We start from the raw sequence: 72,089 nt of genomic DNA on the forward strand, positions 1-72,089 counted from the left end.
AAATCACGGGATTACCACTAGACGCGCGGTTGCAGAACTTCTGTAGCGCGTCGGTGCAGTGCAGATGGAAGCCGGCAGTGCAGTTGCGTGAACCACCTCATGAACGGCTCGTCCTTGTGCAACAAGCGCAGCACCTTCACGAAAACGTCGCAATCTGGACTGCTAGGTCCGCGAGGGCGGCCGACCTAGGGCCGTTGCATGAGGAGGAAGAACAGGGAGGGGGGCGCTACTGTAGCGCGACGTTGCTGTTCAAGGTACTGTTCATATGCGTGAATAGTAGATAGGGTTAGGGTTTTTAGGCGCCCCCTCCTCTGTTTATATAGCCCCTTAGGTGGGCTGCCTTGGGCCCCACCTTGGGTGCCCTCTTTTGGGCCTAAATGACCCATTAGTGCATTTAAGCCCAGTTTAATTCGGATCTCATCCTTATCAGGCTTTTTTCCCTTAAGTGTGTGACCCTATGGGCTCACATGAGAATAGACATGGCCCGAGTACTCTTACTCGGCCCAATAGTAGACAGTGGCCTCTAGCAAGACATGTCAACTCCTATACGCACACAAAGATCATATCAGACGAGCCGCCACAATATCATATACATGTTGTTCCCTTTGCCTCACGATATTTGGTCTAACTTAAAGCCGACCACTCTTTCTCGATCCTGTGATTCGGAATCCTTGGTTAACTCTTAACCCCAGCATGGCCATGCATTTCCTGATCCGAATCACTCGAGGGGCCCAGAGATATCTCTCTCTTGTAGAGAGGGGCAAATCTCATCTTGACCGACTATGTCTCACAGCATGCTTCTTGACAGACCCGAAAGCCACCTTTATGACTACCTTGTTACGGTGCAGCGTTTGATGGCTCTTAAGTAAGTCGGTTCACATCTTGAGTACATACGACGATATCAGGTCTTAGGACACAGCGTACATATTGTGTAATGAGAAGTCATCATCTCGTGTTGGGTCAGTTCAATCTCATGTCTTACATGAGCCCACATTATTAGTTTAACATCTCCATGTCCATGACTTGTGAAACGTAGTCAATCAACTAATACATGTGCTAGTCTAATATTCATGTGTGTCCTCACATGAACTCCGACTATGAACACTTTAGAATATCCATACAAGTAAAGAGTTTCACAAATACTTCAATTAAGTATTAATCAATACAAGTTGTCATCCATGAATATTCAAGGAGCACTTTATTAATCATGAATACAAGGAAATATGATTGTCTCTAGGGCATATTTCCAACATATTCCTCTCTGCACCACGACCAGGGTCCTTTAAATATGACACGATAGGCACCCTCCAATCTTGCACTTTGGCTTCAACCTTTTGAGTAGAATTTGCAGCCGAATTGCTGTTTATGCCGCCTCAGCGGTCAAACCGGTCTCTGGACCAGTCAGACCGGTCTCAGCGATCGATCGGACCGGTTCGTCCAGAATCAGTGACTCGTCTTTAATTCGCATCGGCTTCCTAATGTTGAAATATTTCTTCATCACATTATAGTCTGATGCTTGTTGAGCCAGAGCATTAGCCTTTTCATTATCTTCTCTTGGAATATGTTGAATCACAAATTCATCAAAGCAAGAGATAATATCAAGGTATTTATCAAGATATGCATTCAAAACTCCATTGTAACATTGGCATATCTTGGACACTTGCTGCACAACCAGAAGCGAATCACCAAAGGCTTCAACATGCTTCACGCCCATGGATTGCAAAAACTCCAAGCCAAATCAAAGTGCCTCATATTCGACTTGATTGTTCATACAAAATTCTTCCAATCGGTTTGATAACTCAAAAACAGCACCACTTGGAGAGATAAGAACATTACCAATGCCAACTCCCCTCCCATCATCACAAACCAATCCATCAAAATATAATTTCTATGGTGTGCAAGTAATATAGCCGACTTCCAAATCATGCTCATCATTAATCCGATGTTCAACAATAAAATCCGCTACAATTTGGCCTTTTACGGATTTCAAAGATTCATAGGCCAAATCATATTCTACAAGTGCATAAGCCCACTTGCCGATTCTCCTGCTCAAAATCGGCTTTTATAACATATGCTTAATAATATCGGCTTGACAAGTTACTATGCATGTACTAGATAACAAATAATGCCTCAACTTAGTACAAGCATAGTATAAAGATAAGCACAACTTTTCATTAAATGTATACCTTGTTTCCGCATCAACAAGCTGTGAGCTCAAATAAGTAATAATGTACTTCTTTCCTTCGATCTCTTGAGTCAAAACAACACCAATAATCTTATCTTCTGCAGCCACCTAAAAACTAAAAGGAACCCCTCTTTTAGGCGCCTTAAGCACCGGCGGCAAAGACAAATAATTCTTAATCTTCTCAAATGATTCTTGTTGTTCTGCCCCCAAGTAAATTTGGCTTCATCTTTAAACCGAAGAATAGGAGTAAAAGAATTAATCTTCCCGGACAAGTTAAATATAAATCTTCTCAAGTAACTCACCTTGCCCAAGAATTTTTGCAAATCTTTCTTACAAGTTGGAGCCTCAACACGCTTCATGGCTTCAACTCACTTTGGATCAATCTCTATGCCTTTCTCATGAATTATAAAGCCCAAAAATTTCCCGGCCGATATTGCAAAAGCACAGTTAAGTGGATTCATCTTCAAACCATACCGACGCATCCTCTCAAGAGCCAATCTTAGATCAGCCAAATGATTACCTAAACCGGCCGATTTAATCACAATATCATCAATATAGACTTCCAATATAACACCAAGTAAATCGTGGAAGATCAAATTCATACCTCTTTGATAAGTAGCACCGGCATTTTTCAAACCAAAAGTCATGACAACCCACTCAACCAAACCGATAAATCCAGGCATCTAAAGGCCGTTTTAGACATATCTTCTTCGGCCATAAATATTTGATTGTAACCAGCGTTACCATCAAGAAAACTAATGACACGATGTCCGGATGCTTCATTAATCAACATATCGGCAATAGGCATAGGATACTCATCTTTAGGAGTAGCTTTATTAAGATTTCTGAAATCAATGCACACTCTAATCTTGCCCAAATCCTTCTTCTCAACGGGCTCAATATTAGAGATCCACTCTGCATATCGACAAGACCGAATAAATCCAGCTTCTAGCAAGCGATTAATTTCTTCTTTAATTCGGTCATTCATAGCAGGATTAAATCGCCTAGCAGGTTGCTTATAAAGTCTAAAACCGGCCTTAATCGGCAGTCGATGCTCAACCAAATCATGACTCAAACCAGGCATCTCAGAATAACTCCATGCAAAGCAATCCACGTACTCTTTTAATAACTTTATTAAGTCGGCTTTATATTCAGCCGATAAATTTGCATTTACAAAAGTTGGCCTAGGAACACTACCATCTCCAATATCTACCTTTTCTAAAGGATCAGCCGACGTAAATCCCTGGCCTAACTTATCCATATCCTCAATATCTTCAATAGAGTCGCACATATTGTTCATCCGCGACCGATAGTGCTCAATCCTCTCCATCAACCAGTCTGCGTCAGACCGGTCTGACCGGTTAGACTGACCGGTCGGCTCTGTGCGCCGATCTGATGACCAGTCTGACCGGTCTAGACATCCTGTCTGACCGGTCTCGCCCGAGCTGCCTGCTGCACTCATTTTATTTGCAATAATGTAGCCGATTCTCCATCGGCTTTAGAGTAGCAGGCACAAACCTGCAACTGATCAACTCGAAATCAGACAGATCTAATCCCGATAAACACTTGATGTCATCATGCACCCCAAGAGTGTTGGAATCGGCGGTTGCAATGAAGGATGAAGTGTCACCATGAACTACTTCGATCTCATCGCCGATCCACTGAATGAGAATTTGGTGCAAGGTAGAAGGCACACATTGATTGGCATGAATCCAATCACGTCCAAATATCAAACTAAAGTTACCTTGCACCTCGGAGACGAAGAAGGCTGTCGCTAGCATCTTGCTCCCTATGGTCAGTTCCATGGAAGCCACCCCTTTAGCACCAATAGGGTCACCTCCACCCACGCCGCTGACCGTCATGTTCGTCTTGATCAACTCTACGTCCGTCCCCCCAAGCTTCTTGTACAATGAATAAGGCATCAAATTTACAATTGCCCCTCCACCAATAAGCATACGGAAAATCGGCCTTCCATTAATATGACCCCTCATGTAAAGGGTCTTCAAATGATTGTCCGATTCCTTAGGTTTCTGAAATACGGCCTCACGTGGCCCGAAATCAAGAATTGTTGCTTCCTCCTCCGAAACAGCGTAGTACCCTTCGGAAAACACACAACATTTATCTCCATGTTGCTGCGCACTGGAGAAGCCTCATAGTCCACTAGTTCCTCATCACCCAAATCTGTAGAAACTGCTGGAACTCCATCGCATGAAGCCGAAATAGCTGTTTCGGCCTTCTGCTCAACAACAATAGGCTCAACCGTTCTGACTGGTTGCTCCTAGCGGTCAGACCGGTCCTCTGCACCGGCCAGACCGGTCGTCGGAGGCATTTCGACCGGTCCTGTTGACTGCATAGCGGGCTTGACTCGCCATTCTTTCCCTTGAGGAACAATTGGCCGATATTTATTGAAGTTCTCATCCCTGAGCTTTTTGGCCTCTTACTCCTTCTTCTCCTGGCGCCTCAAGTGCTGTAACCTCCTCTTTTGTGAGTGACTTAAACCCGGCGGGCACCACCTAGGCTGGTGGTACTTGCTCGCTGAGCTGCTACTGCTGGCCTCGTGATCATTGGTCAACACACTCTTCTGGGAATTAGTTTGAGCCGATTTTCCAAACACCATCGGCTTCTTTCCAACATCCTTTACCACCACATTCACATCACCGATTCTAACGACGTCATCGGTGGTGGTCTTCCCAGAATCCACTTGCATGGGCTGCATATCCTCCTCCCTCTTCTTAATACGATATTCTTGCCTCAGAGGATGAGACTGAACCGGTCTCTGCTGAGACCGGTCTGACCGGTCGGGCTGGACCGGTCTGACCGATGCAGCCTGTTACTGCTGACCAGATTGGCGCGGGCCCAATCGGTCATGCACTAGTGTTCTGGAGCCATCCCCTTGATAATGTGGGGGATATGGCATGGGGAAACACTGCATTCAGACCCCTTCGTGCTCCCACACCGGATTTGTAGCATTTGATGCCGGAGGCATCCATGGCATAGTAGCATATGCCCTCTGCGGTGGGAATACAGTGACAACTTAACCTCTGCGCTTGTTGGGTCCTTCCCTTATTGGAGAACCACCTCGACGCGGGGGTGACCAAGCTCTCTTTTTTAACGGCCGATCTTGTTGAACGGCCTTCGTGTACTTGTTTAGAAGCTGGCCAAAGGTTGGTTTCTGAGCAACCATCTTCCCTTGAATCTTTGGCACATTCTGCTTCCAAGTACCCTCTTCCGGGCGCTTGGGCTTGAAAGTTCTCGGTCGGCCCTGGGGCTGACCGGTCTGACCGGTCGGTCCTGGACAGCAGGCCGACTTGCAGCAGCAGAAGAACTTTCTTCCCCCCCCCCCCCCCGGGCACTTTAGCTTTGACAGTAATTTTTATTAACTCCTTGCCATCAGGAGCCTTTTCCGGAACCACTTCCCTGGCCAGAATCTTGTCATTAACATTCTTCGGCCGCGTTTCACCAATCACCACATTCTTGCCTTGTGCTCCTTCGGCTTGCTCCGGCCGAATCAGCACCTTTGCATTGCTCAGATAAATAGTATGTGTGTTGGTGTGAACAGAGAATGGCGTCTTGTCAACTTTCATCTCGGGAAAGATCAATCGTCCTTCATTCATGGCCGATTGAACCTGGCGACGGAATACATTACAATCGTTAGTCGCATGAGAATGAGAGTTATGAAATTTACAATAAGCTCGCCGCTTTAACTCCTCAAGCGGCGGTATAACATGAGTAATCTTAATATGCCCCATATGCAACAGTTCATCAAAAAAGCTATCACATTTGGAAACATCAAATGTAAATTTCATCTCTTCTTTCCGACCCATTTGAGTCGGCTTAAGTAATGCACAAGATGTCGGTTTGGCCGATGATGGCCAAACAAATTCGGCGGTGTAAACCTCATTATCCTCATCGGCCGAAGAATCAGAATCATATTCAACAACATGAGTATTAGACCGATGAGGCTTATATGCATCCTTGGAATTTTTAATTTTATACTCTAAGTTCATTGCCCGAAGTGGCAAAGCATTAAGATTAAAGTAATCAAACCCTTTGAGGTTTTCTTTCAAATATGAGCGCAACCCATTTAGAGCAACATCTACCAAGTCCTTATCAGAAATTAACAAATTAAAGCATCGGTTTTTAACTTCTTTAAACCTTTTGAAGTAATCGGATACCGATTCATCTCTAGTTTGCTTAACCGATGTTAAATCTGTCAATTTCGCTTGATTATCCCCACTATAAAAGTGATCATGAAACTTTTGTTCTAATTCATTCCAAGAGCATACTGAATTTGGGGGTAATGCAGAAAACCAAGAGAAAGCCGTTCCAGTTAATGATAAAGAAAATAAACAAACTCGCAAAGAGTTATTAGAACTAGCTTCACCCAATTGAGCCACATACTGACTTATGTGCTCCCAAGTCGATCGATTATCGACCCCACTGAATTTAATAAAATTGGGAACGCACCACCCCGTAGGATAAGGAACCAAATCGTAAGCATCGGGGTACGGTCTTTGATACAACCGATTTCTACCAGGATTTATGCCCAATTCACTAAGTTTAGTACCAAGCAAGATATTTAAATCTGCTCTCATCCTGCAAGATCGGCTTCATAATTCCCGCTACTAGATGTTTGAGCGTTGCTTGCTAGACGATTAGTTGCTGGCTCAGTAGTACTCACCGTCTGTGTAGCATGATGGGGGTTATTTTTTGTCAAATCATCCCAAACATCTTGCGGCATAGCGGGTGGAAAAGGAGATTTGCCGTATGATTTGGTGGTATACGGCGGTACGAAACCCTCCAATTCATCTGTTCGGCCAGGAGCAGCCGAACTTGGAATTGGCGCAAGCGCGGGAGTAGACGCCAAGGCTAGTACCATGGCACCGGTCTGACCGGTCTGAGGGACCGGTCTGACCGCACCAGCCGCCGAGACAGCGGTCTGACCGGTCGATGCGACCGGTCTGACCGGTTCGGCCGCGGATGGCCGAACGGTGCCTGGCGGTGGTGACTGCCCAGCGAAATAATTCGGTGGCATTCCAAATCCCACATTAACTATAGACGCAGGAGCTGCCGAACTAGGGGTAAGATCTTTAGAAGAATATGTAGTATCCACGGACTTACCCTTCTCCAATCTATCCATACGCTCAGATATGTTAATCAAAGTGTTTTGCGTGGATAGCTGTGCATCATTGATTTTCTTCCCAAGCTCAGTCAATAACATGCTGTATAGATCTGGATGGGAAGAACTTACATTGGTTGCCGCAGGAGCAGGCGGTGGTTGTGTAGTAGTTGAGATCGATGGCATGACGAACGTCTCCTTCTGGATCACGCCTTGCCGAGTCTTCCCAGAGCATGCTAGCTTCCTCGCCTTGAGCTCCTCGTTCTGCTGCTTCAAGTCAGCTTCGAACTTCTGGCGCTGCTCCTCGGATAGATCTTCATATGTGACGTTGACGGCATTCAACAGATCTACCTTGGAAGCATCTCCTAATTCACCGGTCATCGTAACCGATGTAGATTGTTTCTTCTTGCCCAGCGGAGTCGCCAAAAAGTATGTTGACGCTAATCTGGTCAACACACCAGTGTGCTAGAATGCGCGGATCGCAATGATCAATCACCAGCGAAGAACACCGGCGACCGGTCAGACCGGTCACGCCAACCGGTCAGACCGGTTGGACGCAGAGAGCTTAGCAAAACCTAGAACCTCAGGCTCAGGAGGGACCCCGTCGGAGCTCGAAGAACTAGGGTTGCCTTGAGGTCGGCAGGCCACTCAAGACGCCTTTGAATGCCGTAGAGACGAGCAAAGAACAGCAAAGTGGTTGGAAAAGATTAGGGTTTGAGTAAAAGGGTAAAAGAGATTGTTTTGATTCGATTGTGGTTAGAAAACCCTCAATCGGCAGCAGCCTTCATATTTATAGGTCGGGGAGGACGTACCACTTCAAAATCGGGTTACAATAGGACTCTTAACATGAAACCCTAACCCTACTCGGATTACAAGCCTAGACCGGTCTAACCGGTCGGCCCAACCGGACAGACCGGTCGGCCTCGGTTATTGCCAATTTTGGCCTCCAACACACGGCTTGCTAGGGTGGTGGCGGAGAGGCCAAATCGCGTGGATCTGGTCACTCCCTTCGGCGTTGCACGGATAGTGGAGTGTACCGACCACGGCGGCGCTTGCGGCGCGGCAAGGCGTGCTCGGGGCAGCTTGAGCATGTCCAGTGGTGGAGGTAGCTGCCCCTCGTCATCGGCTCGGTTGCCGGCGGGTTCTGAGGACGCAGGTGCAGGGCCTAGTCGTCGCCGCCGCGGCGTCTTGCGAGCATGTTGCGGCGATACACTACGTAGCAGCGCCACCGAGCTTCTTTCCTCAACTTCAGAGACGACGACCGCCAGTGCTTCCCTGGTACCCTGTTCGTGGTGACTATGGGAGAGGCCAGTGGCCTAATCCACCCGACTGAGTTCGGCGTGGGGGATTGCAGTGGTCGTCCGATGGCTTGCTTGTCCGCCTTGGCAATGATTTTGTCTTTGCAGGAACTTCAGGCAAAAGCTCTACTTGATTTTTGTGTCAGGTCAACATCGGCGGCGTTGTTCGGGAGTCAGTTTTCCTTCCTTAAGGCGTTGCTGTGATGCTCTCTGCAAAAGGTCAATAATCCTCCAGGTCAAGACCTAATTCCGGCTCGTCGGTTGGGCGACGACGGCGTCAACGTCGTGTTCTCCTTGGAGGCGTCGCCTCGGAGGTTATGTTCACCTAAATTTATTGTCTAGGCGAGCAAGCAACAAACAATTCAGACATCAAGTTTCTAAGTAGACGAGGTGTTGGATTAGTGTTGCTAAAGATTTGTTGCAAGACTGAAGCGTGAACGAAGAAGAAGATTAAAGCGTAGTCTTCTAGCTTTCTTTTTTCGTTTTAGAGTTCCTTTCTTGTATTTGTAACCCTCATTTTGAGATTGAGCCTAAGTGCTCTTGTAATTCTTGGCTGTATATATCCACCATGTGGATATAAAAGGCTGGTTTTTAACCTTAATCTAAAAAAAAGTGGAACAGTTGCACAATCATAATTGTACTATATTTTTAAGAAAATTCAACCCGTTACAGTGTTGTAGGAGGGGGCTATTTATACCCCCACCTTATTACATCATTCCCTAAATACCGCTCATGGGGGGAGCTACCTTGATGCCTGAATACCCGACTTTTTTCTTCAAAAATCAATTGTACATTAAGTATACACTAGTAAAACGCACGTGCGACATGCACTTGCTACTTGTTTTGAAAAAACATTGACTGATTCTAAACTGTAACAAATACAATTTCGTTAGTAGTGAACAAAAGAAAGTGTAATTTGTCTAAAACAATCTGTATTTTCCATGTGAGTACCCTGTGTAAAAAGCAGGAGCATGCCTAAAACAATCTGAATTTTCCATGTGAGTACCCTGTGTACAAAGCAGGGGCAAGATTTATCCCTACACATACCTTGATTTTCAAATCGCTCAACAATCATATATTAAGAATAAGAGCACCTATCCAGCCATCCCAAAATAATCAACAGGCAATTCAGTCCTATCCAGCTATCCCCAAATGAGTCCACACGCTATCCAAAGCTCAAACTGTCAATTGCACAGTAAGCAGGGAGGCAACTCGTTTGTATCTTTGAGGACGAATAGGTTTTGCTGGGGATGGAGTATATTGGCGATTATTATTATGGTGGCTGTTGGGCCGAGAGGATTGAGGAGGAAGAGAGAGAGACAACTAGGGCTGCTGGGGCGCTGGGAATGCCGACCGCAGGGCTTTGCCCACGGCCGGCAAGAGAGAATGGATTTCCTTCTAATCTCTTGCTTGATTAGATTGACACATATCCTCTCCATATATAGAGAAGTATACTTGATCTCTAAGCAAGTGGCTAATTAACCCTAATGGGCTAAGGCCCAATAGTCCCTTGACTCCTCAACAATTATCATATCCTTTCCTTTTCACGATTGAACTGAATTGAATCCACGGCTGAACTGAATTCACAAACAAGCAGTACACGACAGAGCTTTCCATTGACTTTTATTCCACGACTGAATTTTAATCGGAAAAAATCTCTCCTTTGTTGTTCGCGTCTTCAGCTGATCGACAAGATAGGAGGAGCTGCGGCCGCGGACGCCAATGGCAAGGATGGGGCCATCAACCCCACTCCCACCCGGCCGCCGCCACCAAGCAGAGTGGCGCTGCCACTGAAGCTCAAGGGCGCTGAGTTCGAGCTCCTACCCTTCGGTGCCGGGTGGAGGATGTGCCCCGGGATGTCGTTTGGGCTGGCCAGCATCGAGCTCGTGCTCGCTAGCCTACTGTTCCACTTGGACTGGGACGCGCCCGTGGCCGACCCCGCGGAGTTCAACATGGCCAAGGCGTTCGGCATCACCGCGAGGCGGAATGCCACAACCCTTCTTCTGCACCGCATCCTCCACTATTATAAAACAACAGACTGGAGGCGTAATCGACAGGGACTGAGCAAAGATGGCAGGCGGGTAAGTAGAGCGGGCGGTGACAAAAGAAATATGTTTTTGGCAGAAACATCTCCTAACATGTAGTTTTTATGGGTCTACACCCCCTCCCACCTCCCTCGCTCTTTGCGGGTGGGTCCAGCATGAAAGGTACGGTGTGTCCGCTATAGGTGATAATTTTTTTAAATTATTTTCGATCTTTATATTATATATATGTATATGTTATGTTGAATCTATTTCTTCATTTTCTCAGCCAAAACTCAGCCTAACGACACCTCTAACACGAGTATATGACCCAGGCCAACAGTCCTATCCCCACTCCCACCTCCTGTTGTCGTGAGGCCAGTCCCCTCGCGCACATTTTGTAGCTCCCGACTACTGCAAGGTTGCGAGCAGGCAGCCATGGAAATTAGCAAGCTGGCTAGGTGGCCAACGACAATGCACATAGGAATACCCAGCAGACGGTCCTGAACTAGAGCTACCCTCTCCTTGCTGGCAACACTGTGCACGTGCCTTATCATCATCCAGGACATGGTAAGCTGATTTCACCGAGAAGTTGCCTTTCTTGTCAAAATGCCAGGCTAGCAAATCCTCCATGCCATGCTTCACCGGGATACCCAGGATACGATGTACATCCTCCTCACAGAACACTGATGTTATTAGCTGGCTGTCCCAATCTCCAGTCACTGAATCGATCAGCTCAGAAACTCGTCGTAGGAGTGTGCGACCTCACGGTGTTATTGATCGCCTAGTAAGGCCATCTAGTATGCATGGATCACTCCAAATGTCAATCTGTGTTCCATCTCCCACTCTCCAAATCAACCCTTTCTTCAGAGCATGCACTCGACGAACAATGCTGCGCCAAGCATAAGAAATACCCGGCTTCTCTGATACCTCTAGCAGGTTCCCCTGGGGAAAGTACTTCGCCCTTGGCACTAGAGCACACAGAGACTTGGGGTTGTTTATCAGCCTCCACCCTGTCGTGCAAGCATAGCAAAATTGAAGAGATGCAAATCTTTGAACCCAAGTTCACCATTCTCCTTTTGTGTGCACAATGTCTCTTTGGACAGCCAATGCATCTTGTTTTGCTGATCTTGTTGAGCCCACCAGAAGTGGCAAATCATTTTCATAATATCATCACAGAGGGTCTTTGTGGGGTCAAAACACGACATTGCATAACTTGGAATAGCTTGTGCCACAACTTTTATCAAAATCTCTTTCTCGGCCTTGGATAATAACTTCTTCCAACCTTGTATTCGTTTCCACACCCTATCCTTCAAGTAAGCTGAAGTTTTCTCCTTGGACCGGCTCATATAAATCGACAATCCTAGATACTTCTCATTACGGGCTTCCACTGTAATTTCCACTGCTGCCATCAACTGTTGCTTCTCAGAATGCCTGGCATTTTTTGCTGAACATAACCGAAGACTTATCATTGTTTATGATCTGCCCCGAACAATCCTCATACAATGAAAGAATGTATTGCAGTCGGCTTGCACTCCGATCATCATTTTTTAGGGGTAGCAAGGAGTAGTCTGCAAACAATAAATGATTTATACTCGGAGCGTTTTGGCATATTTTCACCCCCACCAGCTCACCATCCTCCTCAGGTGCGTGGAGCAGACTAGAAAAATGCCTCGGTGCACAATAAGAAAAAGTAGGGGGAGAGAGGATCCCCTTGTCGAAGACCACATTTAGGGATAATTTCCTCGGTGAGCTCACCATTCACCTTTATACGATTTTTAACCGTGGTAACGCACTTCATTATTGTGTCCACCCATTGCTGGAAGAAACCTGTTTGCACATCATTTTTTTCCAGAAATTGCCACTCCTCACGGTCATAGGCTTTACTCATATCAAGTTTGACAGCTGCATAGCTTTCTCCCGCACCTCTCTGTGTCTGCACGAAGTGAGTCAGCTCATATGCTAAGAGTACATTATCAGTGATCATACGGCCAGGAACAAAAGCACTTTGGTTCAAGGATATAATGTCAGGGAGTATGATCTTCAAGTGGTTGGACAGTACCACCATCGTATCATTCCAGCCCTCTAGCATAACACCTCCACTCAGCAGCTTCTTTACTTCTCTCGTGACATCCCCACCCACAATATCCCAGAATTGTTTGTAAAACAAAACTGATGACATCCCATCCACTCCAGGAGCCTTTAGATCACCCATACTGTTGAGTACAGATTTAAAGTTAAAGTAATACCTAAATCTGAATCTAAATTATATAATTATAATAAAATATTAAAGTGCACTAAAATTAAATTTTAAGTTACTATTTCTATTATTACTAATATATTTTATATTTTTATTAATATAAAAATACTACCCATGTTATGTGTCACCTGTATACATAACAATACCAATTCACAAACAAATGCATGGTTCAATGAATATATATCAAACATATATGAAGGTGTGATGCAAAATAAAATCTATTGCAACTAGATAATGATAAATATGTATTTTAGAGTATGCATTAGAATATCTAATAGATGAAAGAGGGTGTGTGATAGATAATTATAATATTAGCTATAAGTTTTTTTATATTAATTTTGATTAGCCCATGCAGGAGCATGGGTTGATAGGCTAGTATAAATTAATGAAATGTGCACATTTTTAAAAATTACTGTACTGAATATTTTTTTAAATATTCAAATATTTACTAGTTTGACACTAATAGGCGTTCAATAACTAACTTGAAGGGAGGTTTGTTTCGCTTAAAAATATAGCTTCAAGTCTATGACATAATTTATACTCCACAAATTGCATTTTGTAGATGTTTTAAAATATTAAATTTTTCTACCAGCCTGTGAGGATTAATCGACAAAGATCATTAGCGTGGGATTTTATTTCAGAACTTGGCATTGGTTAGTCATCAGGGTTGTTTTTATTTGACATTTGACAATTTACGTGACCCAATTATAAGAATTGTAGCAATGCTTGGGGTCCAACGCTAGCTTTCATTACGAAACAGGAAAAAGAAGGCCAATTATCGCATTATCTCATGCATAAGTAAATTTTCTGATAGCTTTCAATATAAAACAGAGAAGGTGAATAGCATGCACAAGTTAATAATAGGTCCAATTGCTAAACTTGTATGCCCAAATAACTTTTTTTTTACAATAATATAACTCTGCAACATCGTAGTAATAATGGTTACATAGTTGGTAAGGTCTCTTATGTTGTGATACTCAAATTCCAAATTTAATGCACTTTGGAACACAATTTTGCCAAATAGCCACTGTCGGTGTTAATGGACCCTAAGACTGGTCATGATTCGAGCTCAGCTCACAACATCATGGGTCACGAAGAAATGCTTTGGGGTCATGACGGTTCTCACTATCCGGATCTGGATCTGGAACTGCAACATTGTGGATCAACCAATTAGATCTATAATGAATCAACAAAAAAGAAAAAGAAATATATGTGCAGCATTCTTGAAGGGGAAAAGAATTGAGATATTGAGGAGTGCAATTGGAAGAATTTTTCATATGGCTTAAGCCTTGTGACTCTTCACAAAAAGGGAAAAGAATACTTAAGTTTTGACTGTTATCATGAGATTTACATGTACTTGACGATTGCATGCCTCCTAATTATATATAACTTGATGTAAAATGCAATTGCCAATGTGTCATGTTCAGCAATTATATATATACTTTTGGTGCCGGGAATAATTAAGCAGCATTTGAGTAGTGACTGTCCATAAGAATTTATATTTCATAATCTTTGCACATACAAGTAAATAATTAAGTAACAATTCTTGTAAACAACTAAATTTTATTTATCAAACTAGTCACTAGTGATTCAGAGTAGTACAATCATGATGATCGAGCCTTTACCTGCCGGAGGTGTGACGGGTTGAACTGCCGGAGGATCACCTCCTGCTCCAGGAGTAGCCGGAGGATCGCTGCTGCCTGGAGTGGCTGGAGGTGCAATGGTCGGTGCGGCTGGAGAATTGCTAACTGATGAAGGGGCCAACTGAATGGGGGAGTTGTTATCAAGTGCCATCAGCTCTAGGAAGAACGCAACCTGAAGGGTGAGACTGTCTTCAGGGAGGTTGCTTTTAAGGGTATGCAATTGGATGACAGAAAAGGAAAAGCACCATTTGACCCACCTACCTGACCTGGGAACCGAAGAATTCTATCATGTGCTTTATTAGATTCATTTAGAAGGCGGGTGTGCGTTTACATCATGGCTGTATCAGAGTCATGGAAAGTTCTGCAGATGAATATATTCTCCTCGGTCAAAGTTTTCGGCAGCTGGATGGGTCAATAGCAGCGTGCAAAGGTTGGTGGCCTACCGGAATCTCAGTGTGCTGTATGAAGCCTGAAATGTCAACTTTCTTAGTGCAGGTTCAGGATAATGCAAGCGACACTTGGCATTGGTTCATCAGGGTTGCTGTTAGTACTATTCTTTTTTCCTCGAAATCAATTTATGTGAAAGCTTTCGAGACGAAGATTTTAACATTCTCAAAAAAGGTGCCATTTTGTGAAAATTTTGTCTAGATAAAGTTGGTTTTAGTATCCAGAATCAAAATACTGTCCTGGGTATTCTTTTTCTGGAATGATAGTTTGAGTTTTGTTTCCTGACTATGTCCTGTACTGACTTAACAAGATCATAAGGCATACGCCGAAGTAACTGTTTTATTTACAAACGAGATTGCCCACATATTCCAGCTCCAAGGATGTTGACCTTCCAAGTAACACAATTGGCAGGCACCCACCTGAAAACAAAACAACGTGCATTTTTATATGGCACAGTTAGAGTCAAGACTTAACAACGATACCTAAAGAATACTGAAACCAACAAACAGTTTGAATGAGACCAGCGAAGTTGAATGCCAAAAGCATGCGTTCATGCAACTTCCTAGTTCCCACCGGTTGGACTAGAAGATGGTGTGCCCTTTGTAGAGCAGCTTCACAGCAAGGAGCTACTGCCCCATATATAACTAGACTCCGGTAAAGGGCAATTTGGATAAATAGCAATGGCCTCTTCGAGCATCTTGTCGCCATGTCTTGTTTGGCTTCTTTGTCTCATCACCTTCGGTAGCCTACCAGAGGCCACCTGCAGTGAAAGAGAAAATGAACAGCAAGCACTCCTCTGCTTCAAGTCCCAGCTATCTGCTACAGCCGATGTTTTTGCCACATGGAGCAATGCATCCTTGGAGTTTTGCAGCTGGCACGGGATCACTTGCTGAGGGACCGAAGCCGGCGACCAGAGGGGGGGTGAATGGGAGCCGATCAAAATTTCTTCCGAAATTCAAACCGTCGGCCTATATCCCGAAAATCACCCAAACCCTCAAGCGTTCTGACCAAAGTTTGGAATAACTATGGAAAAGCTAAACCAACACAAAAGGCCTCGAACGTGCGAGCGAAACCACGAAGCAAATCGAAAGCAAATCGGGAAAACAACAGACCTCTCTGCCTGGACCGGTCTGACCGGTGCACTGGACCGGTCTGACCGGTCGTGTCTGTCCAAAGGCGAGCAGACCAGTCTGACCGGTCTTGCCTACCGGTCTGACCGGTGGCACCCAGAAAACCCCGAAAACTTTGATTCAAACGGTGAATCTCGACCAAACGACCACGAAAATCGATGAAACTTGGGGGATAGCTTCGCCCCTACCCCGTGAACATATCCCTAAGAGATCTCGTTCTAAAGATCAAAGAATCTTGAGAATTCGAGGGGAGATCAAGAAGGATTGGGGTTTTCTCAAAAACTCAAGAACTTCAATTCTGAAAAGCTAGCGATTCCAGAAGGTTGGGCACGAGGCTAGAAGCACGAGAATCACTACAAAGAGCTCGAAGAACCGTCTCGATCATGTGCATCAAAAACGAAACAAAAATCCATCACAAAAGACCACAAGAGGGACGGAATTGGATTGATTCAAAAGCCCAGAGGGCACGAGGAGGATAGGGCCTCCTTTCCCAATCAAATCCAACACGAAGTCTCACAAATCCATGGACTAATTCTATTCTAAAGAGAAGAACAGGGGGAGAGAGACACAGGGGCGGCGGCCTGGGAGAAAGAGCAATTCACGGTCAAGTTACAAAAGCCACACGACCTAATACAAGTGAAGGGGTATTTATACCCGCGGAGACCGGTCAGACCGGTTCCATGGACCGGTCAGACTGGTTGGTTAGACCGGTCAGACCGGTGCCAGGGACCGGTCAGACCGGTTGGTCTGCAGATTCCCCCTGTACACGATCTCATCTGACGGCTGAGGTACTTTCTTCGCAACGAAGTCTTCTCCACGATGCCGCCATCTTGATGAAGATCTGGTCCACGGTTTTGGATGGTCCGTGAAACCCGGGTAGATGGCCGGTTTTGAGAAAACCGTCAAAACTCCTCACGCGGGAAGATTCCCGCCTCCACGCCGTGGCCCTAGACGCTGTTCCCGCCTCGGCCTTCTGACGGCCCTAGACGCCACCCGACGCCCGTCACCTCCTCGCCCGCAGCGAGGCCCTAGACACCGTCGACGCCCGTTGCCTCCGTCAGTCCCGAGACCGATGCCCGTGCCTCCACGACTTGGCGTTTTCAACCGCCGTCCGCCTCCTTGGTTTTATGGCGCAAACCAAGAAACCCGCCTTCCGTCGCCGCTTGCGCCCTCGATCCAGGAGTGGACGCCACAGCTGCCGCCCGGCCTGAGCTCCTCCACGGCAACTCTCCGTCGACACTCGACGCCCGTGTACCTGCAATCCAAAGACCAAGCGCACGATCACACCGCACGGTTGACAATTCACTCATCACAAGCAGGATAGAGTACACTCATTCCTCACTTGCAGCCAACGGTCTCCTCGCAGTGTTATTGCGCTGGATCTAGCATCAGAAGGAATCATAGGTACCATATCACCTTGTATTGGAAATCTCACATCTCTTACAAGGCTGCAACTGTCAAACAATAGCTTCCACGGGAGCATACCATCAGAGCTTGGACTACTCAGCCAACTCAGCAGTCTGAACTTAAGCATGAACTCTCTTGAAGGTAACATCCCTTCTGAGCTTTCTTCATGTTCCCTTAGTCAATTCATCCATCTTCAGGAGATACCATCTGCCCTTAGTCAATGCATCCATCTTCAGGAGATTAACCTTAGCAACAACAATCTAGAAGGAAGCATTCCCTCTCCTTTTGGTACTCTTCCAGAGCTGCGAATCCTAATTCTCGCTAGCAACAAGCTTAGTGGTGCCATACCACCCTCTTTGGGCAGCAGCCTTTCTCTCAAATACGTTGATCTTGGGAGAAATTCTATCACGGGAGGGATTCCAGAGACCTTGGCTCGCAGTTCATCTCTCCAAGTACTTAGGCTCATGAGAAATAGTCTTAGTGGAGAACTCCCAGAGGCTCTCTTCAACTCCTCATCACTTATTGCCATCTGTCTCCAAGAAAACAAATTTGTTGGTTCTATACCACCTGTTACTGCAACCTCTCCCTCAGTAAAACATCTTCATTTGGGAAGGAACTCTCTCTCAGGAACAATACCAGCCTCATTAGGCAACTTTTCTTCCCTACTTGATCTTCGTCTTACACGAAATAAGTTAGTTGGGAGCATTCCTGAGAGCATAGGCTATTTGCCTACATTAAGTTTACTGAACTTGAATTTAAACAACTTGTCTGGGCCAATGCCACCCTCTCTCTTCAATATGTCCTCCTTCATAGCACTTGCTATGGCAAACAATTCACTCAACGGAAGATTGCCGTCCCACATCGGCTATACACTACCAAAAATTCAGATACTAATTCTCTCATCAAACAAGTTTGATGGTCCAATTCCAGCTTCTCTTCTCAATGCCTTCCACATGCAGTGGCTTTACCTAAGAGGAAACAAGCTAACTGGGCCCGTTCCATTCTTCGGATCATTGCCGAATTTGGAAGAACTAGAACTGTCATATAACATGCTAGATGCAGGAGACTGGGGTTTTGTCTCTTCACTATCAAATTGCTCAAGATTAACAAGACTGTATCTGCCTGGGAACAATTTCCAAGGGAAATTGCCAAGTTCTATTGGCAACCTTTCTGTTAGTCTTGAAGTACTGTGGCTAAGGGACAACAAAATTTCTGGGCCAATACCACCCAAGATTGGCAATCTCAAGAACCTCAATCAATTGTACATGGATTACAATTGCTTCACTGGTAGTATACCACCAACAATTGGGAATCTGAAAAGTTTGGTAGTTCTAGCTGGGGCACAAAACAAATTATCAGGCACGATCCCTGATGCTATTGGCAACATTGTTCAGCTTACGCATCTGAAATTGGATGCCAACAACTTGAGTGGCAGGATACCTGCAAGTATAGGACGTTGTACTCAACTCCAAAAACTCTATCTTGCTCACAATGCACTAAAATGGTAGTATACCAAGATCAATCCTCAAAATTTCTTCTCTTTCTCAAGAATATGACTTGTCACACAACTACTTATCTGGAGCAATACCAGAGGAAATTGGCAATCTCATCAATTTGAATAAACTTAGCATCTCAAACAACATGTTGTCTGGCAACATCCCGTCCACTCTTGGACAGTGTGTGCTTCTGGAATATCTTAAGATGCAAAACAACTTATTTATAGGAAGCATTCCACAATCTCTTTCAGAACTAGTAGGAATCAAAGAGTCGGATATTTCTCGGAACAATTTGTTTGGAAAAATACCAGAGTTCTTAACGTCCTTGAATGATCTCCATTACCTCAATTTATCCTTCAACAATTTTGAAGAAGCAGTTCCAAGAGGTGGTATTTTTGCCAATGCTAGTGCAGTGTCAATCGAAGGAAATGATCAGCTGTGCTCTAGTGTTCTAACAGGAGGCACCCGTCTTTGTTCTGCAAGGGGTGGCGACAAGAAAAGCAAGCACACTTATTTGGTTCTAGTTGCAAAGCGAGTAATACCAGTTGTTATAATCATATTGTTTTGTCTTGCCGCATTTTTCTGGAGGAAGAGAATGCAAGCACAAGCACATTTGCATCAATTCAATAAGAACATGAAGAACTTTACATATGGCGACATCGTAAAGGCAACAGATATGTTCTCTTCTACTAACTTAATTGGCTCAGGTTCATTTGGAATGCTTTACAAGGGTAACATGAGTCTTCACAAAGATAAAGTGGCCATCAAGATTTTTAACCTCAACATATACGGAGCACATAGGAGCTTCCTTGCAGAATGCGAAGCCCTCAGAAATGCCTGGCATCAAAATATTGTAAAAATCATTACTTTATGCTCTTTAGTGGATCCTACTGGGGCTGACTTCAAGGCCATAGTTTTCCCATATATGCTGAATGGGAACCTAGACATGTGGCTAAATCAGAGGGCACAACAACATAATCAAAGAAAGATTCTGACTTTAAGTCAAAGAATCAATGTAGCATTAGATTTAGCAAATGCAATGGATTATCTTCATAACCAATGTGCATCTCCATTAATACACTGCGACCTGAAGCCAAGCAATATTCTTTTGGACCATGAGATGGTGACATGTCACTGACTTTGGACTAGCAAGGTTTCAATGTACTAAATCAAGTACACATAAAGATAGTTCAGCAACTTTGGCCGGCCTAAAAGGGTCCATCGGATATATCCCACCAGGTGAGTTTATCTTCAATTTAAGTTCTTTTTTGTTTGTTCTTTACAGAACTGAATAAAAGCTTGTTTCATGCAATATGATGAAAACTGTAAATATATATGCAGAGTATGGCATGAGCCAAGACATATCAACCAAGGGTGATGTTTACAGTTTCGGAGTGGTCCTGCTGGAAATGATGACAGGTTGTCGTCCCACTGATGAAAAGTTCAATAATGGTACAAGCCTGCATGAGTTTGTTGACAGAGCATTCCCAAAGAACATCAATGAGGTTGTTGATCCTTCCATACTACAAGATGACATCAATGCAACCGAATTTCTACATAATTGCATAATTCCCTTGGTCAAAATAGGACTGTCCTGTTCCATGACATCACCCAAAGAGCGGCCTGGAATGGACAAAGTTTCTACTGAAATCGTTGCAATCAAGAATATGTTCTCAAGAATCCATGAACATGATCAATTGAAATAGGGGACAGATAGTGCCTAAATCTAGTGATTTAACTGTACATCATTAATGTACTATGTGATGCTTTCTCACCCCCTTTTGGATTCTGTATAGTTAATCAAACTTGCATTCATCTACAGAGATTACCCATTGTTTGGAAGTAGCCGTTCATGTCATTTTTTCTCTTTTGATTTATTGTGTTGTGAATTCATAGAATCTCATCTCAATCAGACACTTCATATCAAGATCCATTGGTCACATAATAGCCCTAACGGGGCCCTAGCGATGCTTCTAGAAACCAATATTAGATCAGAATGGGAACTAACGTAGATCTACGGGGAGCAACTCAGTCCACACCAAATTGCGACCTACTCTGCACGAAGTTATATACCTGGCACTAGCCGCGGAACCGTAGCTCCCGCATGGAGCGCGTGCTGCTGCTTGGAGCAGATGGAAGCTCTCTACCACGCATCCCGACCGTCGCAGCTATCTCAGGGCACGAAGACTGCCGTGTCCTGTAGCGTGGCGCAAGCGGCTCCGCCGCCGCCAGTTGCCACGACGGCGGCTATTGGCTATTTGGAACTTGGAAGCCGTGGAATAAGGAGGATCGTGACTTTTAAAATGAACCGGCGGAACTGCAGAGGCATTGAAGGGTTCTTATCCAACCTTTTTTTTTTTTTTGCGGGTAACTTGATCCAACCTACCCCTGCCAGTGATTCTCACATCTCCATCCTCATCACAAATCATAAATCCCCATCCACCTGCAGCTGTTTCATATGAATAAGGCCAATCTCAGTGGGAGTATCATAAGAGTGTCATGGCATTAAATTTGCTAATATGTACCAATAGTACGAAGAGAGAGAAAAGATGAGTGTCATGAAATGTGAGAGGAGTGTCATAGTGATGATACTCTACTGGCACAGTTCTTAAGATTTCAGTCTAGGTAATTGTGTCGATGACACTCCCACTGAGGCTGGCCTAAAAGGTTAATTGGATTGTGTCATTACGATTTTTCCAAGTTTTGTGATCTGCCACCATAGTTCAGCTATTTGAAGACGTACCATTATAATTGTTTCTCTATCTGAAATATGCGATTTTGTAGACATATCATTATAATTATTACTCCCTCGGTCCCAAAATAATTGCACATCTAGAGTTTGAAATTTGTCTCACAAAAAATAACTACTTTGACTCCACTACCATAAAAGACCAGAGTATCCGGAGTCTCATAAAAAAATAAGACAATATCCACATCCAGTATCCGGATTCTTTTCACAAAAAACAAAATGTATTTTTGTAATTTCATTATACATTGGTTTGTGTGTCTGGTCTTAGATAAGCAAATATTATACCACGGAGGGAATATTTCTCTACAGAGTTATGTCATTTTGTATGTTTTTGATGCTCTTAGGTCCACTCACAGACCTTCGTATTTTCGTATGATCCAAAATACCTCAATTGGCTCTCATCTCTCCACTTGCTGACATGCGGGCCCATATGATCTGCTTCCTCCTTCCTTCTCCGACCGGCCTATCCATCCATCCCCAACCTGGCTGGCTGTTCCTTTGGCCCCCATCTGCCATCTGTCAAATAAAACAAATTTAAGAAACTCAGATCTTACAAGACTGTCATGCTTGACGTACAGCATGCTCCAATCCACACTCCATGCTTAGACAGTAGGTGTGGAGGCATCTAAGGGTCTGTTCGTTCGAGCTGCAGTTTTTTAAGCTTTTATAAAATGCTGATTTTCTTTTGAAAAGTAAATAATAGTTTTTAGATGATGTTTTTAACTTTCTAGACTCAAAAAGCTACAAAAGCTCATAAAATAGAACTTTTCAGTTTTACATATAAATTTAATTTTTGAACTTTTAACTTTTCAAAAGCTGCGCGAGAAATTAGTTGTTTGTTTAAATAAGAAATCTTTATTCCTTAGCTCCGCATGTCTGCATGCATTAGCTAGCTGGTACATAGCATGATACATGATTTGAGTCTGAATCTCGTTCCGGTCCTTTATCTCTTCATCCTAATGTGCTCTTTAGCTCTTGTTATCACTGACCAAAACGAAACTGACAAAGAATGACAGGCTCATCAATGCTTCAAGTCCTGGATATCAGATCCAGTCGGAGCCTTGTTATCCTCATGGGGCAACACATACCTCCAGTTCTGCAACTGGCATGGCGTAAGCTGCGGCGGTGTCTCCCCGCAGTACACAACTTCACTAAACTTTCTTTGAAATGTCTCACTGACTCTACAACTCCCTCCGTTCCAAATATATATAATTTGGAATGGAGGGGTGTGTGTGTGTGTGTGTATACACACACACACAACCTTACAAGGTTTAAGGACCAGCACAAAATGGCTTGACTGCTTGAGGTTGACCACACACAGGGTAAATATAACAGGGAAATCGATCAATAGCCGTTTTATTGATTCACATTCCCATTATTTTACAGTTTTACAGCTTAATAACACACAGAAACTCTTGTATGAGATATAAAACACAAGACCACAACACAAGAAATATACAACCAATACTGAGTGTGGATTGGATGTTGATCCGATGACTCAGATTGAAGTTTGCATGATCTGCACGAAAGAGTTGGTTTGCACCTGATATATTCCCTAATAACAATGACCAAATTATCCTGAAAAATAGGAGGGAGCTTTGGCAGCTAGAGATATACTAGGACCACGCCAGGCTGAAAATTGCAGTATGCTGAGTAAACGACACTGTGGCTAGTCGATTATTCGATGAACTTGTTATGCAAATTCAGAAGGGATCTATTAAAGTAAAGAAGGAATAGTTACATGCAGTTTTTTAGTAGTGCAATTTCACACACATGTACACAAAAAGGACAACCAGCCGATGCCATACCAACCAGTATGTGGCCACCAGAAACTTGTCCACTCAGAAAATGATCGAGCTGCAGATCGAGCCATGTACCTAAATGAACTAACACTATAGACTTATAGAGTAAACAAAGGGGGGAAAAGACATGCATGCGTATACGCATACGTGGCTCTTTTGAATCTCTTAATTTCTCCTCTTCATGTAATAACTCTGAACACACATTCCAAGTCCCGGAGCTCAAAAACAGTCTATCTCTCAGAAGCAGCACGCCCTGTCCCCGGCGGCTTTGGAGGATCATCGATTGGGCGAAATGCAGGACGATCATGTTGAGGACCGCCAGTAATACAGTTCTTGATGAGATCCCAAAGCCACTGAAAGCAGTTTTCATGACCTGTACCACTTGTTGTATCTGCAATTGCCAGAAACAAGTATGGTAGCAAATCAATGGAAAGTGGAAACTACTACTCGCAAAAAAAAAGGAAACAGGATTTCTCTTGATGAAGTCTGTGTAGCAACTGCCAGAAATTATGTTTCCTAGCCTGATGAATTTACGAGTTTCAAACAGATGAGGCAAAGCAAGGCCTACCTTCTGGGGGAGTAGCCGGACGATCACCGTCCGAGGTGGCCGGCGGTGAAGGTGGGACGGCACCGGCGGCAAAGCTTTTGTCAGGTACCATCTTGCTTCAGGTAGGGCACCAGCTGATGAACAAGCTCAAGGGTGATGATGACTGATGCTGTCTCTACACCGTACGATATGCAGGGGTATTTATACCTGTTACTGAGATGAATTAAGGCCCGCGGCGTTCATGCCATTCAGAAAGTAGAAAATTGCTTCAGTCGAGTGTTCCATAACATACTGATCGAGCCAATAAAAAGCTAGGTTCGTGGAATCTCACTATCTCTGTAGTCGGTCGCAGTCCCATCCCTAGTCTCAGTCTTAGTTTTGCATGTTCACAATGGTGAAGTGGACATTTATCTGTCATTCGTGTAAGTATTGTGTGCTAGTAGGAGTAGACTAATGACATGTGACAAGGAGGAGGTCAATATGGCAGTCAGAATGGCAGAGTTGTGTCAAGCATGGTATCTGGTGGTCTTGCTAGTATTTTTTTAAGTAGGAGTAGGTTGCCCGTTCATAATACGTAGAGAATGACCTCGGTCAAATGCTCTCTGCAGCCGGCCGAGCTCGTCAATGCAGAGTATGTAGAGGATTGTACCACTATCTTAGTCAACTCTCAGTCTTGCCTGAACCACCAAGTATATTCGTCAGGCCCAAACTTCATGTTCAGAAAAAAAAATAAGAAATGTGGATTTTTTCCCATTATCACCGCCTTTCTGTCCTTCTAATCCAACTTTAAATTGGAAGATCGCTCGAGGTAGTACAGTGAAGCCTGAGAAAACAATTCATTTGAAACTTCTAGCAGCACAAATTCTAGCTCAATTCTGATAGGATAGAATTAACTCGAGACTTGGACTAGCTAAGGTGAATTTTAGTTATGCGATTCAAAAAAATATTAAGTTAGAATGCAAAAGAAACTGCAAGCTGGAGTGTTAGATACTCAGATGGTTTTATATTTGCATTATAACTACTATCATTTGGTCATTAAGATGAGCAGGATCGTTATGTTGACGGCAAAGAACAGCCTTTTCATTGCGGTCAACGTAACAAGCCTGCTCGTCTTAATGACAAGGAAGGTCTGTCCTTTTTTTTTTGGAAAATTAACAAGAAAGGTTTGTCAAATGGATCAGGCCGGATACAAGAGGCCCAAGCAAGGTTCCCAGAATTCGAATTCAAGAAACCAAGCACACTGATTACAAATATTTGCCTTCCTATTTTTCCTTGACAATAATTTCAAATAACTTCTGGTTCTCCATTTCCAGTCTATGATAAATGAAAAAAACAGAGTATTACTGATCATTGATCAGGGCTTTTACAAATAGAGTTCGGCAACTATTTCCAAATAATTCAAGTAGAAGAAAACTAGTGAGAAGGCACCAAATGTTTTGATTGACTGCTAGCAAAACTGCACTTGCACAGCGAGTCGCACATCATGTCATGGATCGAGCTAACCTTAAGGCACGAAGCATCACAACCTACCAACAAACTCAATAGCAAGGCACCTTCCTCACAAATTGGTAGTTAATATTTTACAAGAAAACTACAACTTCTTCAAAACAATTCAAACAGTCGCAAATAAAAATTATTGAGCAGGTGGCATACGTTTTCATTGACTGACTTTGAAGCTAAATCCCAAAAAGCATCCATTCAGGCATCTCGTTAATTCCCCGTGTATGCATGGGTGACTACAAAACCGAGTGCCCACTAGAGTAGTATGGTGTAAGTAAAACATTGCCTCTATCAAATAGCAATGGCGTCCCTAGGTGTCTTCGCTATTGTTTGGCTTCTTTCTATCTTCATCACATTTTCCAATTTGTTAGCCACCTCCAATGAAACTGAAAATGATCGACAAGCTCTCCTTTGCTTCAAGTCCCAGATCTCTAGCTCAGCACAGGTTTTCGTCTCATGGAGCAATGCATCGTTTGAATTTTGCAACTGGAATGGAGTCACTTGCAGTGCACTGTCTCCCCGTCGTGTCATTGAGCCAAACCTTCCATCAGAAGGTATCACAGGCCCCATATCACCTTGCCTCGCCAACCTCTCATCTCTTGAAAAGATCCAACTATCAAACAATAGCTTCCATGGCGGCATACCGTCCGAGTTCCGCCTCCTGCGCCAACTGAGATACCTCAACCTCAGCATGAACTCCTTGGAAGGTAATATCCCAGCTGACCTCTCTTCATGCTCCCAGCTTCGAATTCTAGGTTTGTGGAACAATTCCCTCCAAGGTCAGATCCCACCTGCCCTAAGTCAGTGCAGGCAGTTTCAAGAGATTAACCTTAGAAACAACAAGCTCCAAGGGAGCATCCCGTATGCTTTTGGGAATCTTCATGAGCTGCAAATACTAGATCTTTCCAGCAATAATCTTAGAGGCAACATACCGCCAGCATTGGGCAGCAGCCTTTCTCTCACTTATGTTGATCTAGGGAGCAATGCTCTCACTGGGGGCATACCAGAGTCCATCATGAACAGTTCATCTCTCCAAATACTCAAGCTCATGAAAAATAATCTTAGTGGAGAAGTCCCAAAGGCTCTCTTCAACACCTTGTCACTTACAGTTATATCCTTACAACAGAACCAACTTGTGGGTTCTATACCACCTGTTATTGGCATCTCTCCCCCTGTTAAACATCTTGATTTAGGAGAGAACCATCTCTCAGGATCAATACCTTCCTCGATAGGGAACCTTTCCTCCCTAGTTTCTATTTATCTTAATCAAAACAAACTAGTTGGGAGCATACCAGAGTGCTTAGGTAATATTTCAACTCTAGAAATATTGGACTTCAATGGAAACAGCTTATCAGGGCCTGTTCCAAAATCTCTCTTCAACATGTCCTCCCTGACATATATTGCTGTGGCCGAGAACTATCTTATTGGACAGTTGCCTTCGGACATTGGCTTCATGCTTCCAAGTATTCGGTGGTTAATCCTCACTGGAAACAAATTTGAAGGCCCAATCCCGATTTCTCTTCTCAATGCATCCAACCTCCAACGGCTTGAACTAGGTAACAACAGCTTAAGTGGGCTCATTCCATTCTTTGGGTCATTACCATATTTAAAGGTACTTGATCTGGGCAACAACATGCTAGACGCTGGCGACTGGGCCTTTATGTCTTCACTCTCAAATTGCTCCAAACTAACGAAACTTTTATTGGATGGGAACAATCTCCAAGGGAAATTGCCAAGATCTTTTGGCAATCTTTCAAAAACCATTGAAATGCTGTGGCTAAGAAATAACAGCATTTCCGGGCCTATACCACAAGAGATAGGTAATCTGAGGAATCTTAATGAGTTGCTCATGGATTACAATCTTTTCATTGGTAATATACCACAAAGAATTGGAAATTTTCACAATTTGCGCGCTTTATATTTGTCACATAACAAGCTCTCAGGCCAAATCCCTGATGCCACTGGCAACCTTGTTCAGCTGACTGAATTGAAACTGGATGGGAACAACTTGAGTGGAAGGATACCTGCAACTATAGGACACTGTAACCAACTCCAAATGTTCAACGTTGCTCACAACTCACTAGATGGGAGTATACCAAGTAAAATATTCAAAATTACTACATTCGAGTTTGACTTGTCACACAATTACTTGTCTGGACAAATACCAGAGGAAGTTGGCAACCTCATCAACCTTAAAAAACTTAGCATCTCAAATAACTTATTATCAGGTAATATCCCATCCAATCTTGGCAGCTGTGTGGTTCTGGAGTATCTTGAGATGCAAAACAACTACTTGGCCGGAAGCATTCCACAATCTTTCATGAACTTGGTAAGCATCAAGGATATGGATATTTCTCGAAATAGATTGTCTGGAGAGATCCCGGAGTTCCTCGCAGCCTTGAGTTCTCTGCAACATCTCAATTTATCCTTCAACAATTTCGATGGAGCAGTTCCGAGAGATGGAATTTTTGACAATGCTGGAGCAGTATCCATAGAAGGGAACGAGCATTTGTGTACAAGTGTTCCAACAGGAGGTATGCCTCTTTGTTCAGGATTCGCCAACAGAAGAAGGAAACAGAAGATCTTGGCACTGGTACTGGAGATAGTAATGTCAGTTGTTGCTGCAGTTATAATTATTTTTTGCAGTCTAACTGCCATTCATTGGAAGAAGAGAATGCAAGGAAAGACAAATTTGCCAGAACTCAATAAGCACATTAAAAAGATTTCATATAGAGATATCTTAAATGCAACAGAAAGGTTCTCTTCTTCTAATTTAATCGGGTCAGGGTCATTCGGAGTGGTTTATAAGGGTAATCTGCATCACCTTGAAGATCAAGTTGCCATCAAGATTTTTAAACTTGACATATATGGGGCGGACAGGAGCTTCTTTGCAGAATGTGAAGCCCTAAGAAACCTCCGCCATCGAAATCTAGTAAAAATAATTACTTTATGCTCTTCAGTGGATTATACAGGATCAGCCTTTAAGGCCCTAGTGTTCCAGTACATGCCAAATGGGAACCTGGATTCGTGGCTGCATCCAGTGGCCCATAATCGCGGGCAAAGAGATATTCTGACTTTAAGTCAAAGAATCAATATATCTTTGGATGTAGCATCTGCTTTGGATTATCTTCACAACCAATGTGCAGCTCCATTGATACACTGCGACTTGAAGCCAAGCAATGTTCTTTTGGACCTGAACTTGACTGCATATGTCAGTGACTTTGGCCTAGCAAGATTTCTATACGCCAGAAATTCACAAATAGATTGTACGTCAACTCTGGCTTGTCTCAAAGGATCCATCGGTTACATACCACCAGGTCAGATAAGCTTATCTGTTAATAGTTACCTTTGTTTCTGTTTTCTTTTTATAAAATTGATGGTTCTATTTTTTCTGTGTCTGTAAATGGTGCAGAGTATGGCGTGAACAAAGAGATATCAACTAAGGGCGATGTTTATAGCTTTGGAGTGCTTCTGTTAGAAATGATAACAGGGAGTCGTCCGACCGATGAAAAATTTAGTGATGGTACAGACCTGCATGGCTTTGTAGAAAGAGCGTTTCCAGAGAAGATCCATGAGATTGTTGATCCCACGATGCTACAAGACGAAATTGATGCCGCAGAGGTCATGAAGACCTGTGTCATTCCACTGGCACGAATAGGACTCTCCTGCTCCGTAGCATCGCCCAAGGAGCGGCCTGAAATGGGACGAGTTTACACTGAGCTCCTTACCGTCAAGCAAAAGTTGTCATACACCAATGATAACTGAAACAAATTCACAAGACGGGCAGCTCGTTACAAAAGAGCACTGCATGGGTAGTTGGGTACGGCTATTCTACAAATGTACTAACTGATGCTTTAGGCTATGCGTCTATGCATTTACAGTCTGTATGGTTTCAAATGTGCCTGCATCTGCAGAACTACTACCCTATTGGCATTTCAGTTCATGTCATCCTGCTTGTTATGAATTACATTCGTGGCACCTCAACTCAAGCAATCGCATACCAATAGCAATTTAAGGTACAATCCGATTCTAAAGATGCATCAGAAATCAGTTTTGGGTAGAACTGGGAAGTGGGAAATTGTTAATGAAACTAGATTTATTTATTTTTTGGCGGGCGAATGAAACTAGAATTCGAAAAGCGTACGGAGCCCTGCAGTAAGCCCGGTGAAGTCCCCCTCCCCCAAATCCACCAGTGTCACCGGCCGAAATGTCAGGCACACGCGCTCGTACCTGGTAGCGGCGGAAGCCACGACCCCACAGCGCGCTGCGGCGACAATGCCGCACGCCTTAGCGCGAGCCCCGAGCCACCGCGAAGCAGCGCGGCGCGGCGCGCGCCGTATCGTGCCGCGGCATTGGAGAAAATTTTCGCTCCTGCCGCCGCCGTCGCTGACCCGCCGGGCCATATGAATTCGGAATCGGAGCATAAGGCCCGGTCGAGGAAAGGGGAAGACGGTAGCGGCGACGCGAACCGACGAACAGATGGATGGATTGGAAGAAACCTAAGTCATCAGTAGCTCGCCTCTTTCTTCAGCACTTGCGGCTGTTTCGGTTCCTCTTTTTAAGCTAATCCCTCTGTTTTGCAACTGTTTCCATGGTTTTGGAGAAAACGTTTGACAGCGTTCACTGTTTTTTTTTTATTTTGTTCTCTGTTTTCTTATGACTTTGGCAGACAACATTTCAATCTTTGTCCATCGATGGTATCAAGAATATTGTGTCCAAATATATTGTTATTAATTACCAAAATTTGAATTAGTAGGATATGCTAAAGTTAGTGGTTACCTCCGTGCCTCCACTTGTATGCTCTGGCACCAACTTTTTTTTACACATATCCACATTCTGTTAGAAGATAATAGTTGAGGAACCCTAACACGTAGAACCCACCTAGTAAATTGTTCATGTTGCCCTTCATCTGATTTACCCTCCCAGCACTCCCGCCGCCTTCCCTCGCTTCCCTCCCTCGGATCCCTGCGGCGCATGGCCAAGACGCCCCCTCCATTGGGCATCCCCTCGGCACTGACCTCGCTCGTCTGCTCCCTCGCTCCCCACCTCGGATCCAGGCCGCCGCGCTCGTTCGCTCGCTCGCTCCTCCCTCGCATCCAGGACGCCACACTCGTCTGCTCACTCACTCCACCCCATCCCATCTAGGCTGCCGCGCTCATCCGCTCGCTCACTCCCTCCCATCTAGGCTGCCGTGCTCATCCGCTCGCTTGCTCCCCTCCCCCTCGGATCTAGGCTGCCGAGGTCGTCCGCTCGCCCCCCCCCCCCCCCACCCCCACACACACTCGGATCCAGGCCGCGGTGTGCCGGCAGTTGCGGCGTCGCCGATCGAGGAGGGGCTGCCGCTCAGCTAGGAGCAGGGGCCGCGCTGAGCAGTAGCAGGTCGACTCTAGTAAAAATTTGCTCTAAATGTTTAATTTGATTATAGTATGCACATTTTGCTCATTAAAATGGAGTGTTACATAGCTATGAATTGACTGTATTTGCTTGCATATGTGATGAGGCTGTGCTGTTGTTCATCTGTAGGATTGACGAAAATAGTCGCTTCAATCTAGAAATTCGGATTGCTCCCAACAGTCGTGGTAGGTGGTACAGTTTGGACAAAGTCGTGGATGCCGACTTCACCAACTTCATAGATTTGGTTGATGAAGTTGTTGACAAGTATCCTCCTAATTTCAGTGATATAGTGAAACTATTTTACTCATGCATGGATACAAAGGTCAACATCCCAGTCTGCTCTGACCAAGATTTGGTTGAAATTTTGCAAAACATAAGACTTCAAAATGCTACTATTTGAATTTTTGTTATCATAGCCCTGGTAGTGAGCCTTATGAGATTCATATATGGGATGTTAGTACTACTGGCCAGTCAGTCCAAGCAGCATTCACTCCTTCAATGCCATGTCCTATCATAGCAGAAACAAGCCTTCAAACTCATACTCAATACGTTTTAACTATACACCTGGCTAACCTAAACCCATGCAATGAGTTTCAATGTGGTGACCTTGGTTCTCAAAATCTAGAACCCGACAATCCTCATAGCCAACAAAGAGAGCTTGAAGGATCCCAATCAAATAGATATTATGATTCAGACGGTGATGTTATGATGAGGAAGATGAAATAGAGGATATAAATGAGGTTGTCAAAGATAGAGAGCTTGCAAAGAAACCTGATGCTAATTATGATAAGAATAATGATCCTCCTATAACTGGATCCAATAACCCTCTTCCTCTCCACACCCTACCACCAAGACACTAGATGCTATGAAGCCACACCACATATAGTGCAGACACCAAGGAAGAAATGTGCTATCAAGAAAAAGCTTACGCCAAAGAGGGCTCCAATTGATGTAGCCAGCCCAGCTTCAAATACCAGAAGCAAGAAGAAACTCAAACTTGAATAAAGTGTGATTCTTGAGTGTTATTTTGAGAGTAGTTTTCGTATGTGATGAAACATCAGTTTCTTTTGGCATGCCCAGTACTTATGGTCTGGAGGAAATACTTCTTTTGCTGTGATGTTTCATGCCATAGTCATGTAATTTAAGGCACTTATGGTTTGGATACCTAATACTTATATGATGAAAACTAGTCAATTTAGTAGCATAAATGTTAGTGAAATGAACAAGTAGTTGTTGCTGGTATTTGTTGCTCTGATTGCTGAATAGAAAATGGTGTGTGACTCTCTATTGTTGTTATAAATTTTATATGTTTAGGATATATTGTTGTTTTTTAATTATCAAAATCAAATATTTTTTCTTAATTGGCATGACATAATAGAAGAAACTCACCTCCTCACGAACTCTCCCTTGTTATGCGTTGTTTTTATTTATTTATTTTCATTGTTTTTCTTATTCTTCATTAATTTTGAAATTAAAAATATATAATAGGAGGAAATCACCCTCCTCGCGACTCTCCTCATGGTACTTTCGTGCGCCCGGACTTGCGAACTCTCCTTTGACCGGTCCTCCTCTCCTCCCTCTTTGTCCAGCACCTCCCTCACATAAGGATAAAATTATCTTTCTACAACTCCGTTGGACATTGTTAGTGTCCATTCCGCCCAAAATAGTACAGGGATAAAGAAAAGTTAACACGAGGCCATACAGATGCGACTGAACTTTTGAGAGGTGTGAGGATGACCATGAATGTTTATAAAGGCATATAGATAAAAGACTCATACTTTCAATGATTAGGATTTTTTTTAGATTACATAGTACAACTCGAACACTCACAACACACGCATACTCGTAACGGTCAGGAATTGGGACTGCATGGTCTGCCATCCAAGAGCAAAAAAAAAAAAAAGGTTCACCATCATTTGACAGTAGCTCACCTCTTTCTTCAGTAGCTTGCCGCTGTTTCGGTTCTTTTTTTTTTCAGCTAATCCCTCTGTTTTGCTAGGTACTTCCATAGCTTTGGAGAAAAGATTTCGGGCCTGTTTGGACGTTATGGTTTTAGTAAACTATAGTATCAAGAAGTTGTAGTTTTATAAGCTAAAAACGTGCAAAACCATGGTTTAGAAAAAACTTCTGGAGTTATGTTTTTAAAACTCCAAAAAGACTATGATTATGATGGTACTACGGTTTTTAAAACTATAAAGTTGGTTCATCCGAACACCTATGAGTTTTTAAAAACCAAAATGTTTTGTAAAACCGTAGTATTTATCTAATACCTCAAAAATATTTTAATCCAAACATGATTCTTCTGTTTTATTATGCATGTTCATGCCTTCAGGAGAAAACATTTCACATCGTCTGTCAATTGATGGTATCAAGAATCTAGTTGTTGCAATATTTCCACGTGCTGCGCCTAATTAAATGCTTTGAAGGATGTTGTATTATATTATTTAATACGATTGTGGATTGTCATTTAATATTAATTTTACTTGAAACTTGTTAGGGCCTCTTTAGGAGGACTCCAGGTCGGGCTCCCTCGATGGCTCCTGCTCGAGCTCTACGAAACAATATGGAAGTGGAGCGGCTCCGTCCTGTAGATTTGAGAGCCACGAAATCGACTTTGCCTGCTCCGTCCTGTAGATTTGAGAGCCACGAAATCGACTTTGCCTGCGAGAAGGTGGAGCAGGCTGAGCCACAAAAACTAGCTCCACTGCTCCAGCTCCAGCTCCGCCATTTTTTGCAGAGCACTCCCAAACGGAGCCTTATTATTTCTCGATCCTTGTTAAAAAGTTGTGAGACTCTGCATAAATTACCTTCATTTTATTGTTCTTTCGATTGTCAAAAGCTAGTTATTTAAATAGGAGCATCTTGTGGAGAACATATTACAAATATATATGATTAGCATACTCCCTCCGATTTAAAATTTATGTCATTCTAAGGTTTGAAATTTGTCTTCAAATATATGTCATTCTAGGTTGAGAGTGAACCCAACCATCTTAATTGTGCATCGTTTTTGAATCTTTCCCAATAAAAAGATGTGCATACAACCATATAGGGGAGGTACATGTGGGAGAGCTACATGAGAAAAGGCATGCTAGTTTAAGTAGCACATTCTCAATGTTTAATAATTAGGGGTAGGAGTGTGTTTTCTACACAACTATAATTTGTTCTAAAAACTCTAGAATGACATATATTTTAGGACGGAGGGGTATCATACATGTCACAGAGCTCTCTACTCCAATGACTCAACTATTAGGGTGTGTTTAGTTAGTGAAAAAGTTTAAATTTTGGTACTATAGCACGTTTCGTTGTTACTTGATAAATAATGTCCAATCATGGACTAATTATTCTTAAAAGATTCATCTCGTGGTAATCAGTTAGACTATATAATTAGTTATTTTTTTCAACTGTATTTAATACTCCATGCATGTGTCCAAAGATTCGATGTGACGAATACTGTAGGAAATTTTTTGGAAACTAAACAGGCCTAAAGTATAGTTGTTGTAACCTAAGGAGGATACAAATAGCTTTGTCGCCGCACCTGTAAACTCCACTGTTTATAGGTGCAGGGATATCACTGATTCATTGTAGTCCTAGACTCGCTGGCTAGAGTACCATATTACAAATTCCGGCCGTACGCAGGTTGCAGACTTGCACAGTTTCAGGCAAAATGAAGAGTGATGGGAAGAAAAAAAAAGCCAGAAAAGCAGGCGCAGGTTGTAACAAATTAATTACCTACTCAAAGTTCATAGTTACAAATGTGCCAGCAAAGCTGTTACCAGCTCCTGACATTCTTGTGGACGGATTGCGTCCGTTTATTGTAAGTTTACCAAAAAAGCAGGCGCAAGTTGTAGCAAAGCTGTTACCAGCAAATCTATAGGCAGGAATAGGAACCTGATCAGCAGATCAGCTCCTAGAGTATCAGTTTGAACTACTTTGAAGCATAACATTAGAATGCATTCTTCTTGGTAGCTTAATCGAGCAGGCTGGTCTTTCCGACATACTACGGTCGAGGAGGATGGATAGGAGAATTTGATTGCTCGCATTCTGCAAAAAAAAAAACAAACAAACAAAGGAAAATGTATCTCCACTGGTTAGTATGTTGCTTTTATTTTAGACCAAAGGCTTTAGTATATGTAGCACTATCTGTAAAAAATACTGAACAATAAGAATAATGTAACCGATCCACGGTCCAGAACATTTTGATTTTGGACAGTCAAAGGAGGCAATTCTAAGTTGGCGATTAGAGCTCGATATGTATTTGTTTTCAGGATAAGAAATAGCATTTTGTCATCAAACTGAGGGTTCGATCCGTTCAAAACTCATATCGCTGGAATAGAATTTAGTTTTTTTCACGACCGTGTCTGAGCATGTTTTTCATTAAGAGAAAAGCAGTTACAGACACAATCTTGATGCAGCCAAACTGAGCTTGACCAACACAAAAGCACAAAAGACTAAAAATGAAGAAACACTGAAAACAATGTACACACAAACGAGGAAGCATAACGACAACACGAACAGCAGCAAAACAACACGAAGAAGACATCGCTGGAATATAACTTAGTTATCATCTGTTCTACCGCTTTATTGTAGATTACAGTAGTAGGTGTCAATACTTACCACTGGGTCATGCGTCCCCACAACCTGAAACATTTGACCACCTCTGTTACTTTAAAATCAACTAAAAAACAGGGATAAAGTGAAATACTATACAAAATTGCCAAGGAGTGGTGCTAACAAGTAACAGTAAACTTATTAAAATTGAGCTTCTATGTATTGATGAGAGGTGACAAAATTTGAGTTGAAAATTGATTGAATTCGTTAATTTTACTCATGGAAAGTAGAAAATAAGACCATCAAATGGAGATCAAATGAGTAATTGGTACATCTTGAAGCATAGACACCGCAAAAACCTAAAATCTCACGCTCGGAAGAGACCCCGTCGGAACTCGTCGGATCTAGAGTTATTCTGAAGTCGGCACGCCCTCAGAAAGCCTTCGAACGCCATAGAGATGCAAGGAGAATAGCAGATGGGATTGGAAAAGCTAGGGTTTAGAGATAAAAAGTATGATAGATGTGTTGATTTGATTGGGGATGCCCTCCGTAACCTTTCATATATATATATAGGGTAGCGAGGTCTGTACCCAATAGAAGTTGAAACCCATACATATCCCATGTCACAATTCAACTTCTATCTCGGATTGGGCTGTTTTGACCGGTCTGACCGGTCCACTAACCGGTCTGACTGCCCCTGGGCCTGTCTTACTGGTCAGACTGAGATGTCTTCCTGGAGGCATAACTTCCTCATCCGGACTCCAAATTGGACATTCTATATATGTATTTCGATCACCTTGACGAGATCTACATAGTGATGTATTCCGATTGGTGATTTGACAATGTTACCAAGATCCGTCTGACCGGTTAACATGATCGGTCTGACCGGTTTGCTAGATTGTCCAGCAAACCTCGGTATTTGCAAATTTTGGCTATCAACACTCTTAGATATGTTGTCTGACAGCCGATTGTTGACATCATTGGTATCGGCTGGCTAGCCGATAGCCCCCAGAATTTAACGTTTATCTTTCTTGACAATTGGAGGTCAAATTGACTGCCACGCCAACGCATGCCACGCGCACTGATTTGGGTTCGGTACTCCGGGGCGAAGCATATCTCCCCGGCCCTAGCGTACGTGGAGCATAGAGATCTGATTGGCGGATTTTTGCGTCAACAGGACCATTGGGTCTTTTTCACTTGGTCATCCACCACGATAGAGTGGACCTATCTAAAGTAATTTTTCTGTTGTCACTTGTTCTCGAATTCAAGAGAGGAACATCTAGTGATGGGCATAATCATGTTGAAGGTTGGGAGAACTGAGGGTTGGGTTTTTTGGGAGCTTTGGCCTTCTTACTTTGGTGGTGGGCCTAGTGGGGAGGAGCTCTTCTTGAGGTGGTGCCTGGTTGGGTGCCTGCGGAGGTGTTCTTTGAGTGATTGTGTATGGGGGTTGCCAATTGGCAGGGTATGGACTATAGCTGAAAGATGGAATGTGTGTAAAGACTGGGTTATATATTTGTTGGGGTAGGTTGGATGATTGAATGAGCGGGGCGGACCAGCTAGTGTGACAGACCATTCTGGCCTTTTTTTCAGCCTCCATTCTTTCGAGGTTTTTTTTTCTTTTCGGGGCATTGGTTTGCAGTGTGGTCAGAGTCGGTTCCATGGAAATGGCAGAAGAGTTTTTTTTGGCTCATTCGAAGGCCTGCAATCTCTGCCTCTGCCTCGACCTTGACCTCGGTTAGATATTCCTCCCCTTTAGAAAGGCTGGTGGTTGTTTGTGGATGGATCATTTGTGGGTGGAGCAATGGGTGAGGTTATGTATGGCTCGGAGATTATTTGCAGGTCATTGTCCTACGAAGGTTCCATAGGGAAGACGTACTGTGTAACATCCCGTAATTTTTATGGAATGTTAAATTCTCCAAAAATGCGAGTTTTCAAAAACTTTTTGTGTGGTTGTGGAAATAGAGGAAAAGATTATGGCGATTCAAGAACAATTATCCGGATTTATTGTTGAGCAAGTCCTCGATCCAAAAGGCGAATTCTACTATGATGGACTATCTAATACTGACTATCGCAGCAAATATGATAATATACGTGTATATATATAATTAAGAATGAATATACCTATGTAAATATATATGTGTGTGTATGTATTATATTTCTATTTATGAGTATGTATGTATTATATATTTAAGCCCTCAAATAATATATATATATGTTTATATATGGAAACTATCTAGGACAAATATTATATAAGTAACTATATATATGTATATATTAGTGGAGATCTTACACACTGAATTCCAATACATAAGTTTAATTGAAATTTAAAAGTATAATCGAAATAGAAAAATAATTGAGAAAAGAGGAACAGAAAAAATGGACCTTTTGTCCCGGTTGGTAACAAACAGAAAAAAAAAAAGACACGTGACGCTGGCAGCACCTTTTATCCCGGTTGGTGTTACCAACAGGGACAAAAGGGTGCTTTTTGTCCCGGTTGCCAGACTCGGGACAAAAAAGCACCCCATTTTGTCTCGGCTTGATGTTCCCGGTTGGGAGAGATTTCCCAACTGGACGAATCAGATTTTCTGTAGTAGTGGTGGGGCACAAACATCGGTGAGGTTCTCCGCACCCCAGGCTCCTTTGTCCGGCCGTACGTGGGACACGTACATGGGCGAGCTTGCCGGTGGCGCCAGCTTACACCCAGGCTCGTGGCCGGCAGAGTCCTGGTTGTTCACTCCCCAATGAGCTGCTCCAGGGATGAGGTATGGTGATGGGTGCCGGGGACTTTGAGCGGCGACTGCTGGACTGATATGTGGATAAACTGTGCAGCAGATAAAGTTACCATGTTTTTTCAAAAAAAAAGTAAATCCGATTTGACTTTTTTTTTTGTATACCTAAGAGGTGGACCACATGTCCTTACCACAGATAAAAAACTGATTGCTGATAAAATTTTGTTTGATATATATAAGAAAATTCCATTCTACACTCGCTTGCAGCTACTTCCACATATGTATCTCATCATATATTACGTATCTGACCTAACGAAGAGTATGTATATGAAGTATGTGATCATACTTAAACATCTATGATGGTATATATTAGGTATGTAACCATACATAAAGTATGTGGACATATTTATTTTATATACTAATAATAAGGTATAATTATGTATATTTTAAAAATAGGACTGTTTTTGAAATTTTTTATGTATATATTTTTGAAGTATGTTAGAATAAGTATATGAACATACTCAAAGTGATAAATGAGTATGAGAACATACACACTGTGGTATACTGATGATGAGAGTAGCTATACGTGAGTGTAGAAAAAACTTGCCCTATATATATAAGAGAGAGAGATTGGTATCGTAGCCTGTAGCAATGCACGAGCATTTTTGCTAGTACACACGGGAAATGGTCGGGCAAGTCCAATAACAACAGATCGATAATTCACTCTATTCGCTGCAATCAGCCAACAGTATTTTCCTCTCACACCAAATCAATACCAGCCACCAGCCAGCCAGCAGTAGCTATCAGCCACTAGCTACCAACACCAAATCAGTACTTTTTTCTCACAACAAATCAGCACCAGCTACCACCCACAGCACAGCGAGCAGAGCATTTATTCCCCACTTATAAAGAGAAAATCCACACGGATCGAAATAGGAAAGAAATCAGTTTGATGAGAAATCAACACATCTAGAAAAGCAGGAGCAGATTTCAGTATTTCATACTTCTGACACGGGCACATGAATACAGTTACAAATGTGCAACCAAAGCTATCATCAGCTCATACTTATAGTTTTACAAAATGGATTCCACCCGTTTATTGTAAGCTCATTGCACATTCGAGTATCTGTGGGCAGGAGCAGAACCTGATCAGCAGATCAGCTCGGAGAGTAATGATTGAGGTTTATAATAATGGTCTCTTCTAGTAAGCTTAGACGAGCAGGTAGCCTTGCTGGTGGAGCTTAGGACTTGCTACAGTTGAGGAGGGTCGATTGGAGGATGGGGTTGCTCACATGCTACAAAAGGGAAAAATGTGGCCACACCGCTTAGTATATAACTTTAGATTTTAGACCATTAGTATAAGAAACTACTCCCTCCGTCCCAAATTATTAGTCATTTTAATTTTTTTTAGGTGCATAGTTTTTTTTCTATGCATCGCATAGCAAAATCTATATATAGAAGTGCCAAAATAACTTGGGATGGAGGAGTACTACTGAACAATAAGAATAATGTAACTGGCAAGGTTTGATCCATTTAAAACTGAAACCGTTGAAATGGAAGTCTAGAACCATTTATTATTATTTCTGTTACTCTATATATATGGTAAATTAGGTAGAAATACTTACGGGGGCCATAATAAGAGTCGAGCGATGAACCCGTGCAAGCTGCAATATTTGACTAGCTCAGTTACTTTATGATTATCTTATGCGAGGATAATATCTTTCAAAAAAAATGTATGCAAGGATACAGTCAAATTTTATACAAAGTTGCTGAAGAATGATGTTATTAAAATTCATCTTTCTATGTACCGAAGTGAAACTTTGAGTTGAGGATTGATTGGTTTTTTTTAATGTTGTCAATTAGACTGTTTATTGAGGTGAATGAGTAGTTGCCGCATCTTGAGGCTTTTTATGTTTAGTTTTAATACCACTGCGTTGAACCACAAATATAAATGAACATAAAAACCACACAAGCAAGAAACTCAGAGAAAAATAGAAGACTCTCGAGTAATGTCATGGATTCAAGGAAAAGTGAAACTGTTATAAATTCCTATCAGCGTGAAACTAGATTTAACAGATGCAAATAGTTTGAGAAAATACCATGCAGACAACACGCATAAATAGTGCCATGAATGGTAATACGGCTAAATGGGATAAAATATTTGACCGACGGCAAAATTAATAGAGCTCTTCCGATATGACATACATACCCAGGAGGGTGCGGCGGGCTGCAAGAAAGTGGCTGCTTAGCATAAGCAAGGTCAATATTACCCACAAGTACAATGAGACGGAGCGAGCGGCTGTCATGGTGAAATGCAGCAAACCAACGCAGGTCTGATTGCCAGCGTGCCACTCTAACTATTTATGGGTGTCGCCCGGCAAGGCATATTTTCAGATTGGGCCCATGGACATGGACCTAGCTGATTTCTTGACTAACTGTGCTATTTTACACATGTACCCCCATGTTGAATTGGGAAAGGTGTATTCAACAATGGAATTGCATGGTTTACCGCAGTTTGGTTTTCAACATAGCAACACTACAAATAGGATAAGAATTATTACCAAAGGATGTCTTGACAAATCTAACGTTGTAAGCTCAGTATTATTTGATTTCAATATTTCAAAAAGAATATGGAAAAAAAACTAGATGGCATCTTAAGCTTCGGAAGCCATTCTACACTTACACATTTTATAAGCGAAAAACCCAAACGATGTCACTCGGTGTTTTTAACTGGTATTCAACGAGTGGTCTACAATAGCACAACTCTTGTATTCAATGAGTGTTCACTTCATGATGTATTTGCTGATTGCAACATATTTGAATTCTAAATTGTTTTTAACTGGTTGCATCTGATAGATTATTATACTTGTTTAACTGGATGTCGCAATATTTGATTTCAAAGAATTACCAGCTCAACATGACTCACCTATTCCTCCACCCGACTTCCATGAATACTGTTCAGGAAATAACCCTGTCACCTTGTGTACTTTATTCATTCCAACTTAATAGCTCACCAAAAACTGGAATTCCCACTTTTCCATCCTGACTGAAGGGTATAATTTCAATGCAAGCCTTGCGTACATCTTAAAAACAGAGATAAAAACAAACTTGACCACGGGAGGAGACTGCCCCGGGTTTTGTTGTAGGAGTTTTAACAACTCACGGTCACAGAATTCAACATTCTAACCAGTACGTTTCATCAAAAAAAAACTCTAACCAGTACGCCACGGCAAGGTTGGCTGCGACAACTTAATCGTAAGATACAACTACATTAAAGTATGTTATTGATCATATTGATTGAAAGCAAAGTATGCGGAGACTTACAAAGTCAAATTCAAACTCTGGAGAGAGAAACACGATAGCCGACATGCCACTCGCTAGGTTTGTCCATGTTTTTTCAACCTTCAACAGCGTGAGAGCTAGTTAGGGAATAATGTAGAAATATAGAAAACATAAGCACAAAACTATTTTATTTGAGAATTTGGAAAAATGAGAAGTTTGCACTTTACAGTGTGAATACAAAAGTAAGGTGGTTGCAAAATTGCACACAAAAATGCATGCAGATTGATTTCATTAGAAATAGTAGGACGCACAAAAAAATTATATAACATTTATAACTTTTTCTAACTGAATAGCAATAACATTAAGCTTGCCTCATCCTAGTCCGGTAGTTCCTGTCCCCACCAGTCCATACCAAAGCCCACAGGCATGCATTTTCCACCCTCAACAGAATTTTAACTGAAGTATTGTATTCAAAATAATCTAACTGAACAAATGGATTGCATGGCTTCACTATCTTTCGGCTGAGTAATACATATCTGACCAGAGGCTTTGGACTGGTTGATGTGACTTGACACCCAAGTGAACCATCTCCACCATGAATCGGTTCTCCCTCCATCCACAATGTGGATCCATGACTTGATCTTTTTTTGCTATTCAATGTGACCAGCCCTTGAATTCTCCCTTCTTGACTGCAAGCTACACTATCTATCTTGTCTTGTTGAAATCACATCGCTTTGTCCATATTTTTCAACATTCAGAAGCGCAAGAAGTAGGTTGAGAGAAGTTGACAATTTGCAGTAGTAATAGCAAAAACAAGCTTTTTGCAGTATGATAAACCATATGCAAACAATGTCTAACTTAGCTTCCCTGTAAACTGAAATTTTTTAGAGCACCCTGTAAACTGATTTTATGAATAGAATGCACAAAAAAATATATTTAGCAGTAATAACTTTTTCTGATTTGAATATGCAAGAACTTAAAACTAGTCTCACCCAATCCCATTCCCTAGTCCCTGCCAAAGTCATGCAATTATATTTGCCACACCACAGAGTTCAAAGGATTATTTTACCTACTGCAAGTCTTTTATTCAACAATATAACAAAACTAATAGATTGCACTGCATGCTTGACTTAATCTTTTAACTGAGTACGACATATCTGACGTGATGCTTTGAACTGGCTGCAGAAGACTTAGACTCCTAGACCAGCTCACCATGAATCAGCTCTCCCTCCGTCCACAACATTGAAACATGACTGAGTTTCATGAATCTCCTGCGTGTTCGAGAGAGAAAAAAAGTTTCATGAATATTGAATTTTGGACTAGAAAATCTTGGTCACGGTTTCAGAGTTTACTTCAAAATTCAAATGTGAACAACCCTTGCAATTAAGTCTTACCTTGTCGAAATCCCACTCGGTTTGTCCACATTTTCCAACATTCAGAAGGGTAAGAATTAGGGTTATAGTGTCGACAGACGCAGAACCTTATTTGAGTATTTTAGAAAAGCAAGGAGTTGGCACTTTGCAGCATAAATAGCAAAAAAGCTTTTTGCACTACATGAAAACCCCCTAATAGGCAACGCACAAAGACAGGCATTGGTAACGGGTATAAAGGCAGTTACCAGAGATGGGTTACAAATGACCCATCAAAGGTAAGGGCAAAAGCAATTTGCATTGGACGAGCAGACATGTGAAGAGCTTGTGTTTTCCTTCTACATATACTTTCCAAACAGAGTTTCCATTGAAAGAACTATATGAGCCAGCAAATTGGATATCATAGGCCGACCTGGCACTATACTATCCATCATACATCAGTTATCCAGTGCCATGCAGTTGTTTACGCATCATCCATGAAGGTTGTTTGCTGCCCAAGATTCCACAACTGCACAAAATCTGACATCTCAGCTATGGTGCTCATTCTCCACAAGACCACAATCCATGAGTCCAGCTTTGATTTTCTATCTCCTCTCTTACTTTCCTTCCTTCAGACAAGTTTGTAAAGGTCTGGAAAGACGAAAGAGATCTATTGGTGCTCTACCATTTAACCATGATGATTGCCAGAATGATGTTGTCCTTCCATCACCAATTCTGAAAATGGTGTTGGCTCTGAAAGTTTCCGATCTACTGAAGTAGCAGGTGGGTCTGTGCCAACCCAGGGGCGCTCTGGCTCGGTCCATTCAAACCACATCCAGCTTAAGTGAAGAACCCTAGTCGCACTGTCAGCAGTCCCCTGTCCCTGCCAAAGGCATGCATTTTCCAGTTTCCACCTTTACAGAGTTCTAAGATTAGAACTGGTCGGTTGCAGAATGTTGACTTAATTGTTCAACTGAGTACGACATATTTGATCTTATGCTTTGGACTGGTCAACAAGACTTGATGACTTCCAAGCAAACCAGCTCACCCCTCACCATGAATCAGCATTCCTTCCATCCACAATATGTGCCATAACTGAGTTTCGTAGATATTAATTAATTCTGGATGGACAAATATTGGCCACGATTTCAGAATTTACTTTTCAATGTTACCAATCCTTGCAATCTCCCTCCTCAACTACAAGCTATATGAGTAATGCAACCTTGTTGAGCTCCCACTCGATTTATCCATATTTTTTTCCTGTGCTCAGCAGCGTGAGAACTAGTATAAGCGATAGTATTAGCAGCTATGACGCTATACCAAACATTACAGGCAAAAAATCATGTGAGCTTACATTAGTCTATTTTCAAAGAAAGTTACTGATTTTTTTTTCTTGAAAAACGCAGGAGAGCTGCGCATCATTATATTAAGGAGGGGGTAAGAAACCCCAGGTGATACAGTTTAGGGCCTGTACCAAACCCAAACAAAGGACCCTGATTGCTATTACAAAAATACTAACAAGGTGGGGCCTGATCAAACAGAGCTAAGAATTAGAACTTATGTCACATGAGATCTAAGGGCGAGGAGATGTGACACTCCTCGAGCCCCGGCAAAAGACCATTGATGCAGTTCTTCCTTGATACCCAAAATAATACAAGAGATATTGGGTGTAATCCCATCGAAGACGCAACGGTTGCGGTGCTTCCAGATGGTCCATGCTCCCAAAATAATGATGGAGTCCAATCCTTTTTTATCCAAACCATCAACTTTAGTATCAACATCCATCCACCACTCAAAGAAATAAAGTTACTGATTGAAAACACAATAGTAAAATATCCAAATTGCTAAATTTCTCCCCCATATGAGACCATCTTTTTAATTAGTTCCAGTTTATTTGACTCTCAGAACTTACAATATTAGCTTGATTACCTCACCATTTTTATTTGGTGCTTTATCTGATAAGACATTTACACATCATACTTATCAAGAACATAAAAGGGCAAATAAATGGATATCTAGAAGGGCTTGTGAAATAAATTAAAATCTTTGTTAAATCTGCTCTTGGTCTCTGCAGAGACCTGCACAGTTATAATGAAAAATCTAAACTCCCAAGAAAATAAAAACATGTGGGATTCACAGAATTTTTAATCGGTAGTCCTGATTATAGTGACCGTCTCTATCTCTCGCAAACCAGTTTTCAAACCTAACAGTGGATCCATATATGTGTTCACACCTTCCTCGAAATATCTTGTATTTGCGTTATGCATGTATAAATAGGACTCTATTCAGAACTTACCTAGACACAAAACAGAAGTTAGAATCAAGTCATAAAGCAATATGCATCATCCTTCCCAACGAACTCTATTTCTTCTTTCCTATCTCCTAGCTTTGACATCATCTTATCGCTGTACAGGTGCGATTTCCATTAGAGAAGCTACTACCACCTTGCCCTCCACTCCACTGCCAGCCAAAGCAAAAGCTGATCGCCAAGCTCTCCTTTGTTTTAAGTCCCAGCTCTCTGACCCCACTGGAACTTTACACTCTTGGGGCAGCAATGAATCACTCCATTTCTGCAACTGGCGTGGTGTCACCTGCAGCAACACTGGAGTGTCTCGTGTCACTGCATTGGATTTGGAGAACTCCCAACTCTCTGGTACAATATCTCCGTGCATCACAAACCTCACCTTTCTTCGTGTGATAAACTTGCAGAATAATAAACTCCATGGGCAAATTCCCTCAGAGCTCAGGCAGCTACAGAGACTCCAGTACCTCAACCTCAGCACCAACTTTCTAGGTGGCAGTATCCCCGGCTCATTAGGTAGTATCCCATCCCTTGAATATCTTGACATAAGGAAGAATGGCCTCACAGGTCAAATTCCAGTATCCTTAGGCAATAGCTCTTCATTGAAATCACTTATCCTTAGGCAGAACAATCTCAGTGGGGAGATTCCACCATTTGTTTCCATGGCCTCATCACTAGCCCGCATAGATCTCTGGCAAAACAGCCTTAGTGGGAACATACCATCCTCATTGAGCAACCTTTCTTCCCTATCATATCTCTACCTTGCTGAAAATAACCTGGTTGGGGACATCCCAGAGAGTTTGGGTCATAAACAAAGCCTACAAGGACTAGCCCTTGCAGCAAACAAGCTTACTGGCACAGTGCCACCATCTATTTACAATATTTCATCGCTAACATTTCTTTACATTGGCCACAACTTACTCCATGGAAGCTTGCCACATGGCATTGGAGACTTCCTTCCAAACATTCAATCACTAATCTTTGAAGATAACTGTTTTGAAGGGCCAATACCAGCTTCACTTGCTAATGCCACAAGTCTAAAAGTTCTTGATCTTGCCACCAACTCATTTTCGGGCTCAATACCATCTTTAGGGTCCTTGAAAAATCTTTTATATTTAGATTTCAGCTATAACTACCTGGAATCTAATGATTGGAACTTCTTATCTTCTTTGGGTAATTGCGTTCAACTGACAGAATTGTGCCTACAGTCAAATAGCTTGGGAGGAAGCTTGCCAAGTTCAGTTGGAAATCTTTCCACCACAGTTTACACTTTGTGGCTAAGCATGAACAAGATATCTGGAACCATACCTCTTGAGATAGGAAACCTCAAGATACTGAATAATCTTATGATGCATGACAATATTATCTCAGGAAACATACACTCTGCTATTGGAACTCTTCGCCACTTGACCATCCTAAGCTTGTCCGGAAACAATCTATCTGGCTTGATTCCAGATTCTTTTGGCAATCTTGTGCAGTTGAATGAACTTTATTTACAACAGAACAACCTGAATGGGGCTATACCAAGGAGCTTAGGTAAATGTCAGAATTTGCAAAAGCTAAACCTTTCTCACAACTCGCTGAGTGGGAGCATACCAACTGAGCTCCTACAGATTTCTTCACTCTCTAAAGGTTTGGACATATCATATAACAACCTAACTGGATCTATACCACAAGAAGTAGGAGCACTCATTAATCTTGGCCTTCTTAACATATCCAATAATCAGTTGTCCAGCCAGATACCATCAACACTTGGCCAATGTATTGTGCTGGAGACCCTACAGATGGAGGGAAACTTTCTTGAAGGGAGTATTCCACTTTCTCTGACGAATTTAAAAGGCATCAAAGAGGTTGATCTTTCTCGAAATAATCTGTCAGGAGAAATCCCAGATATATTTACACCCCTCGCTTCCTTGGAGTATCTCAACCTATCATTCAATGATTTCAGTGGTGCAATACCGACAACTGGTGTCTTTGAAAATTCTAGCAAGGTGTCAATTGAGGGAAACAAGAGATTATGCACAAGGGCCCCCATGCTAGGACTGCCCATTTGCACTGAAGAACACAGAACAAAGCACAAGTCCTTAACAAAACAGATAGCCATCCCAGTTGCTGTCATGGCAACAATATCACTATCATGCTTTAGCATTGTCCTTCTGAAAAAAGGTTCAAAAACAACAAATCGTCGCTCCAACAAGAGGGTGAACGTGTCATATGAAGATATTATCAAAGCAACAGATAGGTTGTCTTGTGCCAACATAATCGGTTCAGGTTCATTTGGAACCGTGTACAAGGGCACATTAGAGGACACCAAGAATCCAGTTGCAATCAAGGTCTTCAACTTAAATTTACATGGATCATCTATGAGCTTCATTGCAGAGTGTGAATCCCTTAGAAACATTCGGCATCGGAATCTTGTTAAAGTCATCACTTCATGTTCCACTATAGATTCTAATGGCGATGAATTCAAAGCTCTCATATTCAAATACATGCCCAACGGAAGTTTAGATATGTGGCTACACCAAAGATCAGACATGCATAGCCATAAGTCGTTTTTGACTCTGCATCAGCGTATAAGCATAGCTACAGATGTAGCATTTGCTCTTGATTACCTTCATAACCAATGTGGCCGTCCATTAATTCACTGTGACCTAAAACCACAGAATATTCTTTTGGATGAGCACATGAGTGCATGTGTCAGTGACTTTGGGCTTGCAAGATTCCTGCGCGCAGACCATAGGTTTGGGGGTGACAATTCTTCAAGCTTGGCTGGACTCAAAGGTTCCATTGGATATATTGCACCAGGTGAGGCAAAATTTCTCTTTTGCAATTTTCACTTATGATAGAAGTGAATCACAGATTCTTCTTAGTGTCACAGCTTAAATGAATTGTAATTTGACACAACTTTCTCTAACAGTTCTCAACTTCCGATTATCCAATTAAATGCAGAGTATGGACAAGTTGGACAAGTTTCAACCCAAGGCGATGTCTATAGCTACGGAGTGCTGTTACTAGAAATACTCACTGGAAAGCGACCTACTGATGAAATATCCCAGGATGGCATGAGCCTGAGACTTCACAACTTTGTGAACTCGGCCTTCCCAGATAAAATTGGCATGATACTGGACCCCATTATAGTGCAAGAGATAATGGCAGGTGAAAATCAAAAAATAATACTGGCCATGCAGAGTTGCATCGTCCCCCTAATCAAGTTAGGACTATTGTGCTCCATGGAGTCACCGAAAGACCGACTGCCTGCAGAACACATTTCTTCTGAAGTCCACGCAATCAAAAATGCATTCTCAAACATAAACGGTAGAGGGTGAAAAGGAAATGTTCTGTATAAATGGTTCAAGCACTATTTGCTTTACATTCTAATAAGTTTCACCCTTTGTTTATATAAGAAGAATCCAAGTTCTGTGCATAAGAATAATGGTTGTTTACAATTTGGTCAGGTGATCAGCACCTTGTATTCTACTCCTATTGTTCAAAAAAATCAGGATACATTGAACTTCAGGCAGCTGATCAGCACCTTGTATTCTACTTATATTGTAGGGGGGAAAAAACAGAATATATTGAACTTCAGGAAGCTGATCAGCACCTTGTATTCTACTACTATCGTAAAAAAAATTCAGAATACGTTGAACTTCAGGTAGTGGACTGGGTCAAAATGCCAGGGCAGGTGAGTCTTGCACAGCGTTCCGAACTATAGTGATCAATCTGGGATACCGAAATCTGATCAGATGGTTCGAAGAAGCTCCTAATGAAGGGTTGTGCAAGCAAGGTTTTCCTAAACGTTAAACGGTAAATAGTCGGTCACCTTTTGTTTAGTGTTTAGACGGTGTTTAAACGGAGTTAAACAGCCTAAACGGTTTGGCGTATTAACGTTAAAATATGCATATTTATGTACGTAAATGTCAAATATACTAGAAAATCTACATATTTGCACATGTAAAAAGTAACTATTCTGCTAAATAATTTTTTTTGGAAGAAATCTAAATCCCACAACATTTCATATACTTACTGTGATACTTGGTTCGGTATTGATTGTGGTAGTTGTAATCCTCCTATTGACTAAATTACGAATTAAATGATCATTTAGCTCATTTAATCATAATTAACTCGACTCTGTTTAGACGATTTAGACGGATTTTAATGGTTTAAACGGGTTTAAACAGTCCAACCGTTTAATTCATTGTTTAGGGCCTAAACGATACTGGTGACCTCTGTTTACCGTTTAAACGCTGTTTAAACAGACTAAACGGCCATTTAGGCGACGAACAGAGTGTGCAAGTCCTCTAATGCAGAGGATCCATTTCCGATTGCAACACTTTTGCAGTACTTAACCTGAGCAAGATCTGAACAGCCTACTCAGATCCAGACTGGCCTTACTCAGATTAGCATCCAGACAATAGCGAAGGGCTTCAGTGAACGTGCGTAGCTATATTACAGAGGGGGCCGAGGGAGCACAGACCTGCAGCGCGTCGCTTGCACAACAGCACGGCCGGGTCGATGCGCGCGTCCGTCCGCGAGCAGGGCGCAGCCGCTATCCGTAGCTCGCCATCTCTCGAGCCGTTCTGTGACGCGGCGGCATCGTATCACACCGTTCTGTGACGCGCCGCCGCCGCCGCCCGCTGAAATTCGTTCGGAGAAAGGCGCGGCCGGGAATCGGGAGGAAGGAGAGAGGGAGGCAGCAATCGCTACGCGAATCTGTCACGGGATCGGACGGTTCTTCGTGCTCGGCGGACGCTTGAGGCATGCGTGCTGTCCGCCATCCAAGCTGCAAGAGCGCCCGGATCTCGCCATCATTTGACGTTCGGTTTTGTTTCGAGTTTCGCCATTAGTTACCGTATAAGAATTTCGCCATCATTTGACATTCAGTGTTGTTTACTACCTCCGTTACAAAAATATTTAACCTTTAAAATTTAACCTACAAAAGTGTTTGATTAACTTTTAATAAGATCCTTCTAATTAAAGCAAAATCAAGTATAAAAAATATGTATGAAAAAAACGTATAGAGGCAATTAAATGCTCAGTAAGAGCAAGTATTATAAACCTACATCAACAGGCGAATGGGTGGGATATGTCGGCAGCATCCGACATGGGAAAATGGGTGGGATATGTCGGCAGCATCCGACATGGGAAAAGAGAAAGGATAATTTTGTTGCTGGACACTGTTTAATGTTGATCTTTGCTAATGGACACTGCTCAAATTGATCTTTGCCGTTGGACATCATTCAAATATGAATATTTGCTACTCCATTCGTCCCAAAATATAAGCATTTATCGACTTCCCCGATTCACGTTTGATCATTCGTCTTATTTGAAAAATTTATGAAAATATTATTTATTTTGTTATGACATGTTTTATCATCGTATATATTTTAAGTATATCATAATTATTTTTACATTTTTATAAATTTTTTAAATAAGACGAATGATCAAACGTGATCAATAAAAATCAATAAATATTTATATTCTGTCTATTATAATAACGATTTTTTATATAGAAGTGAGAGATAATAAGTGAAGGGACCAAAATATCCCTGCATATAATTAGGTGGGGTCCACTATTATTATTTTATTATTCCTTTTTGTCTCCCCTCCACTCCTTCCCCGGATGACACTGAGCGCACCGCCGCCGGTCGCTGGGCCATCATCGACCAACCTCATACCGTGGTCGCATCTCTCCGGGCCACCCGCGCCCGCTCCTCGTCTCCGCCATGACCACCCACCGTTCGTCCGCTGCGTTGGTCTGGCCCACTACTACCTCACCGACGCGCTCTGCTGATGGTGATTGTGCTGCCGCTCAACGAAGAAGGGGAATCTCTTCTCTATCTCTATCTCTATCTCTACAACTAATAAAACCAAGAGGGCGACGGTACGTCGCCCCCCCCCCCCCCAGTCCGTGGTGGTCCCTCTGGGGATTTTGAGCCATCCGTTGCCTCTGGTTGCCGCTCGGATGCTTTGAATTCTTTTCTTGCGAGACTTTCATTTTCCACGCGAGATCATCGCCGCCCGCCGCCCTAGACTGATCACACGCAAGATCCTTTCCTTTCGGGTTCTGCTGCGCCTCAACGCCTGGACGATCATCGCCTCCGATCTCAGGCCCGGGCGAGCTCTGTGCATCGCCCGCTGCCGTGATCCGCGTGCGACCCTGGGTCGAGCTGCCGTGATCCTCGCACCTTTCCTTTTTCCCGTCGCCTGCGTGCGTGATCCGCATCTGCTACACCATCCCTGCCTCCGTGGAGAGACCCCGACGGGCGACGGCCCGACCTGGGTCTCCATCGCCGGCCTCGGGCCGCACCTGCCGTGATTCTGCGGCGCTTCCCCGGCCGAAAATGAGGGTCTCCGCGGCCGTCGGCTCTGTCCCCCGCCGGGCGGTCCTGTGTTCGCGCGCCATCTGGCACCGCCGGGCGTGTGCTCCGCCTGCTGTGATCCAGTGATCGCGGCCCGCGCCGTCTGCTACGCCTGGGCGACGTCGTCAGCCTCGTCGCTGTGGTGAGCCCCTGACCTCGGTCTCCGCATGCCTCGTCAGTCTCCGAACGTCGTCGTGATTAGATTCTCAATTCGATTCTACATCGTCGTCGTCCTCCCAATCGGTCATGTCGCTGTCCCGTGTTGCCATGAACGTTATTCCTTAGCTTGCTCGCCGGCAGCGCCATGAGGCCTGGACGTCGGGTGGAATAGCTCGGACCAAGTGGTGCCGCCGCCCGCCACCCGGGCCGGCTTGCTCGCGCGGTGGTGGGGGTGCTTGCCAGGCCAACGTTATTCCTTAGCTTGCTCGCCTTTGCTGGCTTGCTGCGTGTGCGGACCTCTTCTTTCTTTCGTTGACCACGACGGGGAATGTTGGTACTTGGTAGACGAGATTCAAAATAAGTGCGCGGGGTCGGCTATCAGTTTGCGCATTCACGTCGGGTGCAGTCGTGTAGGGATACGTCGCCGCCAATCGCCAGTGGCGTTACGCCCTGCGAACGGGCGAGCCTCAAAGGTGTCCTCGCCGCCGGCGAGCTGCATGTTGTCATCCGTGATCCGTCTTTGGTTCCTCCTCAGGTATGACCTAGCTATTTTAGGGCTGTCATGCTTGTCCTGAAGGTCGCAGGTTCGCTGGTTCTGCAAATTTACTTTCGTTGGTCTGACAATTTGATCGTTGGGTGAGTATGGTTGCATGCAGCGTGTGATACATGGGTTCATCAAATGAACAGAGAGCTGGTAGGGTACCCGTTTGGGGACGTAACAAATATCGAAGGTGATGATTTGCTTCTAATTAATCAGATTGTCCGTCAGTTGTTACGGAATTTGTGTCAAATACTCAAATGATGATTTGCTTCTATCTAATTAATCAAGTGGTTTTGTGCAGTGCAGGTACTCGGTCATCATTGTGTGGTAAAGAGTTTAAACGGCTGTGCCTGAGGGAGCGGACGAGTAGTATGACAGCAGAGAAGTGGGAAGAACACAACAAGCGTCGACGAGAGGCTTTTTTTTTTTTTTTTGCGACTGCGTCGACGAGAGGCTTATGCGAGGAAGAAACACCAGGATTTGGAAAATACACGACTAGGTACTAGCTAATTTATCTTGGCCGCATCAATGGATGAGAGATAAAATAACTTTACTGTAGTATTGTTTGTATATGAGTGGCCTTAGGTGCCAATGACGTACTTACGTATTTATTTGGAACTATGTTATTTATTAATAGTTTTACATAATATTTTTATTTATTGAAGCAGTCTTATTTTATCTCTAAATAATAGTTTATCTATTGCGCATCAAGTATATATATTTAAGCACTCATAGTTATCTAGGTTGCTGCTGTGTTTGTTCATAACTTTTTTTCGTAGCAACGTACGAGCATTCTACTAGTCGATAAAGAAAATTGGGAAGTAGAGAGATAGTGTAGGCAACTTTTTGGAGATGGACATGGCGTTGTGGGAGAACATCAGAATAGAGGGGCACATGCTGGCGGCTTGTTGTGTTGCTGAATTTGGGGAAAATATCATCAGGAGAGTGGCGTATGGTATGGGAGATGGAGTGTCTGGCTTGTGTAATCGGATGCAGGTGCAGTGCCTTTGCTCGGATCGATGGGACTATGGGAGCAGAGAAGAGTTGAGGTGGGCACATGACGTTGGATTACGAGTACAAAACGCTACTGGACTGCCGGCGCCGCGCCGCGCATGTCTAGCGCCGGTCAGCTTGGTGGGAGGTACAAGGCTGTCCGCAGTGGGAGTGCTATCCCACTCGGTAAGCCGTTTCCAGTTTCCTTTTGGAGTAAAAATCACCGCAGCGGAGTAAAAATCACCGCAGTGGAGTGCGCTAACACACGCGCTAAAATAGCGAGGGGGCGTCGGTCCGCAACATCCAGCGCGGTACGGCGGAAACGGCAAGCTTGACGAGCGCGGCCCCAATCGTCCTTCCCGCGGCCATCCCCAACTACCCCTCAGGCACGGCCGCGGGCATGGCGAGGCGGAGGCGCCCCAGCGAGCCCTCTCCGCAGCGGGACGGAGGAGCGGGCGGAGCGCGGCGGCCCCTCGCCGGCGCCCCCGCCTCCCGCCCTGCTCCCCGGCTCTACTCGCGACGAGCAGCGGCCCGCGGCTCTACTCCCCGGATCTGCTCGCGGTGAGCGGCGGGGCGGCCGGAGCACGGCCCCGGCTCTGTCGGGTACCATGATCAGGGGCACCTTAAGCAGGGGACTAAAATCGTCCTGAAAACGCAAACACATGCTGGGCAATCGGGCCCACGAAGGCCTTCAGCCTCCTTCCAATCCGGAAAAAAATGAAAGGACTCAAAGAAGCCCAATACGCAGCCCACGTACACAGAGCGGCCCATCCGCACCCCCTCGAACCCGCGGGGCGATCTCCACCTCATTCGAGGGCTCCCCGCCGAGACCCTCGACCGCACCCCGCGTCTCCGCCTCGCTCGAGGCCACCCCTCAATGGAAAGGACAAACAGCCCTTCCGCTCACCCGCCCGCCGTACGGAGGCATTAAACGCCAACCACTCCTCCACAGCGCCCGGGTCAGACGGCGTCAGGCAGCCACTCCGCGCAGTGGTTTTGACCAGAGTCCCGTCCGCCAACTCCGATCACTGCTCCGCCATTCCGGACGCTGTGGCGACACTGTGGAAACCTGCGACGCAGTGCAAGACGTGCTCGGCACTGCTCCAGCAACTGTACTGCCAACTCCCCATACCTCCTTCAAACTTTCCCTTCTGCGGAGCCCTCGAACAGCATGGGCACGACCCTCGGAAGTGGCTCCGACCTTGACCAGGACAAGACCCTGGCCTGCAGGACCCTCGGAACGTCGCCACATCACGGCTGGAGGACGGTACCCCCTACAGTAACGACCACACCGCCCGCTGGAGCAACAAGGACGCCGGCGCGATCTCCGCAAGGCCAAGGACGACACCCAGGACGACTGCCACGCCAGGCACCATACCCCATGGTGTACTTCCCGCAGTGCTCGACCACTGCGCCCCCGCGATTCAAGGAGAAGACGACGACTTCCACGACCTCCTGAGCATGTACACCGCCCCTCCTTGTGTCTATAAAAGGAGGAGGCCGGCTTTATTCTGAAAAACCGGGAGAACACAACACTTAGCACCACTCACAGAGCACATACGCGCTTCTGAGCCCCGATATTGTCACTCGCCTCAATCAACTCCTCCTCTAGCAGAGACCTGGGAGCTTCCCTCCCTCTCTCGCCTCGCTTGTACCCCCTACTACAGGCACCCCTGGTGCAAGACGGTACAGTGCTCTCGCACACCCCTTTGCTGGACATACGGCCCCGCTGCCAGAACCAGGATAAATCCGTGCGTGACTGTGTCGCCTCTTGAATCAACCATCTGGGATGAGGAACACACAGCATCATCACTAGATGGGTCCCGACCCCCGGGTCAGGACACCGACAGTTGGCGCGCTAGGTAGGGGGCAGCTGCGTGATATTTCTCTTTTGTTCTCATTTGATCTCCAGGGATGGCGAGCAGATCCAACCCATTTCCCATGGGCGCCTCGGATCCGCTCCCAGCGGGATATGTGATTTGGTTCGGGAGTCTTGAGTTCAGGGCAACCGGTAACGATTACCTCATGGAGCTCCTCTCGCCCAGACGCAACCCCGACGCTCCGACTTCACCAGCCCAGCGCAACAGGCGCTCGGGCCAGCGCTCACGACAAGCGCGCATGGAGCGGCGCAGGGCGGCACGCCTCAGCTCCCCCACGGGGGTTGAGGTTGGCATGTCGCAATTCAGCGTCGCGACCGACAGAGCCACCACTTCGTCATCACGTGCTCCGGCACCATCTGCGCCAACACCATCATCGACTGCAGCCCCAGTGCCTCCCAGGGAGGGCGCGACTGCGTCGTCGCCCTTTCCCTTCGGGATGTGCAAGGCTGCCACCTACGCCTCTTCATCCAGCACCAACTTCACCGAGTATGAGGATCTGCTGGGTCATCACCTCCTTTCGATCCGCAACATCATCGCGTCATCTCCTGACGACTCCTACCCCGAGACGGCGGGCTCGATCACCAACGACATCAGTTTCTTCATGGACAACTTCATGGCCGAGGAGGCCGAGGACTACTTCGGGGTTTGCGACGTCGACGCTTTCCGTCGTTCCACCTCGCGGCGGCTTACTGCCTCACCTGCTCTGAGGACTCCAGCGAGGGGGATTACGATTCCACTCGGGAGTGCTTCATGGTCCAGCTCGCGGATGGACAAAATGACATTGCTCCGGGCAATGACGGGAACGGCGGGGCAGACGCGCAGGTAAACCAAACGGTGGCGCCTATCGCGACCCCTTCTTCGTCAAGCTCGGCGGCGCGGCAGGCACAGCTAGCGCAACTCAAGGAGCTTCAAGACAGACTCAATGAGCAACGCCGGCAGACGCAGGAGCTGTGCACTGCGCTCGAACAGCAGCGCACCGCGCATGGTGCGCAGGCCCAGGTGGTGGGGCATGTCGCCCGGGAATGGATCCTATTCGACAACGTCGACAGACCACTGGAACTGAAGACGGTCAGTGAGAAACTCATCACTGCGGCCTACCTACTCCAAGCAATGCCCGAGCCATCTACGACTTCGGGTCGCAACCTGCGCCACGAGGCACATGTGCTCATCGAGCAGGCTGCTGCGTAGCAGGCCGAGAGCTCTGTGTCTTGCATGCGCTCGATAATCCCGAAGACTGGAGGTGCGGCACACCAGGGCCACGAGGCCTCGGCGCACTCTCCCCCGGAAGGGAAGGGCAAGGCAGCCGCAGCAGACGGTGCAAAGGCACCCTCGGTGCACGACCGCATCGGAAGAGCTCCCGCAAGGGAGCGACTCCACGACACGCGTGGACACGCCAGCGACGGCGACGCCCGCAACGTCATCAATGGCAGGAAGTACACCCCTCGACTGGGTGGCCGCTTCGACCCCGAGCACGTCAGAGGCGAGTCACCGGAGCCTCCGGGCACCCGTGTGTTCAGCCGGGAGATTCGTACCGCTCCCTTTCCCCCATGCTTTCGACAGCCCACCACCCTCGTCAAGTATTCGGGAGAGACAGATCCCGCGGTCTGGCTCAACGACTACCGCCTAGCATGCCACTTGGGCGGTGCGACGGATGATGCGGTCATCATCTGCAACCTCCCCCTTCACCTCGCTGACGCCACACAAACGTGGCTCGAGCACTTGCCCGCGGACCAGATCCACGACTGGGCTGTCCTAGTCAAGATCTTCGTGGGCATCTTCCAGGGCACTTACGTACGCCCTGGGAACAACTGGGACCTCAAAGGGTGTTGGCAGAAGCCCAACGAGTCCTTACGCTACTACGTGCGACGCTTCTCCAAGCAATGCACCGAGCCCAGCGTCACCCACGTCGAGGTCATCAATACCTTCCTCGAAGGCACGACGTGCAGGAACCTGGTGCACGAGCTTGCGCGAAGCCGTCCCGCCAGTACCAACGAGCTATTCGATGCCGCTACCAACTATGCCGCCGGCGAGGAGGCAGTTGGTGCCATCTTTGACGACAAGGCGAATAAGCGCAAGGAAGATGCGCCCGCAGAGGGCGGCAGCGCCAAGACCAATGCCCCCGTCTAGAAGCAAAAGCGGGGGAAGAAAGGAAAGAAGCCAGCCCCACCGAACCAGCGCAGACTGGGATAGGCGGAGGACTCCGATGAGGCCTTCGTGGCGGCCTGTTCGACGATATGCTCATGAAGCCGTGCCCTTACCACAAGGGCTCGGTCAACCACACCCTCTAGCCGTGTGAGATGCTCCGGAAGTACTACAACCGCGTCGCGCATCGCGACGAGGACAAGAAGAAAGATGCTGGCGACAAAGGTGGAGATGACGAGTTCCCCCTGGTGGAGAACGCCTTCTTCATCTTCGGAGGGCCAACGACGAACATGACCTCTCGGCAGCGCAAGCGTGAGCACCGGGAAGTCTTCTCCATCACCAAGGCCACACCATCCTACCTCGACTGGTCGGAGAACACCATTTCCTTCGGCCGCGTGGACCACCCCGACTACGTCCCACACCCGGGACGCTACCCGCTTGTTGTCGACCCCATCATCAGCAACACCCGCTTCTCCAAGGTGCTCATGGACGGAGGCAGCAGCCTCAACATCATGTACGCCCACACCTTGGAGATTATGGGGATCGGACTTGACAAGCTCCGCCCCAGCAAGTGGCCATTCCATGGCGTGGCGCCGGGGAAGCTAGTCCAACCCCTCGGCCAGATCAACCTACCCGTCTGCTTCGGCACGGCAGCCAACTTCCGCAAGGAAGTGCTCACATTCGAGGTGGTGGGGTTTCGGGGAGCCTACCACGCCATCCTTGGCCGTCCCTGTTACGCCAAGTTCATGGCCATCCCCAACTACACCTACCTCAAGCTGAAGATGCCGAGTCCAAGGGGTGTCATCAACGTCGGCTCCTCATTCGAGCATGCCTACGAGTGCGACGTCGAGTGCATCGAGCATGCGGAGGCTCAAGCGGAGGACGAGGTCCTCGCAGCCACTCTCAACAAGATGGCAAGCGAGGCCTTGGACTCCACGCACCGGCACGCGGGCACCTTCGAACCCACCGAAGGTATCAAGAAGGTGCCCCTCAACCCGAATCACCCCGACGGCAAGGCGTTGCAGGTCAGCGCCACCCTCGACAGCAAATAGGAAGTGGTGCTCATCGACTTTCTTCGCGCCAACGCAGACATCTTTGCGTGGAGCCCCTCGGACATGCCTGGCATACCGAAGGAGGTCGCCGAGCACTCCCTTGACATCCGACCCAACTCCAAGCCGTTGAAGCAGCGCATGTGACGCTTCGACGAGCTTAAGCACTGGGCGATCAGCGAGGAGCTGCAGAAACTTCTGGCGGCTAGATTAATTAAGGAGGTATTCCATCCCGAGTGGCTGGCTAATCCTGTATTAGTAAAGAAAAAGAATGGAAATTGGAGGATGTGCGTAGACTACACTAGTTTAAATAAAGCATATCCGAAGGCTCCCTTTCCTTTGCCGCGTATTGATCAAATCGTTGATTCAACTGCGGGATGCGAACTTTTATTCTTTCTTGATGCTTATTCCGGTTACCACCAAATCAAGATGAAAGAGTCCGACCAGCTCGCGACCTCTTTTATCACACCTTTCGGTATGTACTGCTACGTCATGATGCCATTTGGCCTCAGAAACGCTGGAGCTACATACCAGCAGTGTATGCTTCACGTATTCGGGGACCATATCGGGCGGAATGTAGAGGCGTATGTCGACGACATCATTGTAAAATCCAGGAAGGCGGACGACCTGGTCGCCGATCTCAGGATCACGTTTGATTGCCTTAGGGCAAAGGGGGTAAAACTCAACCCCGAGAAGTACGTGTTCGGAGTCCATGGAGGCATGCTCTTGGGCTTCATTGTCTCCCAGCGGGGAATTGAACCCAACCATGAGAAAGTCTCGGCCATCACTCGGATGGGACCGGTCCGGGACCTAAAGGGGGTACATAGGGTCATGGGATGCCTGGCGTCCCTTAGCCAATTCATCTCGCGCCTCGGCGAGAAAGGCTTGCCTCTGTATCGACTCCTGAGGAAAACTGAGCGCTTCACGTGGACCCCCGAGGCTCAAGAAGCCCTCGACAAGCTGAAGGCATCGCTCACTCATGCCCCAATTCTCACACCACCCATAGACGGCGAGCCCCTCTACCTATACGTAGCTACGACGACCCAAGTGGTCATCGCGGTGATCGTTGTCGAAAGACAAGAGGAGGGTCATGCTTTGCCTGTTCAACGGCCGGTGTACTACATTAGCGAAGTGTTGTCCGAAACCAAGACACGCTATCCGCAGATCCAGAAGCTGGTATACGCGGTAGTCTTGGCTCGGCGCAAGGTGCGCCACTACTTCGAGGCCCATCCCGTCACCGTGGTCTCGTCTTTCCCTCTGGGAGAGATAGTCCGCAATAGGGAAGCCGAGGGTAGAATTGCCAAGTGGTCCGTGGAGCTGATGGGAGAAACTCTCACTTACGCCCCTCGCAAGGCGATCAAGTCCCAAATCTTGGCCAACTTCATCGCTGAGTGGACGGACACTCAGCTGCCCCCGCCACAAATCCAAGCTGAATGCTGGACCATGTACTTCGACGGGTCGGTGATGAAAACCGGCGCCGGCGCCGGCCTCCTCTTCATCTCACCCCTCGGAGAACACATGCGCTACGTAATACACCTACACTTCCCTACATCCAACAACATGGTGGAGTACGAGGCCCTCCTCAGTGGCCTCCGCATCGCCATCGAGCTCAGCGTCAAGCGCCTCGACGTACGCGGTGACTCTCAGCTCGTCATCGACCAAGTAATGAAGGATTCTAGCTGTCATGACCTGAAAATGGAGGCCTACTGCAATGCAGTATGCCACCTCGAAGACAAATTCGACGGCCTAGAACTCAACCATGTCCCGCGCAAGTACAACGAGGATGCCGATGAATTAGCCAAGATCGCGTCCGGGCGGACCACTGTCCCCCCGAACATCTTTGCTCGCGACATCGCCAAGCCCTCCGTCGATCTCAAGGATCCGGCAGAACCGGGCCCCTCGAACGCCGAACCCCCCAGCGGGAACCCCTCGGCGGATGAGGCTGAGCCCATGGACACTGACTTCGAGACCTCCTCTATGGACGAGGCCGAAGCCATGGGGATCGACGAGGCTCCACTTTCGCAAGACTGGCGCGACCAGTACCTCGACTGGATTAACCGAGGGGTGCTACCCTTGGATCGCGCATAGGCGCAACGCATCGCCAGGCGAGCCAAGTCTTTCGTCGTGATCGATAGAGAGCCGTACAAGCGCAGTCCATCGGGCGTCTTGCAACGCTGCATCCCGATCCCCAAGGGCAAGGAACTGATCCAAGACATCCACACCGGCATCTGCGGTCACCGCGCCGCGCCGCGCACCCTCGTGGGTAATGCATTTCGTCAAGGCTTTTACTGGCCCACCACGGTCGCCGACGCTACCGACGTCGTACGGACCTGCGAGGGTTGCCAGTTCTACGCCCGAAAGACGCACCTCCCGGCCCATGCTCTGCAGACCATCCCCATCACATGACCGTTTGTTGTGTGGGGACTTGACCTCATTGGCCCGCTGCAGAAAACACCCGAGGGCTACACCCACTTGTTGGTGGCAATCGACAAATTCTCCAAGTGGATGAAGGCTCGACCCATCGGCAGGATTAGATCCGAGCAAGCTGTTCTGTTCTTTACTGACATTGTCTTCAGGTTCGGGGTCCCGAATTCGATCATCACCGACAATGGCACCCAGTTCACGGGCAAAAAATTCTTGGCGTTCTGCGACAGCTTCCACATACGCGTGGACTGGTCGGCTGTGGCGCACCCACAGACGAATGGGCAAGTGGAACGTGCCAATGGCATGATCCTTCAAGGCCTCAAGCCAAGGATCTTCAACAAGTTGAACAAGTTTGGCCGGAGGTGGCTCACGGAGCTACCCTCGGTTATCTGGAGCCATAGGATGACCCCAAGCAGAGCCACAGGCTTTACCCCGTTCTTCCTCATCTATGGCGCCGAGGCCATGCTCCCCACGGACTTGGAGTACGGGTCACCGAGGCTCAAGGCCTATCAAGAACAGCAGAACTAGCAAGCCCATGAGGACTCGCTGGATCAAGTGGACGAGGCTCGAGACGTGGCGCTACTACACTCTGCGCGTTATCAGCAGTCCCTGCGAAGATACCAAGCGCAGAGGGTTTGACGCCGAGACCTCAACAAGGGCGACCTGGTGCTGAGGCTTCGACAGGACAACAGGGGACGCCACAAACTTTCACCACCATGGGAAGGCCCATACATCATCGCCGAGGTGCTCAAGCCCGGCACGTACAAGCTGGCGAACGAAAACGGCGAAGTTTTCACCAATGCTTGGAACATACAGCAGCTACGTCGCTTCTATCCTTAGAATTCCATGGTATTTGTACATCGTTTGTACTCGTATTTGAGATTTCCCGAAACAATAAAGGAGTATGCTTTACTTATTTATTTTTTGGGAACTTTCCGGACCCTCGGGGGCTCGGATGCGCATGAACACTGAGGTACGCCTGGCTTTATCCTCGGCAAAGCCAAGCCTCCCTCGGGGGCTACTACGGGGGGAACCCCCGAACGTCCCCAAAAATCACCAATGTTTTTTCGAAAAATTTATGTATCTAAATGTCTCGTATACTTGGAAAAATGGACGCGAGGCATAAGCAACCACGGTACGGGGCCGGCCGAGTCGCGGGGTCGCCTACGCCTCCGGGATACGGCACCCCCCTCACCACCCTACGCTAAAGTCGCTTATGAATGCGAAATTCCTCGCAGAAATTTACCTAAGTCGCATACGAGAACACGGAAATAGAGTAAAGAAAACAAGGGCTCGAATGTACAAGGCCTCGATGGGCAACACTGTCGATTTACAATATTTCTTACATCCAAAAGTACGATTACGATAAAAGTACTAACTTATTTACATGGGCTCCGAGGCCCAGACCTTCTACAGGTTATCATCCCCCCCTTGCGGGTCTTCAACGGCATCGAATTCAGCTATGGGGGGGTGTCAGCTTCAAGCTTCCTAGCCAGGATGGTGGCGAACCCCTCGACGGTGGCATCGACGTCGTTCATGATGGCCGACCCGGTGTCCGGGCTGGCATCGTTTGGGACCACGTACCCCGACGACACCCTCTGTAGGTCCATAATGTAGTGCGTCGAGGCCACGGCGAGGGCTCGCAGGACACCGAGGCGGAAGGTGCTCTTGGCGTGCTCGGCGATCCGGCCACCTAGCGCTCGCAGGGGGCTGATCACCGAGCTACCAGACACTGCGCCGTCCCCCTTGAGCCGCTGGCACTCGCTCACAGTGGTCCGCTCCAGTTCAGCGTATTCAGCCTGCTCCTCCATGAGCGCGGTGTTGACAGCATCCTTCGCCGCAGCCTCGTCTGCCACTTTCTGCCTCAGCTCTGATCAGAGGAACCAAGATAAGCTACAGTAAATTAGAATCAAACAATAGCGAAATCTCGAGTACTTACCCGCGACTGGCCTTTGCGCCTCTTCCTGCTGGATCCGTGCGGCGTCCTAGTGCGCGGACAGGGAGTCCTCCTTCTCCTTGAGGGCGGTCTCGGCGTTACGCACTGCCGTTTCCTTCTCCTCGAGGGTCCCGGTGAGCGTGGCGATGGTCGTCTTCTCGCGCTGGAGCTCGGCCTCCTTGCCTTGGAGCTCGGCCTCCTTGCGCTGGAGCTCGGCCTCCTTATGCTCGAGCACCGTCCTAGCTCGCTGCAGCTCGGCAGTCTGCGCCTCGGCTTCTTGGGCCTTTTGCTCCGCCGTGGACCTCTGGGCATCGAGCTCGCTGACGGTCCGCGCCAGCTCCTAATCTAGCATGCGCTGGCGCGCTCCCAGACTGGTCAACTAGGTGTTGGCGTCGATATTCCGGAGCACCAAATCGGCGTTGTACTGCCTAGGCCAGTGCATTTGGGAGTACAGCCGGGTCAGCTCGGCGCTCTTTTTGCGCGAGATGTCCCTCAGCCGCTGCAAGTGGAAGAACATGAATAAAGTATACAAAAACAAAACTGAACATGAGCAATTCCAGGGGAAAGAACGTGAATAAAGTATACGAACAAAACTGAACACGAGCAATTCCTCTGTGACACCCTCGACCCAGCCCTCGGGGGCTCGAGGACGAGGGTCTCCACCTCTCTTTGGCTGGCGGGGCGCTCCTGCGCGCCCCCACCAGTTTCTTCTCCTGCAACCGGCTGGGTGGCGCTATCTGCGTCGCCCCGACTGGCCTCGATTTCGATGTTCGGCCGGGTGGCGTCATTTGCGCCGCCCCGGCCGACCTCCGCCTCGGCGTCAGCATGAGCGGCTGTTACAACGCCGCTCTGGCCGGCGTTGCCTCCACTCTCCGGCGCTCGAGCCATTTGGGCCTTCTGAGTCCCTCGAGCCATCGTCTCTTGGAGCTTCGTGGCCTCCGCCACTATGTCCACTATGGGCAGGGGCTGCGGCGCCGTGTGCGGCATTGCGCACGCCCCGGTCTTGAGGGCTTTGGTCGGCGCAAGCTGGGCCGCATCCCTGGCGATGGCTCCGGAGCTGGGTATCAGGGAAAAACGCTGAAGTCAGTAGGATTGGGGGGGTCGATTAAACGAATGCGAAGGATAAAATCAAGATCACTTACCCTGACCGGGCGCTCATGCTGCGCTTGCCCGAGCCGCTCCTCCGGGCCCGCGGCACGCTGACGCCTCCTGATGACTGGCCCGAGGGTGCCACCCTCGGGTCGGTCTAGCGCCTCAAGGCCGTCTGCGCGGGCATCTCCGCACTCGCCGCAGACCCGCCGCCACCCGTCGACACCGCGGGTGCGGGTGTCCTCCTACCCGTCGCCGGCGGGGGCGACCTCTGCCCCGCCGCCGGCGTGGGTGACCTCCGCTCTGTCCTCGTGAGGGGCGGATCCACCAACAACCCTAATGTGAGCCTCGCCTCACCCAGTGTCACTGGCACATCCCCGTCGCTATCCGCTCGATAGACCGGGGGGGAACCCGCGCCTGTCGCCGCCTTGTCGTCGTCCGAGAAGTTGAGCTCGGCGTCCGAGGAGTCCTCCTCCTCGGTGGACTCGGGCATGGTGGGCCGCGGCTTTCCCTCCGCGTGTGCAATCTTGCACGCCTTCTCGTGCTTTTCCTTCCTCTTCCTCTTCCTGGCGGCGGCCACCTCCGCTGCGTCCTTCTGCTTCTTCATCGCCTCTCCATGCAGGCGGTTGATTTCGCGTTCCTCCGGGACCGGGGGCTTCGAGGTGTAGCCCTTGCGGCTCACCCCCCTTCAAACGCAACCAATTCAGAATCAAGGAGTGGGGAGAGGAGTAGCACAAATCGACAACGAATTGAAACTTGAACTCACCACAGAAAGGTACCCCGTCTCAGGGCGCATCTTGATCCCCCAGAGATCGTCTGGGTTATCGGGGAACTCCGCCACCGCATTCTTCGCCCTTCGGGCAGCGACATCACGGGGGAGCAGTATGTTCGATGTCCTCGAGCCCGCGCACGGGGCCTCAAGGGTGAGGTCGAAAATTGGCAGGCTCCTCTCCGTGAGAGGAATCACCCTCTGCCGATGAAAGTTTGCGATGAAGGCCGCCGCCGTCAACCCCTTCCTCGCCAGATGCCGCAACGCGTTGGTGAGCACCTCGATCCTAGCCTGATGCGGTGGGGGCGATACTCCCCAGTCCCACTTCTCCGGCCTCTCCCGGAGCACCTTGTTGGTGAACGCCGGGAGCCGGTTGCCGAAGTTGCGCAAGTAAAACCACCCTCGGGTCCTCCCGGCGTTGTTCATCGTCATCCCATTGGGGATGTACAAATTCTTCCGAGTTGGACGCAAGTGGAGCATCAGACCGCCAGCGCGGGCGAACCTCTTCGGCTGGCCCCGCACGTTCTCGATGTAGAGCTCACCGCGGAACAAATGGATCCACAGATCCCAGTGCGCCTCGATCCCCAGGTAGCCCTCGCAGAGGGCGACGAAGACCGCCGCCTGCGAGATGGAGTTGTGGCCGAAGTTGTGCAACTCCACACCATAGTAGTTGCACAGTGCTCGCATGAATCTGCCGACGGGGACGCTGAATCCCCGCTCGTGGAGCCACACGAGGCTCATGACATAGTCGTCGGGGGGATTCGGCTCGGTCTCCTCCGGCCGCGGGGGAATCCACGCCGGACACTTCGAGTTGATGTTCACCGGCAACAGCCTGTCGGCGACCAGCTGCTCCAAGACCGCCACGGCGGCGCTGGACCTCCCCCACTGCAACAGCTCCTGGACATCCGACATCACTTCGAACAGTCGGGGAACGCGAGGAAGCAAGCTCTATGAGGGCTAAGGTGCGCTCTTCACTCTCTCCTTCTTTCTCCTCTTACTCTCGGCTTTGGGCTCAGGATGCTGGGGAGACGGAGAAGGCAGAGGAGACGAAGGCAAAGTGGCCAGGTGAGCCCAAACAATCCCCCTTCCTCGCTTTTATCACTCAAGACGGGCGGATTCACTGCCGCGGCCCAAATCCACCACATTGAATGCGGTAGATTTTGCTGTCACCGACAGCTGGGCCCTACGACCGCGAAGTCCCCCACGCGCGCACTTGGCAATAATTACGGCGTAGTAACCGACGGGCGCGAAGCGACTGTAGCACTGTTCCATCCGTCAGCCGCCGCCCACGCCTCTTTGCCTACTCGAGGCAGCCGCCTGAAAAGCCCCCCCCCCCCCCCCCGCACCGTGCTACGTGTACTGGGCCACGTAGCCCACGACTAGTGGGAGACTGGCGCGCTCAATCGGCGACTCCGCGCCGTTTAGCGAACTGTTACAGAATATTCCTCTTGGGGATTCCATACTGTCGAAGGAAATCGATTTCGAGGCCTTATTGATAAGGGGTTCGAAGCCTGGCCCGTCGAGGGTTCGACAGGCACCCAGATCACCAGAGTCAGGGACTGCATGGATGTGACGTACAAGCTACCCTCGAACGCGAGTTCGAGACATCCTACGCAGTGCTCGAGGCCAATCGAGGGTGCCTAGCAGGGGGATCCCATAGAGGGAGAGCATCGAGCCCTCGGACCCTATCGAATGGGTCCGAGCGCCGCCTAGCGAACCCTTTCGAGTGCTTTATGCGATGTGTCCACAGACCACGAGCCGACCCTTATCGAACGGGGCACGGACGTCCACTTGAACCACCCGATAACAGCTCACCGAAGCAGCCATAGCTCGCGGCCCGGGCATGGGTAACATAGTGCGCTTCACCCCTCCTCCCTACGGAAGGGCGAGGGTCCTTCATGCAGGCCAGGGCTCGGGGGCTCCTCGCACGCCGCGATTCAGGCCGCACCCTCGAATGGATCGACAAACGTCGATTGTGAAGTTCCACGTGTTTAATCAAAACCCCCCACTCTTAACGCGCGCCCGCCAGATGGTTCGACGGGACTCCGAGTCGCTGCGCCAGCATGAAAAACGCTGAGGCCGGCTGAAAGAAATGGTGATGCCGACTGAAAGGGAAGCTGAGCAATCTCCCCCGTAAAGCAACCAAGCAGGGCGACGTTTATAGCCCTTGGACGTGTGCAAACACTCCTCCAAGGCCTCGGGGGCTACACCCGCGGGTGCGTGTTGGCGCACCTTAAGTACCCATTTTATCTCTTGTTTATCCTTGATAATGGCATGAATTTAATATCAAAATCAATAACCATCCTAACCCCGGCCTAATTATTGGTCATTTTCACATTTGCACATATATTTTGGAGGAACTTCGTTTTTGCAGGTTTTTGGCCTATTTTGGAGCATGAAATGACGAGGCCCGTGATCGAGCGCTAACACGGAGAAAGACAAAGGCCAAAGCCCAAAGGAAGGACTAAGATCACTCTGAAAAATGTAAACACATGTTAAACAACTGAGCCCACTAAAGCCCACGGCCTGCTTCCCATCCGGAAGAAAGGAAAGGACTCAAAGAAGCCCAGCGTGCGGCCCATTCGCATCCCCCTCGAACCCGCGGGACGATCTCCGCCTCGCTCGACGGTCCCCATTAAGACCCCTTGACTGCGCCCTGCATCTCTGCCTCGCTCGAGGGCAGCAAATCTACCCTCGAGCGGGTAAGTCATCTCCGCCTCACTCAAGGGCAGCAAATCTACCCTCGAGCGGGTAAGTCATCTCCGCCTCGCTCAAGGCCACCCCTCGGCATAAAGGACAAGCGGCCCCGCCGCTCAACCACTCGCCGTCCGGAGGAATTGAATCCCCATCACTCTTCCACAGTGCTCAGGACAGGCGGCGGTAGGCTGCCATTCCCACAGTAGCTGTGACAAGGGTCCCATCCATCACCTCCGGTCACTGCTCCCCCATCCCGGACGTTGTGGCGGTACTGTGGAACCTACGACACGGGACAAGACGCGCTCAGCACAGTCCCCATCACTATTCTGCCAACTCCGGCCGTCCGGACTCTACCTCATCATACTCATGCCCCGGGTCCACCTCCTGCTCGGGAGGGGGTCCGGTGTCGCCACGGGCCCCTCGAAGAGGGATGCCCATCACCCGCAGCAGGAGTCCCGGACCCCCCTCGAGGGGTCCGGGACCGCCATGTGTCTCCCAGATTTCCTGGTGCGTGCGCCTGCACTCCGTCCAGGGGGTTCGGGACCGCCGCGTGCCCCACCCCCGCTGGAGCACGCAAGACTTTGACCTACGGGACCCACCGAGCGTCACCGCGCCACATACGGAAGACCGTACCTCCAACAGCGACGACCATGCCGCCCGCAAGGACTGGTAGGACACCGGCGCGATCTCCGTGGGACGAAGGACGATATCCATGACGACCGCCTCGCCGGTCGCCATGCCCCACAGTGTACTTCCTACAGTGTCCGATCACTGTGCCCCTGCGATCCAGGGGAAAACGACGACTTCCACGCCCCTACTCATGTACACCGCCCTCCTTGTGACTATAAAAGGAGGAGACGAGCTTCCTTTAGGCTCTCTGGGGCTCTCACTCTCTCTCTCTCGGAGGACGCTTAGACGCTTCCGGACGTGATCCATCATCACTTATGCTCCGGCATCCCTATTCGCCACCTTCCACCCTTCTTCTAGCGGAGACTTGGGAGCTCGGGTCAGCGTTCGCGACAAGCACGCGCGGAGCGACGTCGCGGCGCGCCACAGCTCCCCCACGTGGGTCGAGGCTGGCATGTCGCAACTCAGCATCACGGCCAACGGGGCCACCGTTTCGTCATCACGTGCCTCGGCGCCATCTGCGCCGGCGCCATCACCTGCTGCGGCACCAGTGTCTCCCAGGGGGGGCTCGACCTCGCCTTCTCCCTTCCCCTTCGGGATGCGCAACACTGCCGCTCGCACCTATGCCTCTTCAATCAGCACTAACTTCACCGAGTATGAGGATCTGCCAGGTCATCATCTTCTATCGATCCGCAACCTCATCGCATCGTCTCCCGACGAATCCTATCCCGAGACGGCGAGCTCGATCGCCGACGACATCAACTTCTTCATGAACAACTTCACGGCCGAGGAGGCCGAGGACTACTCCGGGGTCTGCGACCCCAACGCTCTTCGCTCGTTCCAGCTGGCGACGGCTTACTGCCTCACCTGCTCCGAAGACTCCAGCGAGGGGGATTTCGATCCTTCCCGGGAGTGCTTCATGGTCCAACTCGCGGACGAGCAAAACGACAACGCCCCGAGCAACGACGGGGACGGCGGGGCGGACGCGCAGGCAAACCAACCGGTGGTCCCGCCTGCAGCCCCTTCCTCGTCAAGCTCGGCGGCGCGACAAGCTCAGCTGGCGCAGCTCAATGAGCTTCAAGCCAAGCTCGACGAGCAGCGTCAACAAACCCAGGAGCTGCGCGCTGCACTCGAGCAGCAGCGTACCACGCATGGTGCACATGCCCAGGCGGCGGGACGTGTTGCCCGGGAGCGCATCCTGGCCGACGACAACGTCGACAAGTCTCCAGAACTGAAAACGGCCGGCGAAAAACTCGTCGATACGGCCTATCTACTCCAAGCTATGCCCGAGCCATCGACGCCTTCGGGCCGCAACCTGCGCCGCGAGGCACAGGAGCTCATCGAGCAAACTGCCGTGCAGCAAGCCGAGAGTTCTGCGTCTCGTATGCGCTCGAAAGCCCCGGAGCAGGCTGATGGGACAGCGCACCAGGACCGCGAGGTTTCTGTGCACACACCGCCAGCAGGGAAGGGCAAGGTAGCCGTAGCGCCCGGTGTGAAGGCACCCTCGGTGCACGAGCGCATCGGCAGAGTTCCCGTAAGGGAGCAAATCCGTGACACGCGCGGGCATGTCGGTGACAGCGATGCCCACAACATCATCATCGGCAGGAGGTACACCCCTCGACGGGGTGGATGCTTCGACCCCGAGCACGACAGGGGTGAGTCACCAGAGCCTCCGGGCACCTGGGTGTTCAGCCGGGAAATCCGAACTGCATCTTTTCCCCCGCGCTTTCGACAACCCAACACCCTCGTCAAGTACTCGGGCGAGACCGACCCTGCAGTCTGGCTCAACGACTACCACCTAGCGTGCCAGCTAGGCGGCGCGACGGAGGACGCGGTCATCATCCGCAACCTCCCTCTTCACCTTGCTGACGCCACACTAACGTGGCTCGAGCATCTGCCTGCGGATCAGATCCATAACTGGGCCGACTTGGTCTAGATCTTCGTGGACAATTTCCAGGGCACATACGTGCGCCCTGGGAACTCCTGGGACCTCAAAGGGTGTCGTCAGAAGCCCAACGAGTCCCTGCGCGACTACGTGCGGCGCTTCTCCAAGCGATGCACCGAGCTCCCCAGTGTCACCCATGTCGAGGTCATCAACGCCTTCCTCGAGGGTACGACGTGCAGGAACCTGGTGCATGAGCTCGCGAGAAGCCGTCCGACCAACACCAATGAGCTGTTCGATGCTGCCACCAACTACGCCGCCGGCGAGGAGGCTGTTGGTGCCATCTTCGATGACAAGCCAAGCAAGCGAAAGGACGATGCGCCCGCGGAGGGCAGCAACGTCAAACCCAGCGCCCCTGCCAAGAAACAGAAGTGGGGGAGGAAGGGAAAGAAGCCGGTCCCACCGAACCAGCGCGGGTCGGGCAGGCAAAGGACTCCGAGGAGGCCTTCGCTGCCGTCCTGGACCACAAAGGACCTCGAGGCCCCCCTCGAGGCGGTGGTGGACAGTTCGACGACATGCTTAAGAAGCCGTGCCCTTACCACAAGGGCCCGGTCAATCATACCCTCGAGCAGTGCGAAATGCTCAAGAAATACTACAACCGCGTCACGCATCGCAATGAAGACAAGAAGAAGGATGCGGGCGACAAAGGTGGAGATGACGAGTTCCCCCCAGTGGAGAACGCCTTCTTCATTTTCGGAGGAGCAACGACGAACATGACTTCTCGGCAGCACAAGCGCGAGCGCCGGGAAGTTTTCTCCGTCACCAAAACCACGCCATCCTACCTCGATTGGTCAAAGGATACCATCTCCTTTGGCCACGAGGACCACCCCGACTACGTCCCGCATCTGGGACGGTATCCGCTCGTTGTCGATCCCATCATCGGCAACTCCCGCTTCTCCAAGGTGCTCATGGATGGAGGCAGCAGCCTCAACATCATGTACGCCTACACCTTGGAGCTCATGGGGATCGGTTTGGACAAGCTTCGTCCCAGCAAGTCGCCTTTCCATGGCGTTGCGCCGGGGAAGCGAGTCCAACCCCTCGGCCAGATCGATCTACCTGTCTGCTTTGGCACGACAGTTAACTTCCGCAAGGAGGTACTCACTTTTGAGGTGGTGGGGTTTCGAGGATCCTACCATGCCATCCTTGGCCGTCCTTGCTACGCCAAGTTCATGACCGTCCCCAACTACACCTACCTCAAGCTCAAGATGCTGGATCCAAAGGGCATCATCACCATCGGCTCTTCGTTCGAGCACGCCTACGAGTGCGACGTCGAGTGCGTCGAGCGCGCGGTGGCTCAAGCGGATGACGAGGCCCTCGCAGCCACCCTCGACAAAATGGCAAGCAAGGCCTTGGACTCCACGCACCGACACGCCGGGAGCTTCGAACCCGCCGAGGGTATCAAGAAGGTGCCCCTTGACCCGAGCCACCCCAACGACAAGGCGTTGCAGATCAGTGCCAACCTCGACGGCAAATAGGAAGTGGTGCTCGTCGATTTTCTCCGTGCCAACGCTGACATTTTCTTATGGAGCCCCTCGGATATGCCTGGCATACCGAGGGAGGTCGCCGAGCACTCCCTTGATGTCCGACCCAACTCCAAGCCGGTGAAGCAGCGCCTGCGACGCTTTGACGAGCTCAAGCACCGGGCGATCGGAGAGGAGTTGCAGAAACTTCTGGCGGCCGGATTCATCAAGGAGGTATTTCATCCCGAGTGGCTAGCTAATCCAGTATTAGTGAAGAAAAAGAGTGGAAACTGGAGGATGTGTGTAGATTACACTAGTTTAAATAAGGCATGTCCGAAGGTTCCCTTTCCTTTGCCACGAATTGATCAGATTGTAGATTCTACTGCGGGATGCGAACTTCTATCCTTTCTTGATGCTTACTCCGGTTACCACCAAATCAAGATGAAAGAGTCCGACCAGCTCGCGACTTCTTTTATCACACCTTTCAGCATGTACTGCTACGTTACGATGCCCTTTGGCCTCAGAAACGCCGAAGCCACATACCAGCGGTGTATGCTCCACGTTTTCGGAGACCATCTCGGGCGCGGCGTAGAGGCATATGTCGATGATATCATTGTAAAATCCAGGAAGGTGGACGACCTGGTTACCGATCTCCAGATCGCATTCGATTGCCTACGGGCCAAGGGGGTAACACTCAACCCCGAGAAGTGCGTGTTCGGGGTGCCTCGAGGCATGCTCTTGGGTTTCATTGTCTCCCAGCGGGGCATCGAGCCCAACCCTTAAAAAGTCTCGGCCGTCACTCGGATGGGACCGA

General features: G+C 47.3%; 2 protein-coding genes, 3 long non-coding RNA genes and 1 pseudogene across 8 annotated transcripts; 3 read left to right on the forward strand and 3 right to left on the reverse strand.

The window, feature by feature from the left end:
- Positions 1-13,724: 13,724 nt before the first annotated feature.
- On the reverse strand, positions 13,725-14,784 carry LOC120705198. Its single transcript, XR_005687837.1, has 2 exons — positions 14,509-14,784; positions 13,725-14,030 (listed from the first exon to the last, which is right to left on the reverse strand). It is a non-coding gene; the product is annotated as an uncharacterized LOC120705198 (long non-coding RNA).
- Positions 14,785-18,286: 3,502 nt separating this feature from the next.
- On the forward strand, positions 18,287-20,771 carry LOC120702179 (annotated as a pseudogene).
- A 2,674-nt stretch (positions 20,772-23,445) lies between these two features.
- LOC120703777 lies at positions 23,446-30,117 on the reverse strand. Its single transcript, XR_005687250.1, has 4 exons — positions 29,835-30,117; positions 29,136-29,298; positions 24,126-24,311; positions 23,446-23,948 (listed from the first exon to the last, which is right to left on the reverse strand). It is a non-coding gene; the product is annotated as an uncharacterized LOC120703777 (long non-coding RNA).
- LOC120703776 (probable LRR receptor-like serine/threonine-protein kinase At3g47570) lies at positions 25,463-29,515 on the forward strand. Its single transcript, XM_039987948.1, has 2 exons — positions 25,463-28,921; positions 29,017-29,515. The coding sequence occupies exons 1-2, from the start codon at positions 25,906-25,908 to the stop codon at positions 29,367-29,369; spliced, it is 3,369 nt and encodes a 1,122-aa protein (XP_039843882.1). The 5' UTR covers positions 25,463-25,905; the 3' UTR covers positions 29,370-29,515.
- A 9,021-nt stretch (positions 30,118-39,138) lies between the features above and the next one.
- LOC120703779 lies at positions 39,139-50,004 on the reverse strand. 4 transcript variants are annotated; one of them, XR_005687254.1, is made up of 5 exons: positions 49,683-50,004; positions 41,600-42,828; positions 41,202-41,321; positions 39,901-39,939; positions 39,139-39,570 (listed from the first exon to the last, which is right to left on the reverse strand). It is a non-coding gene; the product is annotated as an uncharacterized LOC120703779 (long non-coding RNA). The 4 variants fall into 4 exon arrangements; XR_005687253.1 differs by having other exon boundaries at positions 40,485-41,321; XR_005687251.1 differs by lacking the exon at positions 41,202-41,321.
- Positions 45,068-48,724, forward strand: LOC120703778 (probable LRR receptor-like serine/threonine-protein kinase At3g47570). The gene is made up of 2 exons (XM_039987949.1): positions 45,068-48,013; positions 48,158-48,724. Exons 1-2 carry the CDS (start codon positions 45,244-45,246, stop codon positions 48,532-48,534), a joined length of 3,147 nt encoding a protein of 1,048 aa, XP_039843883.1. The 5' UTR covers positions 45,068-45,243; the 3' UTR covers positions 48,535-48,724.
- Positions 50,005-72,089: the final 22,085 nt, after the last annotated feature.

Source organism: Panicum virgatum, chromosome 4K (assembly GCF_016808335.1).
Source record: "Panicum virgatum strain AP13 chromosome 4K, P.virgatum_v5, whole genome shotgun sequence".
In the NCBI taxonomy this organism is placed as follows: Eukaryota; Viridiplantae; Streptophyta; class Magnoliopsida; order Poales; family Poaceae; genus Panicum; species Panicum virgatum.

What these genes read in the sequence shown, in the direction of transcription:
- LOC120703776 (XM_039987948.1), top strand. Translation starts at nt 25,906, where the DNA reads ATGGCGTCCCTAGGTGTCTTCGCTATTGTTTGGCTTCTTTCTATCTTC. An exon ending in CATCGGTTACATACCACCAG is followed by an intron (nt 28,922 to 29,016) that starts GTCAGATAAGCT and finishes TAAATGGTGCAG; the next exon opens with AGTATGGCGTGAACAAAGAG.
- LOC120703778 (XM_039987949.1), top strand. Translation starts at nt 45,244, where the DNA reads ATGCATCATCCTTCCCAACGAACTCTATTTCTTCTTTCCTATCTCCTA. An exon ending in CATTGGATATATTGCACCAG is followed by an intron (nt 48,014 to 48,157) that starts GTGAGGCAAAAT and finishes AATTAAATGCAG; the next exon opens with AGTATGGACAAGTTGGACAA.